This window comes from Euprymna scolopes, chromosome 46 (assembly GCF_053919585.1).
Source record: "Euprymna scolopes isolate OS-2025 chromosome 46, ASM5391958v1, whole genome shotgun sequence".
Classification (NCBI taxonomy): domain Eukaryota; kingdom Metazoa; phylum Mollusca; class Cephalopoda; order Sepiida; family Sepiolidae; genus Euprymna; species Euprymna scolopes.
In genome coordinates, this window is record NC_136527.1 from 100185146 (window position 1) to 100257234 (window position 72089).

Genomic DNA, 72089 nt, shown 5'->3' on the forward strand with positions numbered 1-72089 from the left:
CATAAAACTTCAACAGGTTGCCATCTTGGAAATAAGCCAATAATACTAGTGCATTTACTCATTTAAAGTGTTTTTTTCTCCTTATTTCATGCATAATATTAAATTGATTTTAACTACAATACCTTCAGCACGTCATAATCTTAAAAAGTAGACAATTTTTTGAGCTAACAAATTATCTCATCTGTAAATTTCACAATTGTTCCACAGCGTTTTTTGTTTTTTGTTTTATTAATTTCCTTGATCGAAAATTTGGTATAAATATTTTTTTTTCCCGCGGATGAATGTTTTTCTGTAATAATAAAAGAAAGCAAAAAAAAAAAAAATTCTTTTTTTTCTTTTTGTATTTTTATTGACTCAAAAAAAAAAGAAAAAAAAAGAAAAAAAGCTGATTGCACATTTGAAAGTTGCTTTTATAAATTTTTTATTTAATTCATGTTTCTTTTTTTAATATTTCTCAAAATTATCACATGCTCAGGTTTTTAGAGTTAAAATAATGGCAGGGGAGGGAGGTAAAGGCTGTATGACAGAGTTGCGAGGGGGTGGGGGAGAAGGAGATAAGGACAGTAGTCGTAGGAATTGAATGGACGAAGAAGCAGGGATGGAGAGATCGGACATGAAGATGTTTACACATATATCTAGACATGTGTTTCGCCATTATACAGCTCATCAGCATGGCTGAATTCAGCGAGATTTGCAACCAGGACCACAGTGAGTGTAGTTCGGCACCTTTAGTGTCGGGCCACGAGACTTCACTAACAGTAGACGAGGACATCATCGCACAAAAATGGATTGTTATATTTGCAATAATGACAAATAAACGTGTTCAGGTGAATTCTATGGTAAAGCATTTCCTAAATGCTACGAGGGAAACGCTCCTTTTCATCCATAGGGAGACTGTCCAGCAAGAGCTGGTCACGCTCTCCACTGCCAATTTTTTTTTGTTTACACAGTGATCACCACTTATCAAGGCCCGGAAGCCACTCAGGGATAAGGGTTAATGAGGCAATCTGATCAGAGAAACCATCGATCCGGTTCCTCCTCGGAATTCGAAGAAGCAGTCCGTCGGCCAGCTTAAAACATGGCTCAGAATGGTTAAGCAGGATACCAGACTGATTCTGGGTCCGGCAATCTCCGCTGTTCGAAGCATGACTGCATTGATGATGGGCTTGGTGAGCTTTCGTATGAGATGCGGTGAATTCATTGGAAAGAGCCGGCAACATCATATCTGTTAAGTAATATGGAGTAATAAAAGAGTGCTCAATATCAATGTAATATTCCCCTTAAAGCATTTCGGAAATGCTTTAACGTAGATACCTGAACACGTCTATTTATCACTATCGACAACAACAATAAAATGATTTATATATAAACATAAAAACAATCAACTCGTTAAAAACACTTGTTAAAACAATTCTGATACGGAACCGAATCAAGACAGCAAATCTTTGTACATATAAGGTGCTCAATAGCTTTTCAGGTAGAGCTTAATAACAATAAATAACAAATTTAACTTATCTCAACACTTTATGCCACTTTCGTGCTTTCGCCTCGCACTAAAGTCTTCAGCTAAGTCGACTTTATTACTATTATACGGCTATATATTTAAATATTTGGGGAGAGGGGACAAATTTTTCAGTATTTATTTCAGTAGTGCTCAATATTTTAGTAGAGCTTGTTCATAATAATAATCATAATAATATGGTCACAGTCTACGCAAATGCAATCTTTGATCTCATCAGGCCATTTTGCTTTGACACGCCTGGAAATCGAAACTGCCATATTTCATTAACATATATTAAAAATAATCATTAAACGAGACATTTCAGAAAAATGATTCAAGAGAAAAAAGTGGGGAGTTTAAAAAGAGGGTGGGAGAGGGGGAAATGAACAAGGGGGGAGAAGAATATAGCAGAAAAAAAAATAGAAGGCTGAGGGAGGTATTCACGTTCATTAGATGGGAGACAAAAAAAAATAAAATAAAATGGATGAAAACAAATATGAAAAAAAATAAAGCTTTTAAAAAATATAATAGAGTCAAAAGGAGTCCAATATGATTTGTACTTTTTAAATGTTTGGAAAACTTTACAATTATCCCGGGCTATTCCTGGTAACCATGCTGCTGCAATAGAAGTGGGTGTAATAATAATAGATTTACTTTTACCAAATTCAATGCTTTTATGAAAATAGAAAAAAAAAATAAAACTAATTCTTAAAGATACAAGAATACATGACTTTTTAACATATTTTTTAAATTCTGAATAACCCTTGACCTTTTTTGCTAGGCCTACTCTTTTCTTTATATATGTTCTGGAAATACATTCGTTGGCTAATGAAATGGCCAGCAATACATTAGCCTCACCAACCCACCAACTGACTGCTCCCTGTCGCTTCTCATTTTTTCTTTTTTCTTTTGTGAAAAATATCTTCTTTTTTTTTAACAATATTATCAACCGGGTACTATTTTAACATTGGGGCAACTATGATAATCCTATACCAACCTGAATTTTTCACTTTAAACTAATCGACCTTGGTCTGTTTGCTCTTTAAAAATGGGCTGTCAGATAGGCATGCTTACAACTGTAACATATTTCATCTTTCTAGTCAATGCTAAGCCAGTGCAAAAACTAATTGACATTAGGTTTGAGGAGTATATTTTGCCAACTAATGTGATTGACAGCATGTTTGAGGAGTATATTTCGCCGAAGAAAACATCAAAAAAACTTTTAAATTTAGAAACAAAATTAGTCATTCTTTGACTCTAAACTGGAAAAGATTTGATTGGGAAAAGAGTCGTTTTCTTTTTCAGCCATTTATATACCAATTTTTATATGCCAAAGGGAAGTCAATTATTTTTTTATCGAGGAGTTACTTCCCGTATGCCAACTGGCATAGTTGTTGAGGGAAGCAGTGAATAAAAAAATATCCATACATGATTTGCAAAATAAGAATTCCATCATTTTGCCTCTTGGATAGTTCTGTTTTTTTTTTGGGGGGGAGGGGGGGAAAGGTTTCATGTTCCTGAAGTATGTTCCCGTGTATTCAATTGAAAATTTCTAAGTCCAAACAAGAGGGGATGTGGATATAGGTAGATGAGAATCCTATAGACCAATGCAAGTCAACGTGTATTCAATTGAAAATTTCTAAGTCCAAACAAGAGGGGATGTGGATATAGGTAGATGAGAATCCTATAGACCAATGCAAGTCAACGTGTATTCAATTGAAAATTTCTAAGTCCAAACAAGAAGGGATGTGGATATAGGTAGATGAGAATCCTATAGACCAATGCAAGTCAACCTGTATTCAATTGAAAATTTCTAAGTCCAAACAAGAGGGGATGTGGATATAGGTAGATGAGAATCCTATAGACCAATGCAAGTCAACGTGTATTCAATTGAAAATTTCTAAGTCCAAACAAGAAGGGATGTGGATATAGGTAGATGAGAATCCTATAGACCAATGCAAGTCAACGTGTATTCAATTGAAAATTTCTAAGTCCAAACAAGAGGGGATGTGGATATAGGTATACGAGAATCCTATAGACCAATGCAAGTCAACGTGTATTCAATTGAAAATTTCTAAGTCCAAACAAGAGGGGATGTGGATATAGGTAGATGATAATCCTATAGACCAATGCAAGTCAACGTGTATTCAATTGAAAATTTCTAAGTCCAAACAAGAGGGGATGTGGATATAGGTATATGAGAATCCTATAGACCAATGCAAGTCAACGTGTATTCAATTGAAAATTTCTAAGTCCAAACAAGAGGGGATGTGGATATAGGTAGATGAGAATCCTATAGACCAATGCAAGTCAACGTGTATTCAATTGAAAATTTCTAAGTCCAAACAAGAGGGGATGTGGATATAGGTAGATGAGAATCCTATAGACCAATGCAAGTCAACGTGTATTCAATTGAAAATTTCTAAGTCCAAACAAGAGGGGATGATGATATAGGTAGATGAGAATCTTATAGACCAATGCAAGTCAACCTGTATTCAATTGAAAATTTCTAAGTCCAAACAAGAGGGGATGTGGATATAGGTAGATGAGAATCCTATAGACCAATGCAAGTCAACCTGTATTCAATTGAAAATTTCTAAGTCCAAACAAGAAGGGATGTGGGTATAGGTAGATGAGAATCCTATAGACCAATGCAAGTCAACGTGTATTCAATTGAAAATTTCTAAGTCCAAACAAGAGGGGATGTGGATATGGGTATATGAGAATCCTATAGACCAATGCAAGTCAACGTGTATTCAATTGAAAATTTCTAAGTCCAAACAAGAGGGGATGTGGATATAGGTAGATGAGAATCCTATAGACCAATGCAAGTCAACGTGTATTCAATTGAAAATTTCTAAGTCCAAACAAGAGGGGATGTGGATATAGGTAGATGAGAATCCTATAGACCAATGCAAGTCAACGTGTATTCAATGTAAAATTTCTAAGTCCAAACAAGAGGGGATGTGGATATAGGTAGATGAGAATCTTATAGACCAATGCAAGTCAACGTGTATTCAATTGAAAATTTCTAAGTCCAAACAACAGGGGATGTGGATATAGGTAGATGAGAATCCTATAGACCAATGCAAGTCAACGTGTATTCAATTGAAAATTTCTAAGTCCAAACAACAGGAGATGTGGATATAGGTAGATGAGAATCCTATAGACCAATGCAAGTCAACGTGTATTCAATTGAAAATTTCTAAGTCCAAACAAGAGGGGATGTGGATATAGGTAGATGAGAATCCTATAGACCAAGTCATCTCAACGTGTATTCAATTGAAAATTTCTAAGTCCAAACAAGAGGGGATGTGGATATAGGTAGATGAGAATCCTATAGACCAATGCAAGTCAACGTGTATTCAATTGAAAATTTCTAAGTCCAAAAAAGAGGGGATGTGGATATAGGTATATGAGAATCCTATAGACCAATGCAAGTCAACGTGTATTCAATTGAAAATTTCTAAGTCCAAACAAGAGGGGATGTGGATATGGGTAGATGAGAATCCTATAGACCAATGCAAATCAACGTGTATTCAATTGAAAATTTCTAAGTCCAAACAAGAGGGGATGTGGATATAGGTAGATGAGAATCCTATAGACCAAGTCATCTCAACGTGTATTCAATTGAAAATTTCTAAGTCCAAACAAGAGGGGATGTGGATATAGGTAGATGAGAATCCTATAGACCAATGCAAGTCAACGTGTATTCAATTGAAAATTTCTAAGTCCAAACAACAGGGGATGTGGATATAGGTAGATGAGAATCCTATAGACCAAGTCATCTCAACGTGTATTCAATTGAAAATTTCTAAGTCCAAACAACAGGGGATGTGGATATAGGTAGATGAGAATCCTATAGACCAAGTCATCTCAACGTGTATTCAATTGAAAATTTCTAAGTCCAAACAAGAGGGGATGTGGATATAGGTAGATGAGAATCCTATAGACCAATGCAAGTCAACGTGTATTCAATTGAAAATTTCTAAGTCCAAACAAGAGGGGATGTGGATATAGGTAGATGAGAATCCTATAGACCAATGCAAGTCAACGTGTATTCAATTGAAAATTTCTAAGTCCAAACAAGAGGGGATGTGGATATGGGTAGATGAGAATCCTATAGACCAATGCAAATCAACGTGTATTCAATTGAAAATTTCTAAGTCCAAAAAAGAGGGGATGTGGATATAGGTAGATGAGAATCCTATAGACCAAGGCAAGTCAACGTGTATTCAATTGAAAATTTCTAAGTCCAAACAACAGGGGATGTGGATATAGGTAGATGAGAATCCTATAAACCAATGCAAGTCAACGTGTATTCAATTGAAAATTTCTAAGTCCAAACAAGAGGGGATGTGGATATAGGTAGATGAGAATCCTATAGACCAATGCAAGTCAACGTGTATTCAATTGAAAATTTCTAAGTCCAAACAAGAGGGGATGTGGATATAGGTAGATGAGAATCCTATAGACCAATGCAAGTCAACGTGTATTCAATTGAAAATTTCTAAGTCCAAACAAGAGGGGATGTGGATATAGGTAGATGAGAATCCTATAGACCAATGCAAGTCAACGTGTATTCAATTGAAAATTTCTAAGTCCAAACAAGAGGGGATGTGGATATAGGTAGATGAGAATCCTATAGACCAATGCAAGTCAACGTGTATTCAATTGAAAATTTCTAAGTCCAAACAAGAGGGGATGTGGATATAGGTAGATGAGAATCCTATAGACCAATGCAAGTCAACGTGTATTCAATTGAAAATTTCTAAGTCCAAAAAAGAGGGGATGTGGATATAGGTAGATGAGAATCCTATAGACCAATGCAAGTCAACGTGTATTCAATTGAAAATTTCTAAGTCCAAACAAGAGGGGATGTGGATATAGGTAGATGAGAATCCTATAGACCAATGCAAGTCAACGTGTATTCAATTGAAAATTTCTAAGTCCAAACAACAGGGGATGTGGATATAGGTAGATGAGAATCCTATAGACCAATGCAAGTCAACGTGTATTCAATTGAAAATTTCTAAGTCCAAACAAGAAGGGACGTAGGTATAGGTAAATGAGAATCCTATAGACCAATGCAAGTCAACGTGTATTCAATTGAAAATTTCTAAGTCCAAACAAGAGGGGATGTGGATATAGGTAGATGAGAATCCTATAGACCAATGCAAGTCAACGTGTATTCAATTGAAAATTTCTAAGTCCAAACAAGAAGGGACGTAGGTATAGGTAAATGAGAATCCTATAGACCAATGCAAGTCAACGTGTATTCAATTGAAAATTTCTAAGTCCAAACAAGAGGGGATGTGGATATAGGTAGATGAGAATCCTATAGACCAATGCAAGTCAACGTGTATTCAATTGAAAATTTCTAAGTCAAAACAAGAAGGGATGTGGATATAGGTAGATGAGAATCCTATAGACCAATGCAAGTCAACGTGTATTCAATTGAAAATTTCTAAGTCCAAACAAGAGGGGATGTGGATATAGGTAGATGAGAATCCTATAGACCAATGCAAGTCAACGTGTATTCAATTGAAAATTTCTAAGTCCAAAAAAGAGGGGATGTGGATATAGGTAGATGAGAATCCTATAGACCAATGCAAGTCAACGTGTATTCAATTGAAAATTTCTAAGTCCAAACAAGAGGGGATGTGGATATAGGTAGATGAGAATCCTATAGACCAATGCAAATCAACGTGTATTCAATTGAAAATTTCTAAGTCCAAACAAGAGGGGATGTGGATATAGGTAGATCAGAATCCTATAGACCAATGCAAGTCAACGTGTATTCAATTGAAAATTTCTAAGTCCAAACAAGAGGGGATGTGGATATAGGTAGATGAGAATCCTATAGACCAATGCAAGTCAACGTGTATCTAATTGAAAATTTCTAAGTCCAAACAAGAGGGGATGTGGATATAGGTAGATGAGAATCCTATAGACCAATGCAAGTCAACGTGTATTCAAATGAAAATTTCTATGTCAAAACAAGAGGGGATGTAGATATAGGTATATGAGAATCTTATAGACCAATGCAAGTCAACGTGTATTCAATGTAAAATTTCTAAGTCCAAACAATAGGGGATGTGGATATAGGTATATGAGAATCCTATAGACCAATGCAAGTCAACGTGTATTCAATTGAAAATTTCTAAGTCCAAACAAGAGGGGATGTGGATATAGGTAGATGAGAATCCTATAGACCAAGTCATCTCAACGTGTATTCAATTGAAAATTTCTAAGTCCAAACAAGAGGGGATGTGGATATAGGTAGATGAGAATCCTATAGACCAATGCAAGTCAACGTGTATTCAATTGAAAATTTCTAAGTCCAAACAATAGGGGATGTGGATATGGGTATATGAGAATCCTATAGACCAATGCAAGTCAACGTGTATTCAATTGAAAATTTCTAAGTCCAAACAAGAGGGGATGTGGATATGGGTATATGAGAATCCTATAGACCAATGCAAGTCAACGTGTATTCAATTGAAAATTTCTAAGTCCAAACAAGAGGGGATGTGGATATAGGTAGATGAGAATCCTATAGACCAATGCAAGTCAACGTGTATTCAATTGAAAATTTCTAAGTCCAAACAATAGGGGATGTGGATATAGGTATATGAGAATCCTATAGACCAATGCAAGTCAACGTGTATTCAATTGAAAATTTCTAAGTCCAAACAAGAGGGGATGTGGATATAGGTAGATGAGAATCCTATAGACCAATGCAAGTCAACGTGTATTCAATTGAAAATTTCTAAGTCCAAACAAGAGGGGATGTGGATATGGGTATATGAGAATCCTATAGACCAATGCAAGTCAACGTGTATTCAATTGAAAATTTCTAAGTCCAAACAACAGGGGATGTGGATATAGGTAGATGAGAATCCTATAGACCAATGCAAGTCAACGTGTATTCAATTGAAAATTTCTAAGTCCAAACAACAGGGGATGTGGATATAGGTAGATGAGAATCCTATAGACCAATGCAAGTCAACGTGTATTCAATTGAAAATTTCTAAGTCCAAACAAGAGGGGATGTGGATATAGGTAGATGAGAATCCTATAGACCAATGCAAATCAACGTGTATTCAATTGAAAATTTCTAAGTCCAAAAAAGAGGGGATGTGGATATAGGTAGATGAGAATCCTATAGACCAATGCAAGTCAACGTGTATTCAATTGAAAATATCTAAGTCCAAACAAGAGGGGATGGTGATATAGGTAGATGAGAATCCTATAGACCAATGCAAGTAAACGTGTATTCAATTGAAAATTTCTAAGTCCAAACAAGAGGGGATGGTGATATAGGTAGATGAGAATCCTATAGACCAATGCAAGTCAACGTGTATTCAATTGAAAATTTCTAAGTCCAAACAAGAGGGGATGTGGATATAGGTAGATGAGAATCTTATAGACCAATGCAAGTCAACGTGTATTCAAATGAAAATTTCTAAGTCCAAACAAGAGGGGATGTGGATATAGGTAGATGAGAATCCTATAGACCAATGCAAGTCAACGTGTATTCAATTGAAAATTTCTAAGTCCAAACAAGAGGGGATGTAGGTATAGATAGGTGAGAATCCTATAGACCAAGCCTTCTCAACATGTATTCAAATGAAAATTTCTAAGTCCTTACAGGGGTGGACGTAGGTATAGGTAGATGAGGAGCTACTAGACCAACACATGTCAAGTAGTATTCAATTGAAATCTCTAAGTTCAAAACAGTGTAAGTAAGTGTCTTGAAGTGCCCGATCGACGCCTACTGCCATGTTGGGTGCATGTAGGCGTAGCAAAATGCCTTCTAATCTGCTAGGCACATCGGGACTTAGTTTTTTTTCTGTCCTTTCTCTGCACCGTGTAGGTTGGCGTCTGGATGTGCCTCATCGACGCCTACTGTTACCTGGGATAGCAAGACGGGGAATAGGGATAAAGAATAAGAAAAGGGAGATAGACAGATCTAGATAAATACAGAGGTATAAAGAGAGACAGGCAAGGGAGATACATTTCATGATTCAACTTATATGCTAATAGGAAATAGTTTGTATATCAGGAACACAAGCATTGTTTTTACTGGTTAATTCTACATCAGAATACACTTGTAGATTTTATGTAGCTTTTTTTCTATAGGGAACATGCAAATAGCACACATAACATCTAGACATATAAATATATACATAAAACAATTATAGTTATGAGATATATCTGAACTAATCCAAAAAGACAATAATGATGAATATCATCACTTACCTTGGAAAATTATCCAGGCTGTATGCCTACTCACATTCCATCAAACACCAGGAAATCATGAGCCATTGCTTGGTTGATTTTTTTTATTTTAATTTTTTTCATACACATTTGTAATTGTGTTTTGCTTTATCAAGTATTTTTGTAGTTAATCTATGGTGTTGGGAGAGGTGTTAACATGAATCAATTTTGCTTAACATTTTTTATTATGTATATTTTTTTCAGTTTACAGAGTCATTGCAGTACCAAGTCTGACACTGTAATTGCTTGAAAAGTATTGCATTGGGAAGGATTCTTTTTTCTTTCTTTTTGTTTTTTTTTGTTTTTTTTTTCGGTGTGCAGGAATTTCAGTAGGGGAAGTTTCTACTGATTTCAGATTCCAAGACAGCAAACTTGTATTTTATTGTTTGTGCATTCTTTTATCAAGTTTTTACAGATGTTTTTGTGTTATGAAAGTGAAAATGAATGAGTTGCAAAGACATTTACATTTTTGCATTCTTTTTTTAATTCTTCACCTTGTGTGTTTTAATGTCCCAAGAGTGAACCAAGACGGATGAGTCTTATTCAGCAGAGTGGAAAAAAACAGGTTACCTTTGGTTGTCCTTAATGGATTTGTCCATAGTATAATGTGTCCAAGTTATTGCCCTAATAAAGTGAGAACCATACCCCAAAACTAATGCAGAACTCTACTTACGTATTGCACAGCTACAAGAGTTAACTTGTCTAGGATAAGTGCCATATAAGTTTGCACAAGTCACTATATTGCTCTATTTATTAACTCATATGAACTTAAATTGCTGAACATGTCTCAAAAATTTTCTACAGAGCTCTACTTAGAAATGAGCACTCTCAAAGACAATTTATCTAACATAATTTTGAAATATGTTTTATAAAGTTACCATAGAGCTCCCAAATATATTAGGCACTCAAATAAGAAACTTGTTTTAAATACTTGTCATATATATATATATATATATATATATTAAACACTTACAGTATATCTATACTTACATATTGACATTTAGGTTTTCAAAACATACTGCAGAGCTCTTCATGTTTTCTGAATTTTATTCTTTCGTCTACTAATGTATTGAGCATTCTTAAGTATATTCGTGTAGCTGAATTGCCATACGTGTTTTGAAAGTCTATATTTAGCTCTACTAATGCATTGAACTCTGTCAAAATAAATTTATGCAGTTGAAATGCCATATCTGTTTCTCAAATGTTTTATTTAGCTCTACTAATATATTGAGCACTCTGGAAGTAGATTTGTCTAAAATAATTGCCAAAATGTTTCCAACTCTTACTACAAAGCTCTATAAATGCATTGAGCACTCTTAAAGTAAAATCGTCTTGCATAATTAAACAAAGCAATTTTTAAATTTACTACACAGCTATATAAAACTATGGAGCACATGCAAGAATCATTGGTAAATATATAAATCACATAATTATTAGAAGTTATTTTTTTAATTGAAATACATATATATATATATATAATCTATATATATATATATTCAAGGGAGACAATTTGTATATAGATCACATAATTATTAGAAGTTTTTTTTTATTGAAATAAATAAATATATATATATATATATATATGTATATACATATATATATATATATTCAAGGGAGACAATTTGATATAGATCATATAATAATTAGAAGTTATTTTTATTAATTGAAGTAAATATATATATATATTTATTTATTTCAATTCAATCAATGAGACATAGAACAATAAAGTCATGTTATTTAGATTTTTACTTAATAATAACACTTTAAAATAGTGCTCAAAACTAGACAGAGCTGATATTATAAAACATTTTATTACAGGATAAGTAAACATAAAGATTTAACCAGAGTTATATAAGAGTGCTCAATAAGACAGAGCAATAAAGACATTTTATTTAGATTTTTATTTAATAATTACACTTTAAATAGTGCTAAAAAAAGGGAGACAATTTGTATATAGATCATATAATTATCAGAAGTTATTTTTTTATTGAAATAAGTAAATATATGTGTATATATATATATATATATATATATATATATATATATATATATATTACAGGGGGACAATTTGTAATTTTTATTAGACCTTATTTTTTTTATTGAAATAAGGGAGACAATTTTAATATAGATCACATAATTATTAGAAGTTATTTTTTTTAATAAATATATATATATATATATATATATATATATATAAATATATATATTTAATATATATATATAATCTATATATGTTCAAGGGAGACAATTGTTATATAGATGACATAATTATTAGAAGTTATTCTCTTTATTGAAATATATATATATATATGTGTGTATATATATATATATATATATATATATATATATATATATATATATTGACATTTTAGATTTTTCATTGAGAATCATAACATTTAGAATAAAATTATTAAAATTTATATTACATTATGTCATATTCACACAAGAATACCAAAAAAATTGTGGTTATCTAAATTGACGTATACATTTTTTTTAATTTATTACCTTGCTCTACTGATGTATTGAGCACTCTACATATAAGTCCTGTCATTTGAATTTCTGTGTATATATTTTAAATATTTACAGTTAGCTCTAAGTCTTACCATCAAATTGCCATACATATTTCCAAAAATTTAACAACTATCTCTACTAATTCATTAATCATTGTATATATTTATCTTTCTGTCTCTCATTATTTATCTATCTATCTATCTATAGAATTGAATATGTCTGTCTGTGTGTACATTTCTGTCAATTTTAGTCTACATATTCCAAATTTTGATAAAAAGGGTACTGAGATTTTGGAAAATCTATGTGATTGGTACTTGGACAGAAATTTGGCGATTGAGGGGTCAAACTTCAATGATTTGGCCTTTGAGAACCCTACAAATCTCCGACAATTATGGGTCTAAACACTTGAAATTTTACATATAGTTTCCTTGGACATGGATCTAACTTAATATCTCATTTGGAGCCCAAAACAATAAATTTTAAGGGTTCATAATAGGGGTCAAGTTTTAAAAAATTAACCGTTTCTCTGTTTTCTTTTTTGTTTGGGAGGGGGGCAGCATACACCGCTAAACACCGGGGCTACGCCAGTAACCTATGCTAGTATAATATATATATATATATATATATATATATATATATATATATATATATAAATGTATTTATTTCAATTTAAAAAATAATTCTAATAATTATCTGATCTATATACAAATTGTCTCCCTTGAATATATATATTTATTTCAATTAAAAAAAATAACTTCTAATAATTATGTGATCTTTATACAAATTGTCTCCCTTGAATATATATATATATATATTCAAGGAAGACTATGTGAATATAGATAACAATTATTAGAAGTTATTTTTTTAATTGAAATAAATAAATAAATATATATATATATATATATATATTTGAATTAAAAAATAACTTCAAATAATTATATGATATATATACAAATTGTCTCCCTTGAATATATATATATATATATTTCAATTAAAAAAATAACTTCTAATTATTATGTAATCTATATACCAATGGTCTCCCTTGAATATGTATATATATATATATATTCAAGGGAGACAATTTGTATATAGATTACATAATTATTAGAATTTATTTATTTTATGCTTAATTGAACTTTAATGCTTAGTTTTTCCATCAATTATTTGACTTGGGTAATTTTTTTTAATGTATATTTGAAAAAAATCTATGCGCTAGTTGAGATAAGAAATAAAGAAAATTCTTACCTGTTACTTCCCAGGTGTTATCTCCACTTTTTCTCTTTTGTGCTTCTTGCTGAAACTCATGGCAATTTCATGTTTGTTTGTGTTCTTTGTTACATATATATAATTTTTACTGTGATGATTTTTTTCCTTTTAATAATTTAAAAACTTCTTTTTTTTAATAATTTAAAAACTTTTTTTTTTTAATGATATATTTAACTTTCTGGTTATGATCAAACACCCATGTACTACTTTTTTTTTGTAGTTGCATAAGTTAGCTGATGAGAAGAAATACAAGCAGAACTGCATTCATTTAAATAAAGCTAATAGTTTAGAATTTGATTGTACCCAGATGTGCATGTACACAAAGAAAGAAACACTTACTTGAGGACTTCTGTAACTACAGGAAACATGTGGCAGCTAGGATAGCTGATGCTGCTGGATTCAGTTGTTTTTTCCAATCCACATAATTCTCACAATAGCTGATAGTAGAATTCCATCATGATCAAGAGGAGTAACTGAAATTACAAAAATATACACACAGAAGGAAAGAAAAAGAATACTTACTCTATTTCTATGACAATGATTGCTGCCAACACTTTGAGATGCTAATGTTGGAAGAAACAGATAGACATACATCATACACAGTTTGATTGTACCCAGATGTGCTTGAACGCAAAGAAAAAATACTTGATTCAAAGTGCACAAGACATGTTGCAGACAGGAACGGTGATGCTGCTAGGTTTCATTGCTTGTTCCAATCTATAAAAAAGAGATGATATTTATAGTGTTGATAATCTACTGCTGTGTGAAAGCTGGAACAATGAAAACAGTTAAATTAAATTTTCAAATCACAAAGACTGAAATCGAAATAGAAAGAAGAAAGGGTGATACTATACTCATCTTCCTGTCGGTGCAGACCACTTGCTGGTGACTGTTCCTTCGCCATTAAACTGGAAAGTAAAACAAAAAGAAAAAGAAAAGAAACAGGTTCCGCCGGGGAAAGCTCTTGTCTGGGCAGCGAGGTGATGAACTCCTGAAAGGAGGGGCACTATATAAAAACAAGCTTTGCTGCGAACATCTCCTAAAAAGCGGTTTCTACTCAGAATAACAGGCGGAGCAGAAAACAGAGGTGATCTCTCTACCCAACAGGATTCGTAAAGATACCACTAGTTTGTGTTCATAGACGGCGATGATCGCTCACAAAACTGGCATTCCTACTATCATATCGGAGGACCGTCATATATAATTGCACTACCATTTCGTATTGGAGGACGGTCATATATAATTGCACTACCATACCGTTTCGGAGTTCGTAGACAGTAGGAATAATAAAAGCGGCCTTAAAGCGGCTTGTGAGCACACAATCTAGTCGAACTCTAGTCGTCCTTAGTCGAGTCGAGGCAAGCATGCATTACATAGTAACACGAGCATGTGTCGCCTGCTTAGAGGGTAGCCCCCTTCGGGAGATTCGAAAGCGCACCTCACAGCGGAAGAGCTTCGGAACCAATCGGACCGTACCCAGACTTGCAGCTATTTGTTAACTTGGAAGTGGAGTCAACACCCCGACACTGAGAAAAGAGCTTTCCAAAAGCTCAAAACCAGTTGCATGCAAAATCGGGGAAACTGGGAGCAGGCTGGGGAGAAAACAGGGCCTTGGAGGGAGGCCCATTTTTCTCTTTCGTTCGGTTTACATCTTTCGGGTATTGTTCTCCTTTCAGCCTGCCCCCTTCACGCCTTTTTGCTCGCCACATGCAAGCGTATAAAAAGACGACCAGATGACGGACGCAACAAACTAATGCCGACATTTTCTGGATTTTTTTTTTTTTTTTTTTTGCCAGAGCCCATTTAGCCGTGTAGCTGTTAAACTACAACGTTACACCCCCCTACCACGGTGAGGATAGGGTTGGACTTTAGGGAGGAAAAACACATCCAGAATTTTATACAAGGAAAGCAAAGCACGGTCTATAAACTGCACAATTGTCACGGCAATTCTACAGTTTATCGACCGCCCTTAAATAATATTATATATATACTTTCATCTAACAAATAAAATTAAAAGACGTTAACTTAGATTTAAATTAAAAATATTTTATCCCAGAACACCACGGTTTATAAACTGCACAATTCTCACGGTAATTCTAAAGTTTATCGACCGCCCTTATATATTATATTATATATATACTTTCATCTAACAAATTAAATTAAAAGACATTAATTTAGATTTAAATTAAAAATATTTTATCCAAGAACACCACGGTTTATAAACTGCACAATTGTCACGGTAATTATACAGTTTATCGACCGCCCTTAAATAATATTATATATATACTTTCATCTAACAAATTAAATTAAAACACGTTAATTTAGATTTAAATTAAAAATATTTTATCCAAGAACACCACGGTTTATAAACTGCACAATTGTCACGGCAATTCTACAGTTTATCGACCGCCCTTAAATAATATTATATATATACTTTCATCTAACAAATTAAATTAAAAGACGTTAACTTAGATTTAAATTAAAAATATTTTATCCAAGAACATCACGGTTTATAAACTGCACAATTGTCACGGCAATTCTAAAGTTTATCGACCGCCCTTAAATAATATTATATATATACTTTCATCTAACAAATTAAATTAAAAGACATTAATTTAGATTTAAATTAAAAATATTTTATCCAACAACACCACGGTTTATAAACTGCACAATTGTCACGGTAATTATACAGTTTATCGACCGCCCTTAAATAATATTATATATATACTTTCATCTAACAAATTAAATTAAAACACGTTAATTTAGATTTAAATTAAAAATATTTTATCCAAGAACAGCACGGTTTATAAACTGCACAATTCTCACGGTAATTCTAAAGTTTATCGACCGCCCTTAAATAATATTATATATATACTTTCATCTAACAAATTAAATTAAAAGATGTTAATTTAGATTTAAATAAAAAATATTTTATCCAACAACAGCACGGTTTATAAACTGCACAATTGTCACGGTAATTCTAAAGTTTATCGACAAAATTATGGTCTATAAACTGCCAAATTGTCACGGTAATATTTATTGGCTGGGTTTCTAACAGTATTTTGTATAATAAAATATAAAATTAAATATAAAAAGACGTTAAACGTGAAAATCGTGTAAACTACACAAGTGTCGAAATTTGAAAAGAAATTCGACTTGTTTATGAACTGTGCGCATAGTAACAACGTTCATTTGAACACTCGTGCAGTTTACACACCTTAAATAAATGCGTCGTCTACTTGTCTACTTTGAAATGAGGAAAATATAAATACCTTAAATTTGTTTGACATCAGAGAAATAGGCAAAAATAAAGCAGCGGCAGGGCGGCGGTTATCTTTTCAGACGACGGGGGTGGTAAGTGGCGGCCAGTCGTGCTACTTCGGTGATATGTATCAGGCTTTTAACTGGAGAGCGAGGTCGGGTGGAAGAATGTCCGTGCGTTCACTGACACAGCTGGGCGAATCTCTTTTCTTCTGTTCGTCTTCTTTCTGGTCCCCTCGTTTTATAGTCGTAAACCGGCTCCCAGGGGCTGTCATATTTCAGGCCTGTATTTTCGGCGGGGAGCTCTGCCATTGGTTCATAATTCTTTTTATGGTTTCTTATTTTTCTTTTTCCAAACGGAAGCGATGCGTGGAGCCATGTGCAAACGAAGATTTTTTTATTTTGTCTCTATGCTGGAGACGTTAGCATCCGGTTGGCATGTTCCCACAAGTTTGAAGAGTGAATGTAGACGTGTGTGCGTCTGTGTATGTGTGTGTTAATGCAAGTGTGTGTGTGTATGTGGGTGTGTGCGTCGTTGGTGGACGAGAGCGTAGACACATTCTCTGTCTCTTTCGGTCTCTCCCCCCTTTTCCCTCTCTGTCTGTCTATATATAAGGACACGGAGAAGCGCGCGCGCGCGAGAGAGAGAGAGAGAGAGAGAGAGAGAGAGAGAGAGAGGGGCAGGTGGGGGGGGAGTGGGCGAAGGGAAGGGGAATTGGCAAACGAAGTTGAAATTAAATCCATTTCGTTATCTTTCAAATTCGCTTGACACTTAGGCCACCCACCCCTCCCCAGATCATGACAGTTTTTAACGGAAAGTTGATTTGTGTTGGTGTGTATATGTGTGTACGTCTGTGTATGTGTATGTTTATGCGAGTGTGTGTGTTTATGAAAGTGTGTGTGTATGTGTGTGTTTATGCATTTATATTTAAAAATACAAACAATAATATCTCGAAAACTATGTCTTTCTCTGCTAATTTTCCTTGCGATATTCGTTTTCAGCATACCTAAACAAACAGGCTTGGCCCCTTTCATATGCCGCCTGTTCAAACATGGTCGCCAGTGATTTACATTTCACAATACACGCATTAATAAAACTAGCTCCAAAACTATTTTTCTCTGCTAATTTACCTTGCGATATTCGTTTTCAGCATACCTGAACAAACTGGACAGTACGAGTTTTCCGGGTACGGGTTTTCCGGAGACGAGTTTTCCCGAGACAAGTTTTCCGGGGACTGGTATAAGTGCTATGGATTCATCAGAGCACATCTCATTAAAGTACTTGTAAACAGGGATGCAACAGGCGATGGGACAGACTTTGGAGATTGGCCTATAGCACGAGGCCTATTAGATTAGATACTCTTTTTGTTTTTGTTTTTGTGCTCAACGATAAAAACCGACTTCTTCATTTGTGTTTGCTTCTCATTTTAACTTTTGCTCTAATAAGAGTTTCGCTAATGTGAAAAAGAAAACATGTTCGAACGTTTGCTGACGTTTATTGGATGTGTTGCTACCAGTATTTTGCTTAATTTTCGAGTTTGGAGCGATTGTTGAGTCTCACAAGATGACTGTAAAATATCAGACACTTCTTTATTGTTCTAACTTAAAACTGTGCGCTACTTTTGTTTGTGTTAAATAAACGTTTTAAAATAAGTTAAAACAACATTTTCTCATATATTTATTTGTTCACTACTTTTTCGTTTTGTTCTTATTGAATGCGAAATATTCGCCGTGGAATTTCCACGGGTCACGATTATTTCGTTTTATTAATCTTAAGTTTCATAGAATAAAAAGTTCAGACACAACTTTGTCGAGCCATTTTTTAAAACTTACGTTTGACTCCGGCACGTGCAGTGCAGAGAACACGACCCTTTCTCTCCTTCCCCCACTTTCTCTCTTCTTTAGCTTGATGACAAGCGAATGCTTATGTGTGCGTGCGTGCGTGTGTGTGTGTGTGTGTGTGTGTGTGTGTGTGTATGTGTATGTGCGTGCGTGCGTGCGACGTGCCAACGTCAAACGAAGTTTAAATTAAAATTCATTTCGTCGGTTTCAACAAAATTTAAAAAAATAAAAACTTTTTTCCCGACCGACCGGATTAGGGTTGTGAGTGGTGGTTAGAGTTTATGAAAATAAATGTTAGCAATAAAAACTTTTTAAAACCAAGTTAGAAAAAAGAAAACAATTTACTTCCTCACCAAATTATCGTATTATTGGGGGCCCCGATTCTTCTTGTTTTTAGGCGATGTAATAAACCATATTTTGGAGTAGGTTTCCTCCTCTCTTTATTTTGGTTTGTATATTTTTCATGTTGCAAAAATGCTTCCGGGAGATCTTTTTAGGATTCTAAACGTTTACTTTTTTTTACACTTTTTATTATCTTCGAAAAATGTACACAAATGTAACCAAGCAGTTTACGAGTTGAAAGGCATCGTTAAAATATTTTTAGCGAGTTCTTTAAATTTTATATTTTTATTTCGTCCTCTTCAAGTCCAATGTAAACAAGTTCTTGATAAGCAGTTCCTCTTAAGTAATCCAATTTACAAAATTTATACTTCTAACGATTACTATGATATTGTCCCATTGACTACTGCACACTCTTTAAACCCTCGAGTGGTCTCTGGGCCTTGATAAGTAGTGATTCCTTTGTAAAACAAAAAATATTTCAATACTTTGATGTGCTAGTTTTCCTTTTCATTTCAAAATGCACGCATTAATAAAACTGTCTTGAAAACTATTTGTCTGTGCTAATTTTCCTTGCTATATTCGTTTTCAGCATACCTGAACAAACTGAGGGTTGGCACCTTTCATATGCCGCCTGTTCAAACATGGACGCCAGTGATTTACATTTCAAAATACACGCATTAATAAAACTAGCTCCAAAACTATTTGTCTCTGCTAATTTTCCTTGCGATATTCGTTTTCAGCATACCTGAACAAACTGAACAGTACGAGTTTTCCGGGTACGGTTATTCCGGAGACGAGTTTTCCCGGGACAAGTTTTCCGGGCACTGGTATAAATGCTATAGGTTCATCAGAGCACATCCCATTAAAGTACTTGTAAACAGGGATACAACACTGAGGCGATGGGACAGACTTTGGAGATTGACCTATAGCACGGGGCCTATTAGATTAGATACTCTTTTTTTGTTGTTGTTTTTGTGCTCAACGATAAAAACCGACTTCTTCATTTGTGTTTGCTTCTCATTTTCGCTTTTTCTCTGATAAGAGTTTCGCTAATGTGAAAAAGAAAACATGTTCGAACGTTTGCTAACATTTATTGGATGTGTTCCTACCAGTATTTTGCTTAATTTTCGAGTTTGGAGCGATTATCGAGTCTCACAAGATGTCTATAAAATGTCAGACACTTCTTTATTGTTCTAACTTAAAACCGTGCGCTACTTTTGTTTGTGTTAAATAAACGTTTTAAAATAAGTTAAAACAACAAAAATGTGATCTAGGTAGGTAGAAGAGTAACTTATCTTGCCTTTGGTAACATTCATTTTCTTATATATTTATTTGTTCAGTACTTTTTCGTTTTGTTCTCTTGAATGCGAAATATTCGCCGTGGAATTTCCACGGGTCACGATTATTTCGTTTTATTAATCTTAAGTTTCATAGAATAAAAAGTTCAGACACAACTTTGTCGAGCGATTTATAATCGATTTCATTTAACTTCTGTTTGACCCCGGCACGTACGATCCTTTCTCTTCTTCCCCCACTCTCTCTCTCTTCTTTAGCTTGGTTACAAGTGATATGCTTATGTGTGCGTGCGTGTGTGTGTGTGTGTGTATGTGTGTACATGCGTGCGTATGTGTGTTGTCGTATTCACCAAATTTTAAAAAAATAAAAACTGTTTTCCCCGACCGGCCGGATTAGGGTTGTGAGGTGTTGTTAGAGTTCATGAAAATAAATGTTAGCAATAAAAACTTTTTAAAACCAAGTTAGAAAAAAGAAAACAATTTACTTCCCCACGGAGCCCCCGATTCTTCTTCTTTTTTTAGGCGATGTAATAAACCATATTTTTGAGCAGGGTTGCCTCCTCTCTTTATTTTGGTTTGTATATTTTTCATGTTGCAAAAATGCTCCCGGGAGATCTTTTTAGGATTCTAAAGGTTTGCTTTTTTTACACTTTTTATTATCTTCGAAAAATGTAAAAAAAAATGTAAACAGGCAGTTTACGATTTGAAATGCATCGTTAAAATGATACTTTTCGCTAGTTCTTTCAACTTTATATTTTTATTTCATCGTCTTCAAGTCCAATGTAAACAAGTTCTTTATGAGCCGTTCCTCTTAAATAATCCAATTTACCAAATTTACACTTCTAACGATTACTATGATATTGTCCATTGACTACTGTATGTACACACTTTAACCCTTATCCTCGAGTGGCCTCTGGGGCTTGATAAGTAGTGATTCCTTTATAAAATAAAAAATATTTCAATACTTTGATAGTGAGTCTATAGTCAGTCTGTGCTGATTTTCCTTGCGATATTCGTTTTCAGCATACCTGAACAAACTGAGGGTTGGCCCCTTTCATATGCCGCCTGTTAAAACTGTTCACACATGGTCGCCAGTGATTTACATTTCAAAATACACGCATTGATAAAACAAGCTCCAAAACTAGTAGTCGGTCATTCTCTGCTAATTTTCCTTGCGATATTCGTTTTCAGCATACCTGAACAACTTGATGGTTGGCCCCTTTCATATGCCGCCTGGTCAAACATGTTCGCCAGTGATTTACATTTTAAAATACACGCATTACTATCTCGAAAACTATTGGTCTGTCTGTGCTAATTTTCCTTGCGATATTCGTTTTCAGCATACCTGAACAAACTGAGAGTTGGCCCCTTTCATATGCTGCCTGTTCAAACATGGTCGCCGTGATTTACATTTCAAAATACACGCATTAATAAAACTAGCTCCCAAACTATTTGTCTCTGCTAATTTTCCTTGCGATATTCGTTTTCAGCATACCTAAACAAACTGATGGTTGCCCCCGTTCATATGTCGCCTGTTCAAACATGGTCGCCAGTGATTTACATTTCAAAATACACGCATTAATAAAACTAGCTCCAAAACTATTTGTCTCTGCTAATTTTCCTTGCGATATTCGTTTTCAGCATACCTGAACAAACTGAGGGTTTGCCCCTTTCATATGCCGCCTGTTCAAACATGGTCGCCAGTGATTTACATTTCAAAATACACGCATTAGTATCTGGAAAACTATTTGTCTGTGCTAATTTTCCTTGCGATATTCGTTTTCAGCATACCCGAACGATTTTAAAATGGACAGTCTGAATGTCAACGAAGCACACACACACACGCACACACACACACACACACACACAAAAAGACACACACACACACGTAAACTCAATGAAAGTGTCTACTGTCGATAAGCTAGTTGTAAATTAGATTACTGACTCTTATGAGTTTTAGTCTAACCACCCTTTACAACTGTGATACAGTAGAACAGTCCGTCTCTGGACAATTAGCAGTGTATCGCATAACTCAATGACAGTGTCGAATTTTGACTAGCTAGTTGTAAGTTAGGTTACTGGCTCTGATGAGTTACACTCTAACCACCCTTAATAACTGTGATACAGCGGAACAGTCAGTTTTTGGACAAGTGGCGGTGATCGCATAACTCATTTAAAGTGCCGAATGTCTATTAGCTAGTTGAAACTTAGATTACTGGCTTTGATGAGTTTAAGTCTAACCACACTTAATAACTTTGATACAGCGGAACAGTCCGTCTGTTTCGCATAACTCATTGACAGTGTGAGTGTCGATTAGCTAGTTGTAACTTCGTAGCCGAAAAGTCCCTTTAAGAAGAGACTTGAAGATAATAATTATTGTTGTTATTATTGTTATTTTTATCGTCCAGCCATGTACGTGCAGAAATCTATTTCCAACTCAACTGTTTTATAAAACTTACTTCTCCTTCAACGAGACAAGAACGCCGACACTCGACTTCGCACCGATACGCGAATGACGATTCATAGAAATTAAAGCTGTTGATTTTATTGAATGTTACAACTTTGCCCCCACTCCTACACACACAGACACAGCGACGAACGATCTTGGCGACGCTTTCGATTGTAAATATAAGAGCGTTGTCGGCGGCGACAACCGGAAATGGCAAACCCTGTGTCAGTCAGATTTGTTTATTTCACGCCAATTTGAACTGCGAAATAATTCGTTTTAACTAATGAGACCTGTGGAAATTCTAAGGTTAATCCTTCGGAGTTAAGACAGCAAAGCGTAAAAGTTGAAAAAAAATATACAAAACAAATATATAATATGTAAATGTTACCAAAGGCAAGATAAGTTACTCTTCTACCTACCTGAACAAGTGTTTTAAGTTCTGCTGCGATATTCGTTTTCAGCATACCTGAGCCAACTGAGGGTTGGCCCCTTTCATACGCCGCCTGTTCAAACTGTTCAAACATGGTCGCCAGTGATTTACATTTCAAAATACACGCATTAATAAAACTAGCTCCAAAACTAGTAGTCTGTCTGTCACTGCTATTTTTCCTTTCGATATTCGTTTTCAGCATACCTGATCAAATTGAGGGTAGGCCCTTTTCATATGCCGCCTGTTCAAACATGGTCGCCAGTGATTTACATTTCAAAATACACGCATTAATATCTCGAAAACTATTTGTCTGTCTGTCTGTGCTAATTTTCCTTGCGATATTCGTTTTCAGCATACCTGAACAAACTGATGGTTGGCCCCTTTCATATGTCGCCTACCGGGAAAAATCAAACAGTTCGCAGTCGACGTTACAACCTTTTTACCTTTTATGGAGTTTGTGTTACGTAGCTTCCTTTTCATTGGTTGATTTAAACTTGTTTAGTTTGAAGAGTGAATGTGGCGTGCTATGCGCGCACGCACGCACACACAGAGTAATACTTTGTGTTTGTGTGTGTTGGTGTGTTTATGCGAGTGTGTGTGTGTGTTTATGCGAGTGTGTGTGCTGAGTTAAACTTGTTTAGTTTGAAGAGTGAATGTGGACGTGTGTGTGTCTGTGTATGTGTGTATATGCAAGTGTGTGTATGTGGGTGTGTGCGTCGTTGACGTGAAAGCATGGTGGAGGAGGGCGTAGACACATTCTCTGTCTCTTTCGGTCTCTCCCCCTTTTTCCCTCTCTCTCTCCGCTATATATATATATATATATATATATATATATATATATATATATATATATGTATAAATATATATATATATATATATACTCGGGGTTTTTTAATCAAAAGTAATGGACTAATGAGTTCAACGAGGTTGTTAGATAGTGCTCAATAAAAAGAGCTGATAATACTTGTTTATTGTTATATAAACATGGTCACATCCTGCTGCTACACATAGCCACTTGTTTCAATCAAAATTCATTGAACTTTTGAATAGTCAAGTCGCTGCCTGATGATATCTGTTGTTTGAAAATAATTATATACATACACATAAACATATATATATATATATATATATATATATATATATATATATATATATATAGACATTAAGAGGAGATTATAGATAGATAGATATAAATACCAATTCACATACACTTTTTCATGATAAAACCCGAACCCAAAATTAGATGGAATCGGGCAATTGCATCGACAACGGATGCAGTACATTGAAACTCACTGTGGGCTGGTATTGTCTATTGTCAATGCAATTGCTCGACTCCATCTAATTCTGGGTTCTAACTTTATCATGAAAAAGTGTATGTGAACGGGTATTTATATATATATATATATATATATATATATGTCACTAATTCGAAATCAAGTAAATTTTCCTGTCAGATATTACATTGAGGTAATACTTTTAAGACAATCCTAGCCACAAAGGTAAAGCTCAATATTTAAAAATAGAGCAATATATAAATTTAATGATTAAAGTTAAATTTTGTAGCTTAAAATATACATAAAAATATATTCAGGTTAAGAATTTATTGTTTGAAACAAGGAATATATGGAGAAATATTATGTTTATTTCCTTAATCCATGGATTTTCAATAATAGCAAATATCATAACGTCGGGAATGCTTCCGAGTGCTTTTGGGCCATACTGCGTGAATCGAACATCAGTTTTTGAATGGCATAAGTGATTCAAGGAAGGCAGGGAGTCTGTGAGGGATGATGAAAAGTATGGGAGAAGTCAGTCAGAACACCGGAGTTGATTGGCCAAATAAAGAATTTCATGGATAAAGACCGTTGTGTGTATCTATAGAGACAATAAGTGCACAGTTTGATGTCAGTGTGGGAACTGTACACACAATTATTTGTGAGGAGTTGAAGATGTGGAAGATTTACGCAAAGTTTGTCGCAAGGGTACTCAGAGAAGATCAGAAAGAAACAGGTTGTCATGACAGAAGGGAGATGGTCGAGTTGATCAATTCAGATCCCACAATTTTTGATGCTCTGGTGACCTGGGATGAAAGCTGGATCTACTGCTATGAACCAAATACCAAGAAACAGAGTTACCATGGAAGCACGTTGGCTCTTCCAGACCCAAGAAGGCCCCTCGTTTGTTAGGTTTGCAGAACAGGCCATATATCTTGGGGAGGGGGGCAATATGCAATAGCGGAAAAATTGTACAATAAAAAAAAAAACAGAAAAGATTATGACATGCTGGACATATTGGTAATAAAATCAATTCAGTATTACATATTAATAGGAAAAACCCCAAACACTTTAAATTTGTACCATCAGCTTATTTCCAATATGGCAGCATCCTGAATAAAAAAGGGGAATGAAAACTAGATGTCATGAAAAGAATTCTGAAAAGAAATAGTTTTATAGTAACTTCCAAATTTTTTTTAAAATTAAAATATAAAAATATTGGTTTTACTATAAATTCTTACGTTTTCATAAAACTTCAACAGGTTGCCATCTTGGAAATAAGCCAATAATACTAGTGCATTTACTCATTTAAAGTGTTTTTTTCTCCTTATTTCATGCATAATATTAAATTGATTTTAACTACAATACCTTCAGCACGTCATAATCTTAAAAAGTAGACAATTTTTTGAGCTAACAAATTATCTCATCTGTAAATTTCACAATTGTTCCACAGCGTTTTTTGTTTTTTGTTTTATTAATTTCCTTGATCGAAAATTTGGTATAAATATTTTTTTTTCCCGCGGATGAATGTTTTTCTGTAATAATAAAAGAAAGCAAAAAAAAAAAAAATTCTTTTTTTTCTTTTTGTATTTTTATTGACTCAAAAAAAAAAGAAAAAAAAAGAAAAAAAGCTGATTGCACATTTGAAAGTTGCTTTTATAAATTTTTTATTTAATTCATGTTTCTTTTTTTAATATTTCTCAAAATTATCACATGCTCAGGTTTTTAGAGTTAAAATAATGGCAGGGGAGGGAGGTAAAGGCTGTATGACAGAGTTGCGAGGGGGTGGGGGAGAAGGAGATAAGGACAGTAGTCGTAGGAATTGAATGGACGAAGAAGCAGGGATGGAGAGATCGGACATGAAGATGTTTACACATATATCTAGACATGTGTTTCGCCATTATACAGCTCATCAGCATGGCTGAATTCAGCGAGATTTGCAACCAGGACCACAGTGAGTGTAGTTCGGCACCTTTAGTGTCGGGCCACGAGACTTCACTAACAGTAGACGAGGACATCATCGCACAAAAATGGATTGTTATATTTGCAATAATGACAAATAAACGTGTTCAGGTGAATTCTATGGTAAAGCATTTCCTAAATGCTACGAGGGAAACGCTCCTTTTCATCCATAGGGAGACTGTCCAGCAAGAGCTGGTCACGCTCTCCACTGCCAATTTTTTTTTGTTTACACAGTGATCACCACTTATCAAGGCCCGGAAGCCACTCAGGGATAAGGGTTAATGAGGCAATCTGATCAGAGAAACCATCGATCCGGTTCCTCCTCGGAATTCGAAGAAGCAGTCCGTCGGCCAGCTTAAAACATGGCTCAGAATGGTTAAGCAGGATACCAGACTGATTCTGGGTCCGGCAATCTCCGCTGTTCGAAGCATGACTGCATTGATGATGGGCTTGGTGAGCTTTCGTATGAGATGCGGTGAATTCATTGGAAAGAGCCGGCAACATCATATCTGTTAAGTAATATGGAGTAATAAAAGAGTGCTCAATATCAATGTAATATTCCCCTTAAAGCATTTCGGAAATGCTTTAACGTAGATACCTGAACACGTCTATTTATCACTATCGACAACAACAATAAAATGATTTATATATAAACATAAAAACAATCAACTCGTTAAAAACACTTGTTAAAACAATTCTGATACGGAACCGAATCAAGACAGCAAATCTTTGTACATATAAGGTGCTCAATAGCTTTTCAGGTAGAGCTTAATAACAATAAATAACAAATTTAACTTATCTCAACACTTTATGCCACTTTCGTGCTTTCGCCTCGCACTAAAGTCTTCAGCTAAGTCGACTTTATTACTATTATACGGCTATATATTTAAATATTTGGGGAGAGGGGACAAATTTTTCAGTATTTATTTCAGTAGTGCTCAATATTTTAGTAGAGCTTGTTCATAATAATAATCATAATAATATGGTCACAGTCTACGCAAATGCAATCTTTGATCTCATCAGGCCATTTTGCTTTGACACGCCTGGAAATCGAAACTGCCATATTTCATTAACATATATTAAAAATAATCATTAAACGAGACATTTCAGAAAAATGATTCAAGAGAAAAAAGTGGGGAGTTTAAAAAGAGGGTGGGAGAGGGGGAAATGAACAAGGGGGGAGAAGAATATAGCAGAAAAAAAAATAGAAGGCCGAGGGAGGTATTCACGTTCATTAGATGGGAGACAAAAAAAAAATAAAATAAAAATGGATGAAAACAAATATGAAAAAAAAATAAAGCTTTTAAAAAATAAGAGTCAAAAGGAGTCCAATATGATTTGTACTTTTTAAATGTTTGGAAAACTTTACAATTATCCCGGGCTATTCCTGGTAACCATGCTGCTGCAATAGAAGTGGGTGTAATAATAATAGATTTACTTTTACCAAATTCAATGCTTTTATGAAAATAGAGAAAAAAAGAAAACTAATTCTTAAAGATACAAGAATACATGACTTTTTAACATATTTTTTAAATTCTGAATAACCCTTGACCTTTTTTGCTAGGCCTACTCTTTTCTTTATATATGTTCTGGAAATACATTCGTTGGCTAATGAAATGGCCAGCAATACATTAGCCTCACCAACCCACCAACTGACTGCTCCCTGTCGCTTCTCATTTTTTCTTTTTTCTTTTGTGAAAAATATCTTCTTTTTTTTTAACAATATTATCAACCGGGTACTATTTTAACATTGGGGCAACTATGATAATCCTATACCAACCTGAATTTTTCACTTTAAACTAATCGACCTTGGTCTGTTTGCTCTTTAAAAATGGGCTGTCAGATAGGCATGCTTACAACTGTAACATATTTCATCTTTCTAGTCAATGCTAAGCCAGTGCAAAAACTAATTGACATTAGGTTTGAGGAGTATATTTTGCCAACTAATGTGATTGACAGCATGTTTGAGGAGTATATTTCGCCGAAGAAAACATCAAAAAAACTTTTAAATTTAGAAACAAAATTAGTCATTCTTTGACTCTAAACTGGAAAAGATTTGATTGGGAAAAGAGTCGTTTTCTTTTTCAGCCATTTATATACCAATTTTTATATACCAAAGGGAAGTCAATTATTTTTTTATCCAGGAGTTACTTCCCATATGCCAACTGGCATAGTTGTTGAGGGAAGCAGTGAATAAAAAAATATCCATACATGATTTGCAAAATAAGAATTCCATCATTTTGCCTCTTGGATAGTTCTGTTTTTTTTTGGGGGGGGGGGAGACAGGTTTTATGTTCCTGAAGTATGTTCCCATTTTGTTTGGAATCTGTTTGATTGCAGTTATGATACACGGGATTCATTTCCGGCAGTAAAAAAAAAATGCAAAAAAAAACAAAAAACAAAGAAACTTAAATAAAACCAATAACACAAAAACAATAAATGAATGAATTCCAAATTTAGTCCTGTTGGTGAGTGAAATTTTGATTCTTTTGTTTTCATTTTTTTTAAATAAAAATTTTGCACTCCTTCATATTAACAAGATACAAATATTATTCATCACTTTTATATATATATATATATATATATATATACATATTACTTGTATGTAATATACTGAGTTTGTGTAATCCAGTAAATTTTCATATACCAATAAGTTTTAAGCCAAAAAGAGATGACTTAAAAAGTAAGCTACAAAATTATCATATTTCATAATTGAGCATTTATATACTGTGTAAGCAAAATCAAGACTTCAAAAAGGTGTTGATAGCAACAAAGAGTGTATTTCATTTTACGTTACAATTGTTTCCATGTCCAATCGAACAATTTCAAACATTATATCATTTGAAAATTATCAAAAACCAGCATTTCTTCAGACTTCATGAATAAAAACACTTTTGACAATAGAGCATTTTTGAAGAGAAAGAAAATAAAAAAAAGGGAAAAAATTCCCTTAATGGAATGAGCATGTGAGAAACATTTTCCCTTCTTTTCTTTCTCTTCAAAAAAATTCTATTGTCTTTATTTCAAGACTTCCTCGGGATGATTGATCTTATTTCTTCAAATCAATCATCCTAAAGAAGTCTCTTCAAAAATGCTCTATTGTCAAAAGTGTTTCATAAAGTCTGGAGAAATGCTGGTTTTTGAAAATTTTTAAACCACATAATGTTTGAAATTATTCGACTGGACATGGAAACAATTGTAACGTAAATTGAAATACACTTTTTGTTGCCATAAACACCTTTTTTGAAGTCTTGACAGTATATATATATATACATATATATATATATATATATATGTAATTAAAATATATATAAATAATTTTAGCTTGTTCCAAGTTATTGCAAGACATTGACTTACAAGAAAAGGGGTTTGAAATAGTTTTTTGAAAACTTCCAACACACACACACATACATACATATATATATATATATATATATATATATATGTGTGTGTGTGTGTGTTGGAAGTTTTCAAAAAACTATTTCAAACTCCTTTTCTTGTAAGTCAATGTCTTGCAATAACTTGGAACAAGCTAAAATTCTTTATATATTCATCAACGTTTTGTCTTTATTTCAAGACTTCCTCGGGATGATTGATCTTATTTCTTCAAATCAATCATCCTAAAGAAGTCTTGAAATAAAGACAAAACGTTAGTAAACAAAAGTAATTTTCGTGTGTTCCTTTTTCATTTCTCCATCCTGTTGGAACATTATTTGCATAATTTTCATCGTATATCACAGAGAAAATATGAAAAAAATTGACATCACTTTTGTTCAGCCACTCTTATAAAGAAATAATGAAAAATGCAGTAATTTTAATATTGTTGCGGATTACCTCTGAGACACATGGTCCAATGGAGATTCTTCTCTCTGACTAGACAATCAATGAAGTGTTGATGATTTCCCCGTCTCATTTTCGCTGATGAAGAGACTTAATAAAATTGGTCTTAGAAACGAGTGTACACCAAAACTTTGTTGATGCTGAGATAATCCGGGATGGTTAAACATCTTTTAATATTTCACACAGATCATTCCTTTTATCAAACATCCGAGATCGTTACCACTTCAGAGATGCAGCTATCTTAGACGTTTATTTCCTTTAAATGGACTGAACTTTGTTTTCTTCGTGTCTTAAAGTTACCATTTTGCAAGGAACAGGCACCCATACTGTTGCTCATTTTCAAAATGTTAGGCTTTTATTGGTAACCTATAGAAAAATGTATATAACTTTATTCAATTTAGCTAAACAAAATTACCTTAAGTCGCTACGATAAATTTACTGTTTCAGTTTTAAAAGATGTCGTCAAGAGACAATAAACCTCTGGTCTTACAATAACTTTAAGATTGAAACAGTAAATTTATCGTAGCGACTTATATTTAACTAAATTGAATAAAGTAATATCCTGCTCTTTTCATTGAGCATTATCAACAACCTCGTTAAATTTCAATGGGTTTTACTTTTTTAGATAATTTTAACCTGGAATATCAAATGATACCTACTTGTTTGTTTTGTTTGACATACTTTTCAATGCAAAGCATTCCACCTAAATGCTAATTGAAAATAATTTCTCCATCCCCAATATGATGCCCCAGATAAGCTTAAGAATCTTGCGATCTTCAGCCACCCTGATTAGCCATATAATGACGAAACACATATCTGTGGATAATTACACTTTAAAAATATGTTGCACCTCATTTAAACGCATCACATTGGTGAAGGGAAAATTATTCCCAACTAGCATTTAGGTAAAATACTTTTTCTTCAAAGTATCACAAAAAAATAAACAAAAAATAACTATTACATAACAAAGATATGTTTCAATACTCCAACTAAAAGCTCAATAATTAATAGATTATATCAACTAGAGCTCACATGTATTAATAAGCTAGGTGTTAAAAATTAAAGACATTAATTATATACATATGTATATGTGTGTGCAATTTATTTTATTTATACAAACTTTGGCTACAGATGTGCATACATGTTTCAGTAGCAATTTCTTTTAAAATCCAACATCATCAGTCCAAAATCTTAATACAGCCTAATGATGCTGAATTTTCGAAAAAAAATGCATCTATCGAAATATGTATGCACATATGTAGCCAATAATGTTTGTATAAATAAAAATATTACACTGTAATATTGTAAAACTGCTCTGTTTGTCATTGAGCAGTTTTTGATAAACACCAGAGTTTCATGCTAAAAAGCTACAAAATATATATATATATATATATATATATATATATATATATATAGAGAGAGAGAGAGAGAGAGAGAGAGAGAAAGAGAGAGAGAGAGAGCCTGTCAAATCCTCATAATGATGAAAAGAAAAATTTTCAGTAGCTTAATTGTCATATATATTTTCAAAATTTCTCAGATATATATATATATATATTTACTTATTTTACTTATAAAATAGTTATATACAGACATGTTTTGCCGTATGTACGACTCATCAGCGTGGTATACTATGACAGGGCTCGAAGCTGGTATAGTCAGCCACACTGGTGAGCTATAGATATAGATATAGACATCAGTAGAGAACTATTTTATAACTAAAATAAACAAAACAACTATTATATATATGTGTGTGTGTGTGTGTGTGAATGTTTAAATCCAAAAATATGAAGCAATCATCTAGATCTAAAGGACACTACTTCCCCATCTCCTAGGAGGAGACAATTGATACCAAATTTAATTATCACTGAAATTATCAAAAATCGACATATATATACTATCTGGCCGCTTGGCATTGCCCCGGCGCGTAATATATGCTTAAACGTGATATTTCAATTCACGTAAATTACATATGTATTTTTACACAATCAATCCCAGTAGACTAATCGTCAAAAAATAATTTTTACAGGGAAATATTTTATGTTACACCAGATGGTGTAAAATATTCCCCTGTAAAAAATATCGTTTTTTATGTATAATAGAAAGACAATTTTTAAGATCGGTTTTTTGTTTCGATTTCCGATACTTATTGGATGCATTTCTGTACAAAACCTATCTAAGAACACTGCCAGACATATAAATTAGCTTTTGTGTTAAATTTGCGCAAGATAGGCTCAGCTGTTTCGGAACCTCTGAGAAAGGAACTCATACACACACACAAAGTGACTTTCATATAAGTGTGTATATATATATATATATATCTATATATATCTATATATATATATAATGATTAAATAACAAAAGTCTATATTCTATATTACATGATGTTGACCATCTTATAATTTATTCCTTTAATTCAGTTGACTTATACAATTCTTGACAGTATCTGTTTCGTATCGCAAAATCAATCACTTAATTATTATATCAATTAGTGAATCTATTATGCCCTTAACTCATCAAAAGAAATTGCAACAATCAATCCGTCAAAAAGTTAAGGGCAAAATAGATTCTATCAAGAATTGTAAATGTCAACTGAATTAAAGGAATAAATTGTAAGATGGTCAACATAATGACTTTTGTCATTCATTCATCATATGCTCTGTAATTAAATTGCGCTTCTTAAATAAGGATTGGTATATATGAAAAGAAAATATAAGTGACTAAAGAATATTTCCACCGACATATATATATATATATATGTTTTAGTGTTTTATTACCGTTTTATCTGTTTAGCTACATATGTTTCAGATGTTGGACCATGTTTAGATCTAGCAGCCTCGTCAGGCCTTGCAGAAGTGGTTGTTTTCTTCCAATAACTAACAACCACTTCTGCAAGGCCTGACGAGGCTGTTAGATCATAAATATGGTCCAACATCTGAAACATATGTAGCCAAACAGATAAAATGGTAATAAAAAAATAAAACATATTTGCTCTGCAATAGTATTGAGCACTCCCAAGTTTTTACTAATTACCAGTTTTACCATATATATATAATATAACTACTTCATTTACTCACATAAAATTAATATACGAAAGTATAAATTTATGCGTAAACTTTAAGTATTTACTTCAAAAGTGCTCAATACGTAGGTAGAGCTAGTTAGTAAGTTATAAAATATATATGGCGATTAAGCTACACTGAATATTCCACGTTTCATCCACTCTAGGACTCTTCTTAACTTACTATATATATATATATATATATATATATATATATATATATATATATATATCTGAAAGACAGAGAGATAGAAAAGAGGGGGGTGGTTATCTGAATAAAATTTGAAGTTTCTTTTTCCGAGTTATAACAATTCTAAAATTAAAAAAAAAAAAGGAATCAAAGGATTGCAAATATGGTCACATGAGAAGAATTTGCAGGAAAGTGTCTTTAGGTGGCTGGTCAGATGGTGGGTCAGCGGCCAAAGGTTGAGTATTATAAAACAGGATTGTTGAAAGGAAGGAGAACTCAGAAGTGGGAGGCAGATGATGAGGATGCGGAGGCATAAAGTAACAGTCTGTTCCCTTTCTTACAGATGACCATAGCAAAGTAACACATGAAAAAAAAAAGCAATGTATGGGGGATGGTGGGGGTCAGGGAGGGGGATATATGCCACACACACCCCTCCGTGAATAATCAAATTTTTTTTTTCTTGTTTTCTTTTATTTATTATTCTGAGGGGTGGGTGGGTTTAGCAACGATTATTTCCGTTTTAGTTTTTCAGGAAAGTTCGAGGCCATGTTGCTGAAGTCCCGGAAGACATCATTGTAAATCTCATCGCCTGGAAAATAAGAAATAGCAAAATAGTATATAGTTTTTGTTCACATTTAAAAAAAGAAATAGCAAAATAGTATATAGTTTTTGTCCACATTTAAAAAAAAATAGCAAAATAGTATATAGTTTTTGTCCATATTTAAAAAAAATAGCAAAATAGTATATAGTTTTGTCCACATTTAAAAAAAAATAGCAAAATAGTATATAGTTTTTGTCCACATTTACAAAAAATAGCAAAATAGTATATAGTTTTTGTTCACATTTAAAAAAAAAAATAGCAAAATAGTATATAGTTTTTGTCCACATTTAAAAAAAATAGCAAAATAGAATATAGTTTTTGTCCACATTAAAAAAAAATAGCAAAATAGTATATAGTTTTTGTTCACATTTAAAAAAAAAAAGAAAAAAGTTTTTATTTTTTATAATTATTTTAGATGTGAAAATAATATCTCGTTTTGTTTTTTTAATAATCAACACGCCATTAATGTTTAAAATTAATGCTAAATTATTTAATTTTTTTTAATTATGTGTGGTTGGCTAAGTAAAAGTGACACTAACAGATAAATGTAACAAATATTACAATCAGTAAACAAATGCGTAATTTATACAGATAAATAACAAAAATAAAACTTCCTGCATTTGGTAACAATTATTTGTTGCCTATTTGCTTTTACACCCCTTTTTTGTTAACTATACTGCACAATTACATTGACATATGGTTTCTCGCCAAATCACCAAAGTAAAGCAACGATAAGCCTGGACAGTACGAGATGGTTGGTATCCTATAGACCAATGCAAGTCAACGTGTATTCAATTGAAAATTTCTAAGTCCAAACAAGAGGGGATGTGGATATAGGTAGAATAGAATCTTATAGACCAATGCAAGTCAACGTGTATTCAATTGAAAATTTCTAAGTCCAAACAACAGGGGATGTGGATATAGGTAGATGAGAATCCTATAGACCAATGCAAGTCAACGTGTATTCAATTGAAAATTTCTAAGTCCAAACAAGAGGGGATGTGGATATAGGTAGATGAGAATCCTATAGACCAATGCAAGTCAACGTGTATTCAATTGAAAATTTCTAAGTCCAAACAAGAGGGGATGTGGATATAGGTAGATGAGAATCTTATAGACCAATGCAAGTCAACGTGTATTCAATTGAAAATTTCTAAGTCCAAACAAGAGGGGATGTGGATATAGGTAGATGAGAATCCTATAGACCAATGCAAGTCAACGTGTATTCAATTGAAAATTTCTAAGTCCAAACAAGAGGGGATGTGGATATAGGTAGATGAGAATCTTATAGACCAATGCAAGTCAACCTGTATTCAATTGAAAATTTCTAAGTCCAAACAAGAGGGGATGTGGATATGGGTAGATGAGAATCCTATAGACCAATGCAAGTCAACGTGTATTCAATTGAAAATTTCTAAGTCCAAACAAGAGGGGATGTGGATATAGGTAGAATAGAATCTTATAGACCAATGCAAGTCAACGTGTATTCAATTGAAAATTTCTAAGTCCAAACAAGAGGGGATGTGGATATAGGTAGATGAGAATCCTATAGACCAATGCAAGTCAACGTGTATTCAATTGAAAATTTCTAAGTCCAAACAACAGGGGATGTGGATATAGGTAGATGAGAATCTTATAGACCAATGCAAGTCAACGTGTATTCAATTGAAAATTTCTAAGTCCAAACAAGAGGGGATGTGGATATAGGTAGATGAGAATCCTATAGACCAATGCAAGTCAACGTGTATTCAATTGAAAATTTCTAAGTCCAAACAAGAGGGGATGTGGATATGGGTAGATGAGAATCCTATAGACCAATGCAAGTCAACGTGTATTCAATTGAAAATTTCTAAGTCCAAACAAGAGGGGATGTGGATATAGGTAGATGAGAATCCTATAGACCAATGCAAGTCAACCTGTATTCAATTGAAAATTTCTAAGTCCAAACAAGAAGGGATGTGGATATAGGTAGATGAGAATCCTATAGACCAATGCAAGTCAACCTGTATTCAATTGAAAATTTCTAAGTCCAAACAAGAGGGGATGTGGATATAGGTAGATGAGAATCCTATAGACCAATGCAAGTCAACGTGTATTCAATTGAAAATTTCTAAGTCCAAACAAGAAGGGATGTGGATATAGGTAGATGAGAATCCTATAGACCAATGCAAATCAACGTGTATTCAATTGAAAATTTCTAAGTCCAAACAAGAGGGGATGTGGATATAGGTAGATGAGAATCCTATAGACCAATGCAAGTCAACGTGTATTCAATTGAAAATTTCTAAGTCCAAACAAGAGGGGATGTGGATATAGGTAGATGAGAATCTTATAGACCAATGCAAGTCAACGTGTATTCAATTGAAAATTTCTAAGTCCAAACAAGAAGGGATGTGGATATAGGTAGATGAGAATCCTATAGACCAATGCAAGTCAACCTGTATTCAATTGAAAATTTCTAAGTCCAAACAAGAGGGGATGTGGATATAGGTAGATGAGAATCCTATAGACCAATGCAAGTCAACGTGTATTCAATTGAAAATTTCTAAGTCCAAACAACAGGGGATGTGGATATAGGTAGATGAGAATCTTATAGACCAATGCAAGTCAACGTGTATTCAATTGAAAATTTCTAAGTCCAAACAAGAGGGGATGTGGATATAGGTAGATGAGAATCCTATAGACCAATGCAAGTCAACGTGTATTCAATTGAAAATTTCTAAGTCCAAACAAGAGGGGATGTGGATATAGGTAGATGAGAATCCTATAGACCAATGCAAGTCAACGTGTATTCAATTGAAAATTTCTAAGTCCAAACAACAGGGGATGTGGATATAGGTAGATGAGAATCTTATAGACCAATGCAAGTCAACCTGTATTCAATTGAAAATTTCTAAGTCCAAACAAGAGGGGATGTGGATATGGGTAGATGAGAATCCTATAGACCAATGCAAGTCAACGTGTATTCAATTGAAAATTTCTAAGTCCAAACAAGAGGGGATGTGGATATAGGTAGATGAGAATCTTATAGACCAATGCAAGTCAACCTGTATTCAATTGAAAATTTCTAAGTCCAAACAAGAGGGGATGTGGATATGGGTAGATGAGAATCCTATAGACCAATGCAAGTCAACCTGTATTCAATTGAAAATTTCTAAGTCCAAACAAGAGGGGATGTGGATATAGGTAGATGAGAATCCTATAGACCAATGCAAGTCAACGTGTATTCAATTGAAAATTTCTAAGTCCAAACAACAGGGGATGTGGATATAGGTAGATGAGAATCCTATAGACCAATGCAAGTCAACCTGTATTCAATTGAAAATTTCTAAGTCCAAACAAGAGGGGATGTGGATATGGGTAGATGAGAATCCTATAGACCAATGCAAGTCAACCTGTATTCAATTGAAAATTTCTAAGTCCAAACAAGAGGGGATGTGGATATGGGTAGATGAGAATCCTATAGACCAATGCAAGTCAACCTGTATTCAATTGAAAATTTCTAAGTCCAAACAAGAGGGGATGTGGATATAGGTAGATGAGAATCCTATAGACCAATGCAAGTCAACCTGTATTCAATTGAAAATTTCTAAGTCCAAACAAGAAGGGATGATGATATAGGTAGATGAGAATCCTATAGACTAATGCAAGTCAACCTGTATTCAATTGAAAATTTCTAAGTCCAAACAAGAGGGGATGTGGATATAGGTAGATGAGAATCCTATAGACCAATGCAAGTCACCCTGTATTCAATTGAAAATTTCTAAGTCCAAACAAGAGGGGATGTGGATATAGGTAGATGAGAATCCTATAGACCAATGCAAGTCAACGTGTATTCAATTGAAAATTTCTAAGTCCAAACAAGAGGGGATGTGGATATAGGTAGATGAGAATCCTATAGACCAATGCAAGTCAACGTGTAGTCAATTGAAAATTTCTAAGTCCAAACAAGAGGGGATGTGGATATGGGTAGATGAGAATCCTATAGACCAATGCAAGTCAACGTGTATTCAATTGAAAATTTCTAAGTCCAAACAAGAGGGGATGTGGATATAGGTAGATGAGAATCCTATAGACCAATGCAAGTCAACCTGTATTCAATTGAAAATTTCTAAGTCCAAACAAGAAGGGATGTGGATATAGGTAGATGAGAATCCTATAGACCAATGCAAGTCAACCTGTATTCAATTGAAAATTTCTAAGTCCAAACAAGAGGGGATGTGGATATAGGTAGATGAGAATCCTATAGACCAATGCAAGTCAACGTGTATTCAATTGAAAATTTCTAAGTCCAAACAAGAAGGGATGTGGATATAGGTAGATGAGAATCCTATAGACCAATGCAAATCAACGTGTATTCAATTGAAAATTTCTAAGTCCAAACAAGAGGGGATGTGGATATAGGTAGATGAGAATCCTATAGACCAATGCAAGTCAACGTGTATTCAATTGAAAATTTCTAAGTCCAAACAAGAGGGGATGTGGATATAGGTAGATGAGAATCTTATAGACCAATGCAAGTCAACGTGTATTCAATTGAAAATTTCTTAGTCCAAACAAGAAGGGATGTGGATATAGGTAGATGAGAATCCTATAGACCAATGCAAGTCAACGTGTATTCAATTGAAAATTTCTAAGTCCAAACAAGAAGGGATGTGGATATAGGTAGATGAGAATCCTATAGACCAATGCAAATCAACGTGTATTCAATTGAAAATTTCTAAGTCCAAACAAGAGGGGATGTGGATATAGGTAGATGAGAATCCTATAGACCAATGCAAGTCAACGTGTATTCAATTGAAAATTTCTAAGTCCAAACAAGAGGGGATGTGGATATAGGTAGATGAGAATCTTATAGACCAATGCAAGTCAACGTGTATTCAATTGAAAATTTCTTAGTCCAAACAAGAAGGGATGTGGATATAGGTAGATGAGAATCCTATAGACCAATGCAAGTCAACGTGTATTCAATTGAAAATTTCTAAGTCCAAACAAGAAGGGATGTGGATATAGGTAGATGAGAATCCTATAGACCAATGCAAATCAACGTGTATTCAATTGAAAATTTCTAAGTCCAAACAAGAGGGGATGTGGATATAGGTAGATGAGAATCCTATAGACCAATGCAAGTCAACGTGTATTCAATTGAAAATTTCTAAGTCCAAACAAGAGGGGATGTGGATATAGGTAGATGAGAATCTTATAGACCAATGCAAGTCAACGTGTATTCAATTGAAAATTTCTTAGTCCAAACAAGAAGGGATGTGGATATAGGTAGATGAGAATCCTATAGACCAATGCAAGTCAACGTGTATTCAATTGAAAATTTCTAAGTCCAAACAAGAGGGGATGTGGATATAGGTAGATGAGAATCCTATAGACCAATGCAAGTCAACCTGTATTCAATTGAAAATTTCTAAGTCCAAACAAGAGGGGATGTGGATATAGGTAGATGAGAATCCTATAGACCAATGCAAGTCAACGTGTATTCAATTGAAAATTTCTAAGTCCAAACAAGAGGGGACGTGGATATAGGTAGATGAGAATCCTATAGACCAATGCAAGTCAACGTGTATTCAATTGAAAATTTCTAAGTCCAAACAAGAGGGGATGTGGATATAGGTAGATGAGAATCCTATAGACCAATGCAAGTCAACGTGTATTCAATTGAAAATTTCTAAGTCCAAACAAGAGGGGATGTGGATATAGGTAGATGAGAATCCTATAGACCAATGCAAGTCAACGTGTATTCAATTGAAAATTTCTAAGTCCAAACAAGAGGGGATGTGGATATAGGTAGATGAGAATCCTATAGACCAATGCAAGTCAACGTGTATTCAATTGAAAATTTCTAAGTCCAAACAAGAGGGGATGTGGATATAGGTAGATGAGAATCCTATAGACCAATGCAAGTCAACGTGTATTCAATTGAAAATTTCTAAGTCCAAACAAGAGGGGATGTGGATATAGGTAGATGAGAATCTTATAGACCAATGCAAGTCAACGTGTATTCAATTGAAAATTTCTAAGTCCAAACAAGAAGGGATGTGGATATAGGTAGATGAGAATCCTATAGACCAATGCAAGTCAACGTGTATTCAATTGAAAATTTCTAAGTCCAAACAAGAGGGGATGTGGATATAGGTAGATGAGAATCCTATAGACCAATGCAAGTCAACGTGTATTCAATTGAAAATTTCTAAGTCCAAACAACAGGGGATGTGGATATAGGTAGATGAGAATCTTATAGACCAATGCAAGTCAACGTGTATTCAATTGAAAATTTCTAAGTCCAAACAAGAGGGGATGTGGATATAGGTAGATGAGAATCCTATAGACCAATGCAAGTCAACGTGTATTCAATTGAAAATTTCTAAGTCCAAACAAGAGGGGATGTGGATATAGGTAGATGAGAATCTTATAGACCAATGCAAGTCAACCTGTATTCAATTGAAAATTTCTAAGTCCAAACAAGAGGGGATGTGGATATGGGTAGATGAGAATCCTATAGACCAATGCAAGTCAACGTGTATTCAATTGAAAATTTCTAAGTCCAAACAAGAGGGGATGTGGATATAGGTAGATGAGAATCTTATAGACCAATGCAAGTCAACCTGTATTCAATTGAAAATTTCTAAGTCCAAACAAGAGGGGATGTGGATATGGGTAGATGAGAATCCTATAGACCAATGCAAGTCAACCTGTATTCAATTGAAAATTTCTAAGTCCAAACAAGAGGGGATGTGGATATAGGTAGATGAGAATCCTATAGACCAATGCAAGTCAACGTGTATTCAATTGAAAATTTCTAAGTCCAAACAACAGGGGATGTGGATATAGGTAGATGAGAATCCTATAGACCAATGCAAGTCAACCTGTATTCAATTGAAAATTTCTAAGTCCAAACAAGAGGGGATGTGGATATGGGTAGATGAGAATCCTATAGACCAATGCAAGTCAACCTGTATTCAATTGAAAATTTCTAAGTCCAAACAAGAGGGGATGTGGATATGGGTAGATGAGAATCCTATAGACCAATGCAAGTCAACCTGTATTCAATTGAAAATTTCTAAGTCCAAACAAGAGGGGATGTGGATATAGGTAGATGAGAATCCTATAGACCAATGCAAGTCAACCTGTATTCAATTGAAAATTTCTAAGTCCAAACAAGAAGGGATGATGATATAGGTAGATGAGAATCCTATAGACTAATGCAAGTCAACCTGTATTCAATTGAAAATTTCTAAGTCCAAACAAGAGGGGATGTGGATATAGGTAGATGAGAATCCTATAGACCAATGCAAGTCACCCTGTATTCAATTGAAAATTTCTAAGTCCAAACAAGAGGGGATGTGGATATAGGTAGATGAGAATCCTATAGACCAATGCAAGTCAACGTGTATTCAATTGAAAATTTCTAAGTCCAAACAAGAGGGGATGTGGATATAGGTAGATGAGAATCCTATAGACCAATGCAAGTCAACGTGTATTCAATTGAAAATTTCTAAGTCCAAACAAGAGGGGATGTGGATATGGGTAGATGAGAATCCTATAGACCAATGCAAGTCAACGTGTATTCAATTGAAAATTTCTAAGTCCAAACAAGAGGGGATGTGGATATAGGTAGATGAGAATCCTATAGACCAATGCAAGTCAACCTGTATTCAATTGAAAATTTCTAAGTCCAAACAAGAAGGGATGTGGATATAGGTAGATGAGAATCCTATAGACCAATGCAAGTCAACCTGTATTCAATTGAAAATTTCTAAGTCCAAACAAGAGGGGATGTGGATATAGGTAGATGAGAATCCTATAGACCAATGCAAGTCAACGTGTATTCAATTGAAAATTTCTAAGTCCAAACAAGAAGGGATGTGGATATAGGTAGATGAGAATCCTATAGACCAATGCAAATCAACGTGTATTCAATTGAAAATTTCTAAGTCCAAACAAGAGGGGATGTGGATATAGGTAGATGAGAATCCTATAGACCAATGCAAGTCAACGTGTATTCAATTGAAAATTTCTAAGTCCAAACAAGAGGGGATGTGGATATAGGTAGATGAGAATCTTATAGACCAATGCAAGTCAACGTGTATTCAATTGAAAATTTCTAAGTCCAAACAAGAAGGGATGTGGATATAGGTAGATGAGAATCCTATAGACCAATGCAAGTCAACGTGTATTCAATTGAAAATTTCTAAGTCCAAACAAGAGGGGATGTGGATATAGGTAGATGAGAATCCTATAGACCAATGCAAGTCAACCTGTATTCAATTGAAAATTTCTAAGTCCAAACAAGAGGGGATGTGGATATAGGTAGATGAGAATCCTATAGACCAATGCAAGTCAACGTGTATTCAATTGAAAATTTCTAAGTCCAAACAAGAGGGGATGTGGATATAGGTAGATGAGAATCCTATAGACCAATGCAAGTCAACGTGTATTCAATTGAAAATTTCTAAGTCCAAACAAGAGGGGATGTGGATATAGGTAGATGAGAATCCTATAGACCAATGCAAGTCAACGTGTATTCAATTGAAAATTTCTAAGTCCAAACAAGAGGGGATGTGGATATAGGTAGATGAGAATCCTATAGACCAATGCAAGTCAACGTGTATTCAATTGAAAATTTCTAAGTCCAAACAAGAGGGGATGTGGATATAGGTAGATGAGAATCCTATAGACCAATGCAAGTCAACGTGTATTCAATTGAAAATTTCTAAGTCCAAACAAGAGGGGATGTGGATATAGGTAGATGAGAATCCTATAGACCAATGCTAGTCAACGTGTATTCAATTGAAAATTTCTAAGTCCAAACAAGAGGGGATGTGGATATAGGTAGATGAGAATCCTATAGACCAATGCAAGTCAACGTGTATTCAATTGAAAATTTCTAAGTCCAAACAAGAGGGGATGTGGATATAGGTAGATGAGAATCCTATAGACCAATGCAAGTCAACGTGTATTCAATTGAAAATTTCTAAGTCCAAACAAGAGGGGATGTGGATATAGGTAGATGAGAATCCTATAGACCAATGCAAGTCAACGTGTATTCAATTGAAAATTTCTAAGTCCAAACAAGAGGGGATGTGGATATAGGTAGATGAGAATCCTATAGACCAATGCAAGTCAACGTGTATTCAATTGAAAATTTCTAAGTCCAAACAAGAGGGGATGTGGATATAGGTAGATGAGAATCCTATAGACCAATGCAAGTCAACGTGTATTCAATTGAAAATTTCTAAGTCCAAACAAGAGGGGATGTGGATATAGGTAGATGAGAATCCTATAGACCAATGCTAGTCAACGTGTATTCAATTGAAAATTTCTAAGTCCAAACAAGAGGGGATGTGGATATAGGTAGATGAGAATCCTATAGACCAATGCTAGTCAACGTGTATTCAATTGAAAATTTCTAAGTCCAAACAAGAGGGGATGTGGATATAGGTAGATGAGAATCCTATAGACCAATGCTAGTCAACGTGTATTCAATTGAAAATTTCTAAGTCCAAACAAGAGGGGATGTGGATATAGGTAGATGAGAATCCTATAGACCAATGCTAGTCAACGTGTATTCAATTGAAAATTTCTAAGTCCAAACAAGAGGGGATGTGGATATAGGTAGATGAGAATCCTATAGACCAATGCAAGTCAACGTGTATTCAATTGAAAATTTCTAAGTCCAAACAAGAGGGGATGTGGATATAGGTAGATGAGAATCCTATAGACCAATGCAAGTCAACGTGTATTCAATGTAAAATTTCTAAGTCCAAACAAGAGGGGATGTGGATATAGGTAGATGAGAATCTTATAGACCAATGCAAATCAACGTGTATTCAATGTAAAATTTCTAAGTCCAAACAAGAGGGGATGTAGATATAGGTAGATGAGAATCCTATAGACCAATGCAAGTCAACGTGTATTCAATTGAAAATTTCTAAGTCCAAACAAGAGGGGATGTGGATATAGGTAGATGAGAATCCTATAGACCAATGCAAGTCAACGTGTATTCAATTGAAAATTTCTAAGTCCAAACAAGAGGGGATGTGGATATAGGTAGATGAGAATCCTATAGACCAATGCAAATCAACGTGTATTCAATTGAAAATTTCTAAGTCCAAACAAGAGGGGATGTGGATATAGGTAGATCAGAATCCTATAGACCAATGCAAGTCAACGTGTATTCAATTGCAAATTTCTAAGTCCAAACAAGAGGGGATGTGGATATAGGTAGATGAGAATCCTATAGACCAATGCAATCAACGTGTATTCAATTGAAAATTTCTAAGTCCAAACAACAGGGGATGTGGATATAGGTAGATCAGAATCCTATAGACCAATGCAAGTCAACGTGTATTCAATTGAAAATTTCTAAGTCCAAACAACAGGGGATGTAGATATAGGTAGATGAGAATCCTATAGACCAATGCAAGTCAACGTGTATTCAATGTAAAATTTCTAAGTCCAAACAACAGGGGATGTGGATATAGGTAGATGAGAATCTTATAGACCAATGCAAGTCAACGTGTATTTAATTGAAAATTTCTAAGTCCAAACAAGAAGGGATGTAGATATAGGTAGATGAGAATCCTATAGACCAATGCAAGTCAACGTGTATTCAATTGAAAATTTCTAAGTCCAAACAAGAAGGGATGTGGATATAGGTAGATGAGAATCTTATAGACCAATGCAAGTCAACGTGTATTCAATTGAAAATTTCTAAGTCCAAACAAGAAGGGATGTGGATATAGGTAGATGAGAATCTTATAGACCAATGCAAGTCAACGTGTATTCAATTGAAAATTTCTAAGTCCAAACAAGAAGGGATGTGGATATAGGTAGATGAGAATCTTATAGACCAATGCAAGTCAACGTGTATTCAATTGAAAATTTCTAAGTCCAAACAAGAGGGGATGTGGATATAGGTAGATGAGAATCCTATAGACCAATGCAAGTCAACGTGTATTCAATTCAAAATTTCTAAGTCCAAACAAGAAGTGATGTGGATATAGGTAGATGAGAATCTTATAGACCAATGCAAGTCAACGTGTATTCAATTGAAAATTTCTAAGTCCAAACAAAAGAGGATGTGGATATAGGTAGATGAGAATCCTATAGACCAATGCAAGTCAACGTGTATTCAATTGAAAATTTCTAAGTCCAAACAAGAGGGGATGTGGATATAGGTAGATGAGAATCCTATAGACCAATGCAAGTCAACGTGTATTCAATGTAAAATTTCTAAGTCCAAACAACAGGGGATGTGGATATAGGTAGATGAGAATCCTATAGACCAATGCAAGTCAACGTGTATTCAATGTAAAATTTCTAAGTCCAAACAAGAGGGGATGTGGATATAGGTAGATGAGAATCCTATAGACCAATGCAAGTCAACGTGTATTCAATGTAAAATTTCTAAGTCGAAACAACAGGGGATGTGGATATAGGTAGATGAGAATCCTATAGACCAATGCAAGTCAACGTGTATTCAATGTAAAATTTCTAAGTCCAAACAACAGGGGATGTGGATATAGGTAGATGAGAATCCTATAGACCAATGCAAGTCAACGTGTATTCAATGTAAAATTTCTAAGTCCAAACAAGAGGGGATGTGGATATAGGTAGATGAGAATCCTATAGACCAATGCAAGTCAACGTGTATTCAATGTAAAATTTCTAAGTCCAAACAAGAGGGGATGTGGATATAGGTAGATGAGAATCCTATAGACCAATGCAAGTCAACGTGTATTCAATGTAAAATTTCTAAGTCCAAACAAGAGGGGATGTGGATATAGGTAGATGAGAATCCTATAGACCAATGCAAGTCAACGTGTATTCAATGTAAAATTTCTAAGTCGAAACAACAGGGGATGTGGATATAGGTAGATGAGAATCCTATAGACCAATGCAAGTCAACGTGTATTCAATGTAAAATTTCTAAGTCCAAACAAGAGGGGATGTGGATATAGGTAGATGAGAATCCTATAGACCAATGCAAGTCAACGTGTATTCAATTGAAAATTTCTAAGTCGAAACAACAGGGGATGTGGATATAGGTTGATGAGAATCCTATAGACCAATGCAAGTCAACGTGTATTCAATTGAATATTTCTAAGTCCAAACAAGAGGGGATGTGGATATAGGTAGATGAGAATCCTATAGACCAATGCAAGTCAACGTGTATTCAATTGAAAATTTCTAAGTCCAAACAAGAGGGGATGTGGATATAGGTAGATGAGAATCCTATAGACCAATGCAAGTCAACGTGTATTCAATTGAAAATTTCTAAGTCCAAACAAGAGGGGATGTGGATATAGGTAGATGAGAATCTTATAGACCAATGCAAGTCAACGTGTATTCAATTGAACATTTCTAAGTCCAAACAACAGGGGATGTGGATATGGGTAGATGAGAATCCTATAGACCAATGCAAGTCAACGTGTATTCAAATGAAAATTTCTAAGTCCAAACAAGAGGGGATGTGGATATAGGTAGATGAGAATCCTATAGACCAATGCAAGTAAACGTGTATTCAATTGAAAATTTCTAAGTCCAAACAAGAGGGGATGTGGATATGGGTAGATGAGAATCCTATAGACCAATGCAAGTCAACGTGTATTCAATTGAAAATTTCTAAGTCCAAACAAGAGGGGATGTGGATATAGGAAGATGAGAATCCTATAGACCAATGCAAGTCAACGTGTATTCAATTGAAAATTTCTAAGTCCAAACAACAGGCGATGTGGATATAGGTTGATGAGAATCCTATAGACCAATGCAAGTCAACGTGTATTCAATTGAAAATTTCTAAGTCCAAACAAGAGGGGATGTGGATATAGGTATAAGAGAATCCTATAGACCAATGCAAGTAAACGTGTATTCAATTGAAAATTTCTAAGTCCAAAAAAGAGGGGATGTGGATATAGGTAGATGAGAATCTTATAGACCAATGCAAGTCAACGTGTATTCAATGTAAAATTTCTAAGTCCAAACAAGAGGGGATGTGGATATAGGTATATGAGAATCCTATAGACCAATGCAAGTCAACGTGTATTCAATTGAAAATTTCTAAGTCCAAACAACAGGGGATGTGGATATAGGTAGAGGAGAATCTTATAGACCAATGCAAGTTAACGTGTATTCAATTGAAAATTTCTAAGTCCAAACAACAGGGGATGTGGATATAGGTATATGAGAATCCTATAGACCAATGCAAGTCAACGTGTATTCAATTGAAAATTTCTAAGTCCAAACAACAGGGGATGTGGATATAGGTATATGAGAATCCTATAGACCAATGCAAGTCAACGTGTATTCAATTGAAAATTTCTAAGTCCAAACAAGAGGGGATGTGGATATAGGTATATGAGAATCCTATAGACCAATGCAAGTCAACGTGTATTCAATTGAAAATTTCTAAGTCCAAACAACAGGGGATGTGGATATAGGTATATGAGAATCCTATAGACCAATGCAAGTCAACGTGTATTCAATTGAAAATTTCTAAGTCCAAACAACAGGGGATGTGGATATAGGTATATGAGAATCCTATAGACCAATGCAAGTTAACGTGTATTCAATTGAAAATTTCTAAGTCCAAACAACAGGGGATGTGGATATAGGTATATGAGAATCCTATAGACCAATGCAAGTCAACGTGTATTCAATTGAAAATTTCTAAGTCCAAACAACAGGGGATGTGGATATAGGTATATGAGAATCCTATAGACCAATGCAAGTCAACGTGTATTCAATTGAAAATTTCTAAGTCCAAACAACAGGGGATGTGGATATAGGTATATGAGAATCCTATAGACCAATGCAAGTCAACGTGTATTCAATTGAAAATTTCTAAGTCCAAACAACAGGGGATGTGGATATAGGTAGATCAGAATCCTATAGACCAATGCAAGTCAACGTGTATTCAATTGAAAATTTCTAAGTCCAAACAAGAGGGGATGTGGATATAGGTAGATGAGAATCCTATAGACCAATGCAAGTCAACGTGTATTCAATTGAAAATTTCTAAGTCCAAACAAGAGGGGATGTGGATATAGGTAGATGAGAATCCTATAGACCAATGCAAGTCAACGTGTATTCAATTGAAAATTTCTAAGTCCAAACAACAGGGGATGTGGATATAGGTAGATCAGAATCCTATAGACCAATGCAAGTCAACGTGTATTCAATTGAAAATTTCTAAGTCCAAACAAGAGGGGATGTGGATATAGGTAGATGAGAATCCTATAGACCAATGCAAGTCAACGTGTATTCAATTGAAAATTTCTAAGTCCAAACAAGAGGGGATGTGGATATAGGTATATGAGAATCCTATAGACCAATGCAAGTCAACGTGTATTCAATTGAAAATTTCTAAGTCCAAACAACAGGGGATGTGGATATAGGTATATGAGAATCCTATAGACCAATGCAAGTCAACGTGTATTCAATTGAAAATTTCTAAGTCCAAACAACAGGGGATGTGGATATAGGTAGATCAGAATCCTATAGACCAATGCAAGTCAACGTGTATTCAATTGAAAATTTCTAAGTCCAAACAAGAGGGGATGTGGATATAGGTAGATGAGAATCCTATAGACCAATGCAAGTCAACGTGTATTCAATTGAAAATTTCTAAGTCCAAACAAGAGGGGATGTGGATATAGGTAGATGAGAATCCTATAGACCAATGCAAGTCAACGTGCATTCAATTGAAAATTTCTAAGTCCAAACAAGAGGGGATGTGGATATGGGTAGATTAGAATCTTATAGACCAATGCAAGTCAACGTGTATTCAATTGAAAATTTCTAAGTCCAAACAAGAAGGGATGTGGATATAGGTAGATGAGAATCCTATAGACCAATGCAAGTCAACGTGTATTCAATTGAAAATTTCTAAGTCCAAACAAGAGGGGATGTGGATATAGGTAGATGAGAATCCTATAGACCAATGCAAGTCAACGTGTATTCAATTGAAAATTTCTAAGTCCAAACAACAGGGGATGTGGATATAGGTAGATGAGAATCCTATAGACCAATGCAAGTCAACGTGTATTCAATTGAAAATTTCTAAGTCCAAACAACAGGGGATGTGGATATAGGTAGATGAGAATCCTATAGACCAATGCAAGTCAACGTGTATTCAATTGAAAATTTCTAAGTCCAAACAAGAGGGGATGATGATATAGGTAGATGAGAATCCTATAGACCAATGCAAGTCAACGTGTATTCAATGTAAAATTTCTAAGTCCAAACAACAGGGGATGTGGATATAGGTAGATGAGAATCCTATAGACCAATGCAAGTCAACGTGTATTCAATTGAAAATTTCTAAGTCGAAACAACAGGGGATGTGGATATAGGTTGATGAGAATCCTATAGACCAATGCAAGTCAACGTGTATTCAATTGAATATTTCTAAGTCCAAACAAGAGGGGATGTGGATATAGGTAGATGAGAATCCTATAGACCAATGCAAGTCAACGTGTATTCAATTGAAAATTTCTAAGTCCAAACAAGAGGGGATGTGGATATAGGTAGATGAGAATCCTATAGACCAATGCAAGTCAACGTGTATTCAATTGAAAATTTCTAAGTCCAAACAAGAGGGGATGTGGATATAGGTAGATGAGAATCTTATAGACCAATGCAAGTCAACGTGTATTCAATTGAACATTTCTAAGTCCAAACAACAGGGGATGTGGATATGGGTAGATGAGAATCCTATAGACCAATGCAAGTCAACGTGTATTCAAATGAAAATTTCTAAGTCCAAACAAGAGGGGATGTGGATATAGGAAGATGAGAATCCTATAGACCAATGCAAGTCAACGTGTATTCAATTGAAAATTTCTAAGTCCAAACAACAGGCGATGTGGATATAGGTTGATGAGAATCCTATAGACCAATGCAAGTCAACGTGTATTCAATTGAAAATTTCTAAGTCCAAACAAGAGGGGATGTGGATATAGGTATAAGAGAATCCTATAGACCAATGCAAGTCAACGTGTATTCAATTGAAAATTTCTAAGTCCAAAAAAGAGGGGATGTGGATATAGGTAGATGAGAATCTTATAGACCAATGCAAGTCAACGTGTATTCAATTGAAAATTTCTAAGTCCAAACAAGAGGGGATGTGGATATAGGTATAAGAGAATCCTATAGACCAATGCAAGTAAACGTGTATTCAATTGAAAATTTCTAAGTCCAAAAAAGAGGGGATGTGGATATAGGTAGATGAGAATCTTATAGACCAATGCAAGTCAACGTGTATTCAATTGAAAATTTCTAAGTCCAAACAAGAGGGGATGTGGATATAGGTAGATGAGAATCCTATAGACCAATGCAAGTCAACCTGTATTCAATTGAAAATTTCTAAGTCCAAACAAGAAGGGATGTGGATATAGGTAGATGAGAATCCTATAGACCAATGCAAGTCAACCTGTATTCAATTGAAAATTTCTAAGTCCAAACAAGAGGGGATGTGGATATAGGTAGATGAGAATCCTATAGACCAATGCAAGTCAACGTGTATTCAATTGAAAATTTCTAAGTCCAAACAAGAAGGGATGTGGATATAGGTAGATGAGAATCCTATAGACCAATGCAAATCAACGTGTATTCAATTGAAAATTTCTAAGTCCAAACAAGAGGGGATGTGGATATAGGTAGATGAGAATCCTATAGACCAATGCAAGTCAACGTGTATTCAATTGAAAATTTCTAAGTCCAAACAAGAGGGGATGTGGATATAGGTAGATGAGAATCTTATAGACCAATGCAAGTCAACGTGTATTCAATTGAAAATTTCTTAGTCCAAACAAGAAGGGATGTGGATATAGGTAGATGAGAATCCTATAGACCAATGCAAGTCAACGTGTATTCAATTGAAAATTTCTAAGTCCAAACAAGAAGGGATGTGGATATAGGTAGATGAGAATCCTATAGACCAATGCAAATCAACGTGTATTCAATTGAAAATTTCTAAGTCCAAACAAGAGGGGATGTGGATATAGGTAGATGAGAATCCTATAGACCAATGCAAGTCAACGTGTATTCAATTGAAAATTTCTAAGTCCAAACAAGAGGGGATGTGGATATAGGTAGATGAGAATCTTATAGACCAATGCAAGTCAACGTGTATTCAATTGAAAATTTCTTAGTCCAAACAAGAAGGGATGTGGATATAGGTAGATGAGAATCCTATAGACCAATGCAAGTCAACGTGTATTCAATTGAAAATTTCTAAGTCCAAACAAGAAGGGATGTGGATATAGGTAGATGAGAATCCTATAGACCAATGCAAATCAACGTGTATTCAATTGAAAATTTCTAAGTCCAAACAAGAGGGGATGTGGATATAGGTAGATGAGAATCCTATAGACCAATGCAAGTCAACGTGTATTCAATTGAAAATTTCTAAGTCCAAACAAGAGGGGATGTGGATATAGGTAGATGAGAATCTTATAGACCAATGCAAGTCAACGTGTATTCAATTGAAAATTTCTTAGTCCAAACAAGAAGGGATGTGGATATAGGTAGATGAGAATCCTATAGACCAATGCAAGTCAACGTGTATTCAATTGAAAATTTCTAAGTCCAAACAAGAGGGGATGTGGATATAGGTAGATGAGAATCCTATAGACCAATGCAAGTCAACCTGTATTCAATTGAAAATTTCTAAGTCCAAACAAGAGGGGATGTGGATATAGGTAGATGAGAATCCTATAGACCAATGCAAGTCAACGTGTATTCAATTGAAAATTTCTAAGTCCAAACAAGAGGGGACGTGGATATAGGTAGATGAGAATCCTATAGACCAATGCAAGTCAACGTGTATTCAATTGAAAATTTCTAAGTCCAAACAAGAGGGGATGTGGATATAGGTAGATGAGAATCCTATAGACCAATGCAAGTCAACGTGTATTCAATTGAAAATTTCTAAGTCCAAACAAGAGGGGATGTGGATATAGGTAGATGAGAATCCTATAGACCAATGCAAGTCAACGTGTATTCAATTGAAAATTTCTAAGTCCAAACAAGAGGGGATGTGGATATAGGTAGATGAGAATCCTATAGACCAATGCAAGTCAACGTGTATTCAATTGAAAATTTCTAAGTCCAAACAAGAGGGGATGTGGATATAGGTAGATGAGAATCCTATAGACCAATGCAAGTCAACGTGTATTCAATTGAAAATTTCTAAGTCCAAACAAGAGGGGATGTGGATATAGGTAGATGAGAATCTTATAGACCAATGCAAGTCAACGTGTATTCAATTGAAAATTTCTAAGTCCAAACAAGAAGGGATGTGGATATAGGTAGATGAGAATCCTATAGACCAATGCAAGTCAACGTGTATTCAATTGAAAATTTCTAAGTCCAAACAAGAGGGGATGTGGATATAGGTAGATGAGAATCCTATAGACCAATGCAAGTCAACGTGTATTCAATTGAAAATTTCTAAGTCCAAACAACAGGGGATGTGGATATAGGTAGATGAGAATCTTATAGACCAATGCAAGTCAACGTGTATTCAATTGAAAATTTCTAAGTCCAAACAAGAGGGGATGTGGATATAGGTAGATGAGAATCCTATAGACCAATGCAAGTCAACGTGTATTCAATTGAAAATTTCTAAGTCCAAACAAGAGGGGATGTGGATATAGGTAGATGAGAATCTTATAGACCAATGCAAGTCAACCTGTATTCAATTGAAAATTTCTAAGTCCAAACAAGAGGGGATGTGGATATGGGTAGATGAGAATCCTATAGACCAATGCAAGTCAACGTGTATTCAATTGAAAATTTCTAAGTCCAAACAAGAGGGGATGTGGATATAGGTAGATGAGAATCTTATAGACCAATGCAAGTCAACCTGTATTCAATTGAAAATTTCTAAGTCCAAACAAGAGGGGATGTGGATATGGGTAGATGAGAATCCTATAGACCAATGCAAGTCAACCTGTATTCAATTGAAAATTTCTAAGTCCAAACAAGAGGGGATGTGGATATAGGTAGATGAGAATCCTATAGACCAATGCAAGTCAACGTGTATTCAATTGAAAATTTCTAAGTCCAAACAACAGGGGATGTGGATATAGGTAGATGAGAATCCTATAGACCAATGCAAGTCAACCTGTATTCAATTGAAAATTTCTAAGTCCAAACAAGAGGGGATGTGGATATGGGTAGATGAGAATCCTATAGACCAATGCAAGTCAACCTGTATTCAATTGAAAATTTCTAAGTCCAAACAAGAGGGGATGTGGATATGGGTAGATGAGAATCCTATAGACCAATGCAAGTCAACCTGTATTCAATTGAAAATTTCTAAGTCCAAACAAGAGGGGATGTGGATATAGGTAGATGAGAATCCTATAGACCAATGCAAGTCAACCTGTATTCAATTGAAAATTTCTAAGTCCAAACAAGAAGGGATGATGATATAGGTAGATGAGAATCCTATAGACTAATGCAAGTCAACCTGTATTCAATTGAAAATTTCTAAGTCCAAACAAGAGGGGATGTGGATATAGGTAGATGAGAATCCTATAGACCAATGCAAGTCACCCTGTATTCAATTGAAAATTTCTAAGTCCAAACAAGAGGGGATGTGGATATAGGTAGATGAGAATCCTATAGACCAATGCAAGTCAACGTGTATTCAATTGAAAATTTCTAAGTCCAAACAAGAGGGGATGTGGATATAGGTAGATGAGAATCCTATAGACCAATGCAAGTCAACGTGTATTCAATTGAAAATTTCTAAGTCCAAACAAGAGGGGATGTGGATATGGGTAGATGAGAATCCTATAGACCAATGCAAGTCAACGTGTATTCAATTGAAAATTTCTAAGTCCAAACAAGAGGGGATGTGGATATAGGTAGATGAGAATCCTATAGACCAATGCAAGTCAACCTGTATTCAATTGAAAATTTCTAAGTCCAAACAAGAAGGGATGTGGATATAGGTAGATGAGAATCCTATAGACCAATGCAAGTCAACCTGTATTCAATTGAAAATTTCTAAGTCCAAACAAGAGGGGATGTGGATATAGGTAGATGAGAATCCTATAGACCAATGCAAGTCAACGTGTATTCAATTGAAAATTTCTAAGTCCAAACAAGAAGGGATGTGGATATAGGTAGATGAGAATCCTATAGACCAATGCAAATCAACGTGTATTCAATTGAAAATTTCTAAGTCCAAACAAGAGGGGATGTGGATATAGGTAGATGAGAATCCTATAGACCAATGCAAGTCAACGTGTATTCAATTGAAAATTTCTAAGTCCAAACAAGAGGGGATGTGGATATAGGTAGATGAGAATCTTATAGACCAATGCAAGTCAACGTGTATTCAATTGAAAATTTCTAAGTCCAAACAAGAAGGGATGTGGATATAGGTAGATGAGAATCCTATAGACCAATGCAAGTCAACGTGTATTCAATTGAAAATTTCTAAGTCCAAACAAGAGGGGATGTGGATATAGGTAGATGAGAATCCTATAGACCAATGCAAGTCAACCTGTATTCAATTGAAAATTTCTAAGTCCAAACAAGAGGGGATGTGGATATAGGTAGATGAGAATCCTATAGACCAATGCAAGTCAACGTGTATTCAATTGAAAATTTCTAAGTCCAAACAAGAGGGGATGTGGATATAGGTAGATGAGAATCCTATAGACCAATGCAAGTCAACGTGTATTCAATTGAAAATTTCTAAGTCCAAACAAGAGGGGATGTGGATATAGGTAGATGAGAATCCTATAGACCAATGCAAGTCAACGTGTATTCAATTGAAAATTTCTAAGTCCAAACAAGAGGGGATGTGGATATAGGTAGATGAGAATCCTATAGACCAATGCAAGTCAACGTGTATTCAATTGAAAATTTCTAAGTCCAAACAAGAGGGGATGTGGATATAGGTAGATGAGAATCCTATAGACCAATGCAAGTCAACGTGTATTCAATTGAAAATTTCTAAGTCCAAACAAGAGGGGATGTGGATATAGGTAGATGAGAATCCTATAGACCAATGCTAGTCAACGTGTATTCAATTGAAAATTTCTAAGTCCAAACAAGAGGGGATGTGGATATAGGTAGATGAGAATCCTATAGACCAATGCAAGTCAACGTGTATTCAATTGAAAATTTCTAAGTCCAAACAAGAGGGGATGTGGATATAGGTAGATGAGAATCCTATAGACCAATGCAAGTCAACGTGTATTCAATTGAAAATTTCTAAGTCCAAACAAGAGGGGATGTGGATATAGGTAGATGAGAATCCTATAGACCAATGCAAGTCAACGTGTATTCAATTGAAAATTTCTAAGTCCAAACAAGAGGGGATGTGGATATAGGTAGATGAGAATCCTATAGACCAATGCAAGTCAACGTGTATTCAATTGAAAATTTCTAAGTCCAAACAAGAGGGGATGTGGATATAGGTAGATGAGAATCCTATAGACCAATGCAAGTCAACGTGTATTCAATTGAAAATTTCTAAGTCCAAACAAGAGGGGATGTGGATATAGGTAGATGAGAATCCTATAGACCAATGCTAGTCAACGTGTATTCAATTGAAAATTTCTAAGTCCAAACAAGAGGGGATGTGGATATAGGTAGATGAGAATCCTATAGACCAATGCTAGTCAACGTGTATTCAATTGAAAATTTCTAAGTCCAAACAAGAGGGGATGTGGATATAGGTAGATGAGAATCCTATAGACCAATGCTAGTCAACGTGTATTCAATTGAAAATTTCTAAGTCCAAACAAGAGGGGATGTGGATATAGGTAGATGAGAATCCTATAGACCAATGCTAGTCAACGTGTATTCAATTGAAAATTTCTAAGTCCAAACAAGAGGGGATGTGGATATAGGTAGATGAGAATCCTATAGACCAATGCAAGTCAACGTGTATTCAATTGAAAATTTCTAAGTCCAAACAAGAGGGGATGTGGATATAGGTAGATGAGAATCCTATAGACCAATGCAAGTCAACGTGTATTCAATGTAAAATTTCTAAGTCCAAACAAGAGGGGATGTGGATATAGGTAGATGAGAATCTTATAGACCAATGCAAATCAACGTGTATTCAATGTAAAATTTCTAAGTCCAAACAAGAGGGGATGTAGATATAGGTAGATGAGAATCCTATAGACCAATGCAAGTCAACGTGTATTCAATTGAAAATTTCTAAGTCCAAACAAGAGGGGATGTGGATATAGGTAGATGAGAATCCTATAGACCAATGCAAGTCAACGTGTATTCAATTGAAAATTTCTAAGTCCAAACAAGAGGGGATGTGGATATAGGTAGATGAGAATCCTATAGACCAATGCAAATCAACGTGTATTCAATTGAAAATTTCTAAGTCCAAACAAGAGGGGATGTGGATATAGGTAGATCAGAATCCTATAGACCAATGCAAGTCAACGTGTATTCAATTGCAAATTTCTAAGTCCAAACAAGAGGGGATGTGGATATAGGTAGATGAGAATCCTATAGACCAATGCAATCAACGTGTATTCAATTGAAAATTTCTAAGTCCAAACAACAGGGGATGTGGATATAGGTAGATCAGAATCCTATAGACCAATGCAAGTCAACGTGTATTCAATTGAAAATTTCTAAGTCCAAACAACAGGGGATGTAGATATAGGTAGATGAGAATCCTATAGACCAATGCAAGTCAACGTGTATTCAATGTAAAATTTCTAAGTCCAAACAACAGGGGATGTGGATATAGGTAGATGAGAATCTTATAGACCAATGCAAGTCAACGTGTATTTAATTGAAAATTTCTAAGTCCAAACAAGAAGGGATGTAGATATAGGTAGATGAGAATCCTATAGACCAATGCAAGTCAACGTGTATTCAATTGAAAATTTCTAAGTCCAAACAAGAAGGGATGTGGATATAGGTAGATGAGAATCTTATAGACCAATGCAAGTCAACGTGTATTCAATTGAAAATTTCTAAGTCCAAACAAGAAGGGATGTGGATATAGGTAGATGAGAATCTTATAGACCAATGCAAGTCAACGTGTATTCAATTGAAAATTTCTAAGTCCAAACAAGAAGGGATGTGGATATAGGTAGATGAGAATCTTATAGACCAATGCAAGTCAACGTGTATTCAATTGAAAATTTCTAAGTCCAAACAAGAGGGGATGTGGATATAGGTAGATGAGAATCCTATAGACCAATGCAAGTCAACGTGTATTCAATTCAAAATTTCTAAGTCCAAACAAGAAGGGATGTGGATATAGGTAGATGAGAATCTTATAGACCAATGCAAGTCAACGTGTATTCAATTGAAAATTTCTAAGTCCAAACAAAAGAGGATGTGGATATAGGTAGATGAGAATCCTATAGACCAATGCAAGTCAACGTGTATTCAATTGAAAATTTCTAAGTCCAAACAAGAGGGGATGTGGATATAGGTAGATGAGAATCCTATAGACCAATGCAAGTCAACGTGTATTCAATGTAAAATTTCTAAGTCCAAACAACAGGGGATGTGGATATAGGTAGATGAGAATCCTATAGACCAATGCAAGTCAACGTGTATTCAATGTAAAATTTCTAAGTCCAAACAAGAGGGGATGTGGATATAGGTAGATGAGAATCCTATAGACCAATGCAAGTCAACGTGTATTCAATGTAAAATTTCTAAGTCGAAACAACAGGGGATGTGGATATAGGTAGATGAGAATCCTATAGACCAATGCAAGTCAACGTGTATTCAATGTAAAATTTCTAAGTCCAAACAACAGGGGATGTGGATATAGGTAGATGAGAATCCTATAGACCAATGCAAGTCAACGTGTATTCAATGTAAAATTTCTAAGTCCAAACAAGAGGGGATGTGGATATAGGTAGATGAGAATCCTATAGACCAATGCAAGTCAACGTGTATTCAATGTAAAATTTCTAAGTCCAAACAAGAGGGGATGTGGATATAGGTAGATGAGAATCCTATAGACCAATGCAAGTCAACGTGTATTCAATGTAAAATTTCTAAGTCCAAACAAGAGGGGATGTGGATATAGGTAGATGAGAATCCTATAGACCAATGCAAGTCAACGTGTATTCAATGTAAAATTTCTAAGTCGAAACAACAGGGGATGTGGATATAGGTAGATGAGAATCCTATAGACCAATGCAAGTCAACGTGTATTCAATGTAAAATTTCTAAGTCCAAACAAGAGGGGATGTGGATATAGGTAGATGAGAATCCTATAGACCAATGCAAGTCAACGTGTATTCAATTGAAAATTTCTAAGTCGAAACAACAGGGGATGTGGATATAGGTTGATGAGAATCCTATAGACCAATGCAAGTCAACGTGTATTCAATTGAATATTTCTAAGTCCAAACAAGAGGGGATGTGGATATAGGTAGATGAGAATCCTATAGACCAATGCAAGTCAACGTGTATTCAATTGAAAATTTCTAAGTCCAAACAAGAGGGGATGTGGATATAGGTAGATGAGAATCCTATAGACCAATGCAAGTCAACGTGTATTCAATTGAAAATTTCTAAGTCCAAACAAGAGGGGATGTGGATATAGGTAGATGAGAATCTTATAGACCAATGCAAGTCAACGTGTATTCAATTGAACATTTCTAAGTCCAAACAACAGGGGATGTGGATATGGGTAGATGAGAATCCTATAGACCAATGCAAGTCAACGTGTATTCAAATGAAAATTTCTAAGTCCAAACAAGAGGGGATGTGGATATAGGTAGATGAGAATCCTATAGACCAATGCAAGTAAACGTGTATTCAATTGAAAATTTCTAAGTCCAAACAAGAGGGGATGTGGATATGGGTAGATGAGAATCCTATAGACCAATGCAAGTCAACGTGTATTCAATTGAAAATTTCTAAGTCCAAACAAGAGGGGATGTGGATATAGGAAGATGAGAATCCTATAGACCAATGCAAGTCAACGTGTATTCAATTGAAAATTTCTAAGTCCAAACAACAGGCGATGTGGATATAGGTTGATGAGAATCCTATAGACCAATGCAAGTCAACGTGTATTCAATTGAAAATTTCTAAGTCCAAACAAGAGGGGATGTGGATATAGGTATAAGAGAATCCTATAGACCAATGCAAGTAAACGTGTATTCAATTGAAAATTTCTAAGTCCAAAAAAGAGGGGATGTGGATATAGGTAGATGAGAATCTTATAGACCAATGCAAGTCAACGTGTATTCAATGTAAAATTTCTAAGTCCAAACAAGAGGGGATGTGGATATAGGTATATGAGAATCCTATAGACCAATGCAAGTCAACGTGTATTCAATTGAAAATTTCTAAGTCCAAACAACAGGGGATGTGGATATAGGTAGAGGAGAATCTTATAGACCAATGCAAGTTAACGTGTATTCAATTGAAAATTTCTAAGTCCAAACAACAGGGGATGTGGATATAGGTATATGAGAATCCTATAGACCAATGCAAGTCAACGTGTATTCAATTGAAAATTTCTAAGTCCAAACAACAGGGGATGTGGATATAGGTATATGAGAATCCTATAGACCAATGCAAGTCAACGTGTATTCAATTGAAAATTTCTAAGTCCAAACAAGAGGGGATGTGGATATAGGTATATGAGAATCCTATAGACCAATGCAAGTCAACGTGTATTCAATTGAAAATTTCTAAGTCCAAACAACAGGGGATGTGGATATAGGTATATGAGAATCCTATAGACCAATGCAAGTCAACGTGTATTCAATTGAAAATTTCTAAGTCCAAACAACAGGGGATGTGGATATAGGTATATGAGAATCCTATAGACCAATGCAAGTTAACGTGTATTCAATTGAAAATTTCTAAGTCCAAACAACAGGGGATGTGGATATAGGTATATGAGAATCCTATAGACCAATGCAAGTCAACGTGTATTCAATTGAAAATTTCTAAGTCCAAACAACAGGGGATGTGGATATAGGTATATGAGAATCCTATAGACCAATGCAAGTCAACGTGTATTCAATTGAAAATTTCTAAGTCCAAACAACAGGGGATGTGGATATAGGTATATGAGAATCCTATAGACCAATGCAAGTCAACGTGTATTCAATTGAAAATTTCTAAGTCCAAACAAGAGGGGATGTGGATATAGGTAGATGAGAATCCTATAGACCAATGCAAGTCAACGTGTATTCAATTGAAAATTTCTAAGTCCAAACAAGAGGGGATGTGGATATAGGTAGATGAGAATCCTATAGACCAATGCAAGTCAACGTGTATTCAATTGAAAATTTCTAAGTCCAAACAACAGGGGATGTGGATATAGGTAGATCAGAATCCTATAGACCAATGCAAGTCAACGTGTATTCAATTGAAAATTTCTAAGTCCAAACAAGAGGGGATGTGGATATAGGTAGATGAGAATCCTATAGACCAATGCAAGTCAACGTGTATTCAATTGAAAATTTCTAAGTCCAAACAAGAGGGGATGTGGATATAGGTATATGAGAATCCTATAGACCAATGCAAGTCAACGTGTATTCAATTGAAAATTTCTAAGTCCAAACAACAGGGGATGTGGATATAGGTATATGAGAATCCTATAGACCAATGCAAGTCAACGTGTATTCAATTGAAAATTTCTAAGTCCAAACAACAGGGGATGTGGATATAGGTAGATCAGAATCCTATAGACCAATGCAAGTCAACGTGTATTCAATTGAAAATTTCTAAGTCCAAACAAGAGGGGATGTGGATATAGGTAGATGAGAATCCTATAGACCAATGCAAGTCAACGTGTATTCAATTGAAAATTTCTAAGTCCAAACAAGAGGGGATGTGGATATAGGTAGATGAGAATCCTATAGACCAATGCAAGTCAACGTGCATTCAATTGAAAATTTCTAAGTCCAAACAAGAGGGGATGTGGATATGGGTAGATTAGAATCTTATAGACCAATGCAAGTCAACGTGTATTCAATTGAAAATTTCTAAGTCCAAACAAGAAGGGATGTGGATATAGGTAGATGAGAATCCTATAGACCAATGCAAGTCAACGTGTATTCAATTGAAAATTTCTAAGTCCAAACAAGAGGGGATGTGGATATAGGTAGATGAGAATCCTATAGACCAATGCAAGTCAACGTGTATTCAATTGAAAATTTCTAAGTCCAAACAACAGGGGATGTGGATATAGGTAGATGAGAATCCTATAGACCAATGCAAGTCAACGTGTATTCAATTGAAAATTTCTAAGTCCAAACAACAGGGGATGTGGATATAGGTAGATGAGAATCCTATAGACCAATGCAAGTCAACGTGTATTCAATTGAAAATTTCTAAGTCCAAACAAGAGGGGATGATGATATAGGTAGATGAGAATCCTATAGACCAATGCAAGTCAACGTGTATTCAATGTAAAATTTCTAAGTCCAAACAACAGGGGATGTGGATATAGGTAGATGAGAATCCTATAGACCAATGCAAGTCAACGTGTATTCAATTGAAAATTTCTAAGTCGAAACAACAGGGGATGTGGATATAGGTTGATGAGAATCCTATAGACCAATGCAAGTCAACGTGTATTCAATTGAATATTTCTAAGTCCAAACAAGAGGGGATGTGGATATAGGTAGATGAGAATCCTATAGACCAATGCAAGTCAACGTGTATTCAATTGAAAATTTCTAAGTCCAAACAAGAGGGGATGTGGATATAGGTAGATGAGAATCCTATAGACCAATGCAAGTCAACGTGTATTCAATTGAAAATTTCTAAGTCCAAACAAGAGGGGATGTGGATATAGGTAGATGAGAATCTTATAGACCAATGCAAGTCAACGTGTATTCAATTGAACATTTCTAAGTCCAAACAACAGGGGATGTGGATATGGGTAGATGAGAATCCTATAGACCAATGCAAGTCAACGTGTATTCAAATGAAAATTTCTAAGTCCAAACAAGAGGGGATGTGGATATAGGAAGATGAGAATCCTATAGACCAATGCAAGTCAACGTGTATTCAATTGAAAATTTCTAAGTCCAAACAACAGGCGATGTGGATATAGGTTGATGAGAATCCTATAGACCAATGCAAGTCAACGTGTATTCAATTGAAAATTTCTAAGTCCAAACAAGAGGGGATGTGGATATAGGTATAAGAGAATCCTATAGACCAATGCAAGTCAACGTGTATTCAATTGAAAATTTCTAAGTCCAAAAAAGAGGGGATGTGGATATAGGTAGATGAGAATCTTATAGACCAATGCAAGTCAACGTGTATTCAATTGAAAATTTCTAAGTCCAAACAAGAGGGGATGTGGATATAGGTATAAGAGAATCCTATAGACCAATGCAAGTAAACGTGTATTCAATTGAAAATTTCTAAGTCCAAAAAAGAGGGGATGTGGATATAGGTAGATGAGAATCTTATAGACCAATGCAAGTCAACGTGTATTCAATTGAAAATTTCTAAGTCCAAACAAGAGGGGATGTGGATATAGGTATATGAGAATCCTATAGACCAATGCAAGTCAACGTGTATTCAATTGAAAATTTCTAAGTCCAAACAACAGGGGATGTGGATATAGGTATATGAGAATCCTATAGACCAATGCAAGTCAACGTGTATTCAATTGAAAATTTCTAAGTCCAAACAACAGGGGATGTGGATATAGGTAGATGAGAATCCTATAGACCAATGCAAGTCAACGTGTATTCAATTGAAAATTTCTAAGTCCAAACAACAGGGGATGTGGATATAGGTAGATGAGAATCCTATAGACCAATGCAAGTCAACGTGTATTCAATTGAAAATTTCTAAGTCCAAACAAGAGGGGATGATGATATAGGTAGATGAGAATCCTATAGACCAATGCAAGTCAACGTGTATTCAATTGAAAATTTCTAAGTCCAAACAACAGGGGATGTGGATATAGGTAGATGAGAATCCTATAAACCAATGCAAGTCAACGTGTATTCAATTGAAAATTTCTAAGTCCAAACAAGAGGGGATGTGGATATAGGTAGATGAGAATCCTATAGACCAATGCAAGTCAACGTGTATTCAATTGAAAATTTCTAAGTCCAAACAAGAGGGGATGTGGATATAGGTAGATGAGAATCCTATAGACCAATGCAAGTCAACGTGTATTCAATTGAAAATTTCTAAGTCCAAACAAGAGGGGATGTGGATATAGGTAGATGAGAATCCTATAGACCAATGCAAGTCAACGTGCATTCAATTGAAAATTTCTAAGTCCAAACAAGAGGGGATGTGGATATAGGTAGATGAGAATCCTATAGACCAATGCAAGTCAACGTGCATTCAATTGAAAATTTCTAAGTCCAAACAAGAGGGGATGTGGATATAGGTAGATTAGAATCTTATAGACCAATGCAAGTCAACGTGTATTCAATTGAAAATTACTAAGTCAAAACAAGAGGGGATGTGGATATAGGTAGATGAGAATCTTATAGACCAATGCAAGTCAACGTGTATTCAATTGAAAAATTCTAAGTCCAAACAAGAGGGGATGTGGATATAGGTAGATGAGAATCCTATAGACCAATGCAAGTCAACCTGTATTCAATTGAAAATTACTAAGTCAAAACAAGAGGGGATGTGGATATAGGTAGATGAGAATCTTATAGACCAATGCAAGTCAACGTGTATTCAATTGAAAATTACTAAGTCAAAACAAGAGGGGATGTGGATATAGGTAGATGAGAATCCTATAGACCAATGCAAGTCAACGTGTATTCAATTGAAAATTACTAAGTCAAAACAAGAGGGGATGTGGATATAGGTAGATGAGAATCTTATAGACCAATGCAAGTCAACGTGTATTCAATTGAAAATTTCTAAGTCCAAACAACAGGGGATGTGGATATAGGTAGATCAGAATCCTATAGACCAATGCAAGTCAACGTGTATTCAATTGAAAATTTCTAAGTCCAAACAAGAGGGGATGTGGATATAGGTAGATGAGAATCCTATAGACCAATGCAAGTCAACGTGTATTCAATTGAAAATTTCTAAGTCCAAACAAGAGGGGATGATGATATAGGTAGATGAGAATCCTATAGACCAATGCAAGTCAACGTGTATTCAATTGAAAATTTCTAAGTCCAAACAAGAGGGGATGATGATATAGGTAGATGAGAATCCTATAGACCAATGCAAGTCAACGTGTATTCAATTGAAAATTACTAAGTCAAAACAAGAGGGGATGTGGATATAGGTAGATGAGAATCCTATAGACCAATGCAAGTCAACGTGTATTCAATTGAAAATTTCTAAGTCCAAACAACAGGGGATGTGGATATAGGTAGATCAGAATCCTATAGACCAATGCAAGTCAACGTGTATTCAATTGAAAATTTCTAAGTCCAAACAAGAGGGGATGAAGGTATAGGTAAATGAGAATCCTATAGACCAATGCAAGTCAACGTGTATTCAATTGAAAATTTCTAAGTCCAAACAAGAGGGGATGATGATATAGGTAGATGAGAATCCTATAGACCAATGCAAGTCAACGTGTATTCAATTGAAAATTTCTAAGTCCAAACAAGAGGGGATGATGATATAGGTAGATGAGAATCCTATAGACCAATGCAAGTCAACGTGTATTCAATTGAAAATTTCTAAGTCCAAACAACAGGGGATGTGGATATAGGTAGATCAGAATCCTATAGACCAATGCAAGTCAACGTGTATTCAATTGAAAATTTCTAAGTCCAAACAAGAGGGGATGAAGGTATAGGTAAATGAGAATCCTATAGACCAATGCAAGTCAACGTGTATTCAATTGAAAATTTCTAAGTCCAAACAAGAGGGGATGATGATATAGGTAGATGAGAATCCTATAGACCAATGCAAGTCAACGTGTATTCAATTGAAAATTTCTAAGTCCAAACAAGAGGGGATGATGATATAGGTAGATGAGAATCCTATAGACCAATGCAAGTCAACGTGTATTCAATTGAAAATTTCTAAGTCCAAACAACAGGGGATGTGGATATAGGTAGATGAGAATCCTATAGACCAATGCAAGTCAACGTGTATTCAATTGAAAATTTCTAAGTCCAAACAACAGGGGATGTGGATATAGGTAGATCAGAATCCTATAGACCAATGCAAGTCAACGTGTATTCAATTGAAAATTTCTAAGTCCAAACAAGAGGGGATGAAGGTATAGGTAAATGAGAATCCTATAGACCAATGCAAGTCAACGTGTATTCAATTGAAAATTTCTAAGTCCAAACAAGAGGGGATGATGATATAGGTAGATGAGAATCCTATAGACCAATGCAAGTCAACGTGTATTCAATTGAAAATTTCTAAGTCCAAACAAGAGGGGATGATGATATAGGTAGATGAGAATCCTATAGACCAATGCAAGTCAACGTGTATTCAATTGAAAATTTCTAAGTCCAAACAAGAGGGGATGTGGATATAGGTAGATGAGAATCCTATAGACCAATGCAAGTCAACGTGTATTCAATTGAAAATTTCTAAGTCCAAACAAGAGGGGATGTGGATATAGGTAGATGAGAATCCTATAGACCAATGCAAGTCAACGTGTATTCAATGTAAAATTTCTAAGTCCAAACAACAGGGAATGTGGATATAGGTAGATGAGAATCCTATAGACCAATGCAAGTCAACGTGTATTCAATTGAAAAATTCTAAGTCCAAACAAGAGGGGATGTGGATATAGGTAAATGAGAATCTTATAGACCAATGCAAGTCAACGTGTATTCAATTGAAAATTTCTAAGTCCAAACAAGAAGGGATGTGGATATAGGTAGATGAGAATCCTATATACCAATGCAAGTCAACGTGTATTCAATTGAAAATTTCTAAGTCCAAACAAGAGGGGATGATGATATAGGTAGATGAGAATCCTATAGACCAATGCAAGTCAACGTGTATTCAATTGAAAATTTCTAAGTCCAAACAAGAGGGGATGTGGATATAGGTAGATGAGAATCCTATAGACCAATGCAAGTCAACGTGTATTCAATGTAAAATTTCTAAGTCCAAACAAGAGGGGATGTGGATATAGGTAGATGAGAATCCTATAGACCAATGCAAGTCAACGTGTATTCAATTGAAAATTTCTAAGTCCAAACAAGAGGGGATGTGGATATAGGTAGATGAGAATCCTATAGACCAATGCAAGTCAACGTGTATTCAATTGAAAATTTCTAAGTCCAAACAAGAGGGGATGTGGATATAGGTAGATGAGAATCCTATAGACCAATGCAAGTCAACGTGTATTCAATTGAAAATTTCTAAGTCCAAACAAGAGGGGATGTGGATATAGGTAGATGAGAATCCTATAGACCAATGCAAGTCAACGTGTATTCAATTGAAAATTTCTAAGTCCAAACAAGAGGGGATGTGGATATAGGTAGATGAGAATCTTATAGACCAATGCAAGTCAACGTGTATTCAATTGAAAATTTCTAAGTCCAAACAAGAGGGGATGTGGATATAGGTAGATGAGAATCCTATAGACCAATGCAAGTCAACGTGTATTCAATTGAAAATTTCTAAGTCCAAACAAGAGGGGATGTGGATATAGGTAGATGAGAATCCTATAGACCAATGCAAGTCAACGTGTATTCAATTGAAAATTTCTAAGTCCAAACAAGAGGGGATGTGGATATAGGTAGATGAGAATCTTATAGACCAATGCAAGTCAACGTGTATTCAATTGAAAATTTCTAAGTCCAAACAAGAGGGGATGTGGATATAGGTAGATGAGAATCCTATAGACCAATGCAAGTCAACGTGTATTCAATTGAAAATTTCTAAGTCCAAACAAGAGGGGATGTGGATATAGGTAGATGAGAATCTTATAGACCAATGCAAGTCAACGTGTATTCAATTGAAAATTTCTAAGTCCAAACAAGAGGGGATGTGGATATAGGTAGATGAGAATCCTATAGACCAATGCAAGTCAACGTGTATTCAATTGAAAATTTCTAAGTCCAAACAAGAGGGGATGTGGATATAGGTAGATGAGAATCTTATAGACCAATGCAAGTCAACGTGTATTCAATTGAAAATTTCTAAGTCCAAACAAGAGGGGATGTGGATATAGGTAGATGAGAATCCTATAGACCAATGCAAGTCAACGTGTATTCAATTGAAAATTTCTAAGTCCAAACAAGAGGGGATGTGGATATAGGTAGATGAGAATCCTATAGACCAATGCAAGTCAACGTGTATTCAATTGAAAATTTCTAAGTCCAAACAAGAGGGGATGTGGATATAGGTAGATGAGAATCCTATAGACCAATGCAAGTCAACGTGTATTCAATTGAAAATTTCTAAGTCCAAACAAGAGGGGATGTGGATATAGGTAGATGAGAATCTTATAGACCAATGCAAGTCAACGTGTATTCAATTGAAAATTTCTAAGTCCAAACAAGAGGGGATGTGGATATAGGTAGATGAGAATCCTATAGACCAATGCAAGTCAACGTGTATTCAATTGAAAATTTCTAAGTCCAAACAAGAGGGGATGTGGATATAGGTAGATGAGAATCCTATAGACCAATGCAAGTCAACGTGTATTCAATTGAAAAATTCTAAGTCCAAACAAGAGGGGATGTGGATATAGGTAGATGAGAATCCTATAGACCAATGCAAGTCAACGTGTATTCAATTGAAAATTTCTAAGTCCAAACAAGAGGGGATGTGGATATAGGTAGATGAGAATCCTATAGACCAATGCAAGTCAACGTGTATTCAATTGAAAATTTCTAAGTCCAAACAAGAGGGGATGTGGATATAGGTAGATGAGAATCCTATAGACCAATGCAAGTCAACGTGTATTCAATTGAAAATTTCTAAGTCCAAACAAGAGGGGATGTGGATATAGGTAGATGAGAATCCTATAGACCAATGCAAGTCAACGTGTATTCAATTGAAAATTTCTAAGTCCAAACAAGAGGGGATGTGGATATAGGTAGATGAGAATCCTATAGACCAATGCAAGTCAACGTGTATTCAATTGAAAATTTCTAAGTCCAAACAAGAGGGGATGTGGATATAGGTAGATGAGAATCCTATAGACCAATGCAAGTCAACGTGTATTCAATTGAAAATTTCTAAGTCCAAACAAGAGGGGATGTAGATATAGGTAGATGAGAATCCTATAGACCAATGCAAGTCAACGTGTATTCAATTGAAAATTTCTAAGTCCAAAAAAGAGGGGATGTGGATATAGGTATATGAGAATCCTATAGACCAATGCAAGTCAACGTGTATTCAAATGAAAATTTCTAAGTCCAAACAAGAAGGGATGTGGATATAGGTAGATCAGAATCCTATAGACCAATGCAAGTCAACGTGTATTCAATTGAAAATTTCTAAGTCCAAACAAGAGGGGATGTAGGTATAGATAGGTGAGAATCCTATAGACCAAGCCTTCTCAACGTGTATTCAAATGAAAATTTCCAAGTCCTTACAGGGGTGGACGTAGGTATAGGTAGATGAGGAGCTACTAGACCAACACATGTCAAGTAGTATTCAATTGAAATCTCTAAGTTCAAAACAGTGTAAGTAAGTGTCTTGAAGTGCCCGATCGACGCCTACTGCCATGTTGGGTGCATGTAGGCGTAGCAAAATGCCTTCTAATCTGCTAGGCACATCGGGACTTAGTTTTTTTTTCTGTCCTTTCTCTGCACCGTGTAGGTTGGCGTCTGGATGTGCCTCATCGACGCCTACTGTTACCTGGGATAGCAAGACGGGGAATAGGGATAAAGAATAAGAAAAGGGAGATAGACAGATCTAGATAAATACAGAGGTATAAAGAGAGACAGGCAAGGGAGATACATTTCATGATTCAACTTATATGCTAATAGGAAATAGTTTGTATATCAGGAACACAAGCATTGTTTTTACTGGTTAATTCTACATCAGAATACACTTGTAGATTTTATGTAGCTTTTTTTCTATAGGGAACATGCAAATAGCACACATAACATCTAGACATATAAATATATACATAAAACAATTATAGTTATGAGATATATCTGAACTAATCCAAAAAGACAATAATGATGAATATCATCACTTACCTTGGAAAATTATCCAGGCTGTATGCCTACTCACATTCCATCAAACACCAGGAAATCATGAGCCATTGCTTGGTTGATTTTTTTTATTTTAATTTTTTTCATACACATTTGTAATTGTGTTTTGCTTTATCAAGTATTTTTGTAGTTAATCTGTGGTGTTGGGAGAGGTGTTAACATGAATCAATTTTGCTTAACATTTTTTATTATGTATATTTTTTTCAGTTTACAGAGTCATTGCAGTACCAAGTCTGACACTGTAATTGCTTGAAAAGTATTGCATTGGGAAGGATTCTTTTTTCTTTCTTTTTTTTTTTTTTTTTTTTTTTTTTTTAGGTGTGCAGGAATTTCAGTAGGGGAAGTTTCTACTGATTTCAGATTCCAAGACAGCAAACTTGTATTTTATTGTTTGTGCATTCTTTTATCAAGTTTTTACAGATGTTTTTGTGTTATGAAAGTGAAAATGAATGAGTTGCAAAGACATTTACATTTTTGCATTCTTTTTTTAATTCTTCACCTTGTGTGTTTTAATGTCCCAAGAGTGAACCAAGACGGATGAGTCTTATTCAGCAGAGTGGAAAAAAACAGGTTACCTTTGGTTGTCCTCAATGGATTTGTCCATAGTATAATGTGTCCAAGTTATTGCCCTAATAAAGTGAGAACCATACCCCAAAACTAATGCAGAACTCTACTTACGTATTGCACAGCTACAAGAGTTAACTTGTCTAGGATAAGTGCCATATAAGTTTGCACAAGTCACTATATTGCTCTATTTATTAACTCATATGAACTTAAATTGCTGAACATGTCTCAAAAATTTTCTACAGAGCTCTACTTAGAAATGAGCACTCTCAAAGACAATTTATCTAACATAATTTTGAAATATGTTTTATAAAGTTACCATAGAGCTCTCAAATATATTAGGCACTCAAATAAGAAACTTGTTTTAAATACTTGTCATATATATATATATATATATATATATATATATATATATATATATATTAAACACTTAGAGTATATCTATACTTACATATTGACATTTAGGTTTTCAAAACATACTGCAGAGTTCTTCATGTTTTCTGAATTTTATTCTTTCGTCTACTAATGTATTGAGCACTCTTAAGTATATTCGTGTAGCTGAATTGCCATACGTTTTTTGAAAGTCTATATTTAGCTCTACTAATGTATTGAACTCTGTCAAAATAAATTTATGCAGTTGAAATGCCATATCTGTTTCTCAAATGTTTTATTTAGCTCTACTAATATATTGAGCACTCTGGAAGTAGATTTGTCTAAAATAATTGCCAAAATGTTTCCAACTCTTACTACAAAGCTCTATAAATGCATTGAGCACTCTTAAAGTAAAATCGTCTTGCATAATTAAACAAAGCAATTTTTAAATTTACTACACAGCTATATAAAACTATGGAGCACATGCAAGAATCATTGGTAAATATATAAATCACATAATTATTAGAAGTTATTTTTTTAATTGAAATACATATATATATATATATATATATAATCTATATATATATATATTCAAGGGAGACAATTTGTATATAGATCACATAATTATTAGAAGTTTTTTTTTATTGAAATAAATAAATATATATATATATATATATATATATGTATATACATATATATATATATATTCAAGGGAGACAATTTGATATAGATCATATAATAATTAGAAGTTATTTTTATTAATTGAAGTAAATATATATATATATTTATTTATTTCAATTCAATCAATGAGACATAGAACAATAAAGTCATGTTATTTAGATTTTTACTTAATAATAACACTTTAAAATAGTGCTCAAAACTAGACAGAGCTGATATTATAAAACATTTTATTACAGGATAAGTAAACATAAAGATTTAACCAGAGTTATATAAGAGTGCTCAATAAGACAGAGCAATAAAGACATTTTATTTAGATTTTTATTTAATAATTACACTTTAAATAGTGCTAAAAAAAGGGAGACAATTTGTATATAGATCATATAATTATCAGAAGTTATTTTTTTATTGAAATAAGTAAATATATGTGTATATATATATATATATATATATATATATTACAGGGGGACAATTTGTAATTTTTATTAGACCTTATTTTTTTTATTGAAATAAGGGAGACAATTTTAATATAGATCACATAATTATTAGAAGTTATTTTTTTTAATAAATATATATATATATATATATATATATATATATAAATATATATATATAATCTATATATGTTCAAGGGAGACAATTGTTATATAGATGACATAATTATTAGAAGTTATTCTCTTTATTGAAATATATATATATATATATATATATATATATATATATATATTGACATTTTAGATTTTTCATTGAGAATCATAACATTTAGAATAAAATTATTAAAATTTATATTACATTATGTCATATTCACACAAGAATACCAAAAAAATTGTGGTTATCTAAATTGACGTATACATTTTTTTTAATTTATTACCTTGCTCTACTGATGTATTGAGCACTCTACATATAAGTCCTGTCATTTGAATTTCTGTGTATATATTTTAAATATTTACAGTTAGCTCTAAGTCTTACAATCAAATTGCCATACATATTTCCAAAAATTTAACAACTATCTCTACTAATTCATTAATCATTGTATATATTTATCTTTCTGTCTCTCATTATTTATCTATCTATCTATCTATCTATAGAATTGAATATGTCTGTCTGTGTGTACATTTCTGTCAATTTTAGTCTACATATTCCAAATTTTGATAAAAAGGGTACTGAGATTTTGGAAAATCTATGTGATTGGTACTTGGACAGAAATTTGGCGATTGAAGGGTCAAACTGCAATGATTTGGCCTTTGAGAACCCTACAA